The sequence below is a fragment of the Lithobates pipiens genome, unplaced genomic scaffold (genome assembly GCF_037356315.1).
Source record: "Lithobates pipiens isolate NorthernLeopardFrog02 unplaced genomic scaffold, aLitPip1_a1.2 Scaffold_44, whole genome shotgun sequence".
Taxonomy (NCBI): domain Eukaryota; kingdom Metazoa; phylum Chordata; class Amphibia; order Anura; family Ranidae; genus Lithobates; species Lithobates pipiens.
In genome coordinates, this window is record NW_027507870.1 from 3,016,026 (window position 1) to 3,076,973 (window position 60,948).

The 60,948-nt window shown below is 48.0% G+C and overlaps 1 protein-coding gene across 4 annotated transcripts; it reads left to right on the forward strand.

The window, feature by feature from the left end:
* The first annotated feature begins 9,103 nt into the window (after positions 1 to 9,103).
* Positions 9,104 to 58,394, forward strand: LOC143956890 (uncharacterized). 4 transcript variants are annotated; one of them, XM_077467052.1, is made up of 7 exons: positions 9,104 to 9,258; positions 22,550 to 22,843; positions 33,588 to 33,888; positions 49,465 to 49,595; positions 54,132 to 54,163; positions 55,591 to 55,725; positions 58,207 to 58,394. In XM_077467052.1, the coding sequence occupies exons 1-7, from the start codon at positions 9,216 to 9,218 to the stop codon at positions 58,321 to 58,323; spliced, it is 1,053 nt and encodes a 350-aa protein (XP_077323178.1). In that variant the 5' UTR covers positions 9,104 to 9,215; the 3' UTR covers positions 58,324 to 58,394. The 4 variants fall into 4 exon arrangements, with proteins under 4 accessions (XP_077323178.1, XP_077323179.1, XP_077323180.1 ...); XM_077467053.1 differs by having other exon boundaries at positions 49,465 to 49,580; XM_077467054.1 differs by lacking the exon at positions 55,591 to 55,725.
* Positions 58,395 to 60,948: the final 2,554 nt, after the last annotated feature.

The following is a 60,948-nucleotide window of genomic DNA, read 5'->3' on the forward strand; positions in this document are numbered from 1 at the left end:
CACACACGATTGGATTTTCCCGACAACACGATCCGATCGCGCGTTTTCCCGTCGGAAAGTCCGACCGTGTGTACGGGGCATTAGACTGATTTCATTGGCTGTCTGCGAGCTGGTCGGTAAGTTAAGCTTGTTTTTTTTTCCCATGGATTTATCCTTGGCCTTGGTTGTACCTGTTGTTATCCTTGCAATGCTTCTTACTGTGATAGCCAGCTATAGATGGGGGCAGGTGGCGTCTTATTTGTATCACTGTGCACCCATGTACCCTAAGACTACAAATCCGGGGGTCCCTAAGACTACAAATCCGGGGTACCCTAAGACTACAAATCCGGGGTACCCTAAGACTACAAATCTGGGGTACCCTAAGACTACAAATCCGGGGGACCCTAAGACTACAAATCAGGGGTACCCTAAGACTACAAATCCGGGGGACCCTAAGACTACAAATCAGGGGTACCCTAAGACTACAAATCCGGGGGACCCTAAGACTACAAATCCGGGGTACCCTAAGACTACAAATCTGGAGTACCCTAAGACTACAAATCCAGGGGATCCTAAGACTACAAATCTGGGGTACCCTAAGACTACAAATCCGGGGGACCCTAAGACTACAAATCCTGGGTACCCTAAGACTACAAATCCGGGGGATCCTAAGACTACAAATCTGGGGTACCCTAAGACTACAAATCCGGGGTACCCTAAGACTACAAATTCGGGGTACCCTAAGACTACAAATCTGGGATACCCTAAGACTACAAATCCGGGGTACCCTAAGACTACAAATCTGGGGTACCCTAAGACTACAAATCCAGGGTACCCTAAGACTACAAATCCGGGGGACCCTAAGACTACAAATTCGGGGTACCCTAAGACTACAAATCTGGGATACCCTAAGACTATAAATCCGGGGTACCCTAAGACTACAAATCTGGGGTACCCTAAGACTACAAATCCAGGGTACCCTAAGACTACAAATCCAGGGGACCCTAAGACTACAAATCCGGGGGGACCCTTGCAGTGGCCTGAAGGTTGCTGGGAGGGATAATAAAAGGAGCTTAGAAGCCCACGTAGGCGCTCTTCCTCCTGGGCCTGATGCAAGAAAGAGAGGTCGTGGCCTACTAAGTGGAACACTACTTCCACACTTCATTCAGAGGCCTTAGGCCCTTCACCACTTGGAATCCATTGTTTCGTCTGCAACCAAATGGATTACAGTTAACGAGCTCCAACTAGCTAGCGAAGAATAACAGATCTGCAACGTGGAACTCTACTGCCATTACTCATAGGAAGCCTATATATATATATATATATATATATATATATATATATAACACCAGTGGGAGATTAGCTCTCTCATTAAAATAGCATAGGTCAGTGATGGGGAACCTTGGCACCCCAGATGTTTTGGAACTACATTTCCCATGATGCTCATGCACTCTGCAGTGTAGTTGAGCATCATGGGAAATGTAGTTCCAAAACATCTGGGGTGCCAAGGTTCGCCATCACTGGCATAGGCTGTCTAGATTACATGTATCTCAGTGTGGCCACATATGTAGTTAACTGAAACATCCACAAGGAGGTGACTTCGGATCTGAATACAGCGCATCCCTGTGTATATAGCATTATTCATTGTTGTGTCTTCAGGAGGAGTCTGTTTCTTGAGTCGGCACTGTTATCACAGCTCGGCGGATTTACGACTTTCTATGTGAAATAACTTTTCTTATTTGGTTCAGAACCTTATACAACCGCGTTGCTTCATTATTGCTCTACAGTACTAACAGGATGTCTGAACCCAGAGTGTCAGGTGGGATGGAAGAGTCACTTTGTGAGGGCAGTGCAGATGAGATGTTTAAAGCTTGGGATATTTTTTTTATAACCCTGCTTTAAACTTCTCCACAACTTTATCCCTCACCTGTCTAGTGTGTTTCTTGGCCTTCATGATGCTGTTTGCTCACTAAGGTTCCCTAACAAACCTCTGAGGGCTTCACAGAACAGCTGTATTTATACTGAGATTAAATCACACACAGGTGGACTCTATTTACTAATTAGGTGACTTCTAAAGGCAATTGGTTCCACTAGAATTTTAGTTAGGGGTATAAGGGTAAAGGGCGCTGAATACAAATGCCCCCCCCCACACTTTTCACATATTTATTTGTAAAAAATGTTGATTTGTGTTGGTCTATCACTGTAGTGCTTTTACCCCTTGTGTGCACTTTATTACATTTTGCATACTGCACTTAGAGGCGCCTTTCTTTTCCTTTTTTATATCTTCAGAGACGCTTCTCCTCTAACCAAAGTGCTGCCAGAAGTGCCATTTCATCACCATCATCCCTCTGATCAGCGATCCACCTCCACCAGAGCGCCCTCATCTCCTCTCTGTTTTATTGCCACTGACACCAATGATGGGGCACTATTCCTCCCACTGATACCAATGATGGGGCACTATTCCTCCCACTGACACCAATGATGGGGCACTGTTCCTCCCACTGACACCAATGATGGGGCACTGTTCCTCCCACTGACACCAATGATGGGGCACTATTCCTCCCACTGACACCAATGATGGGGCACTGTTCCTCCCACTGACACCAACGATGGGGCACTATTCCTCTCACTGACACCAATGATGGGGCACTATTCCTCCCACTGACACCAATGATGGGGCACTGTTCCTCCCACTGACACCAACGATGGGGCACTGTTCCTCCCACTGACACCAATGATGGGGCACTATTCCTCCCACTGACACCAATGATGGGGCACTGTTCCTCCCACTGACACCAATGATGGGGCACTGTTCCTCCCACTGACACCAACGATGGGGCACTATTCCTCCCACTGACACCAACGATGGGGCACTATTCCTCCCACTGACACCAACGATTGGGCACTATTCCTCCCACTGATACCAACGATGGGGCACTATTCCTCCCACTGATACCAACGATGGGGCACTATTCCTCCCACTGATACCAATAATGGGGCACTATTCCTCCCACTGACACCAACGATGGGGCACTATTCCTCCCACTTATACCAATGATGGGGCACTATTCCTCCAACTGACACCAACGATGGGGCACTATTCCTCCAACTGATACCAATGATGGGGTACTATTCCTGCAACTGACACCAATGATGGGGCACTATTCCTCCCACTGACACCAATGATGGGGCACTATTCTTCCCACTGACACCAATGATGGGGCACTATTCCATCCACTGACACCAATGATGGGGCACTATTCCTCCCACTGACACCAACGATGGGGCACTATTCCTCCCACTGATACCAATGATGGGGTACTATTCCTGCAACTGACACCAATGATGGGGCACTATTCCTCCCACTGACACCAACGATGGGGCACTATTCCTCCCACTGATACCAACGATGGGGCACTATTCCTCCCACTGATACCAATAATGGGGCACTATTCCTCCCACTGACACCAACGATGGGGCACTATTCCTCCCACTTATACCAATGATGGGGCACTATTCCTCCAACTGACACCAACGATGGGGCACTATTCCTCCAACTGATACCAATGATGGGGTACTATTCCTGCAACTGACACCAATGATGGGGCACTATTCCTCCCACTGACACCAATGATGGGGCACTATTCCTCCCACTGACACCAACGATGGGGCACTATTCCTCCAACTGATACCAATGATGGGGCACTATTCCTCCCACTGATACCAATGATGGGGCACTATTCCTCCCACTGACACCAACGATGGGGCACCATTCCTCCCACTGACACCAACGATGGGGCACTATTCCTCCCACTGACACCAACGATGGGGCACTATTCCTCCAACTGATACCAATGATGGGGCACTATTCCTCCCACTGATACCAATGATGGGGCACTATTCCTCCCACTGATACCAATGATGGGGCACTATTCCTCCCACTGACACCAATGATGGGGCACTATTGCTCCCCCTAATACCAAAGATGCATTTTTTCAATCCCACTTACACCAGGATAATTTCGACTCCCAATAGCCACAGCCCGGCCCCTGTAAAGTCTGGAGGACAGTAAACCGGCCCCTTTGTTTAGAAAGTTGGGACACCCCCTGGTCCATCACATAAGATCCCAATAAAATACGGTTGCGCTTTTGGGTTGTAACATGAGAAAATGTGGGAAACTGCAAGGGGTATGAATACTTTTTCAAGGCTCTGTGTAATAAGGAGAGGAAATTGTTTCTAATACAGGACTTATAATAAAAAGAGGAAATGGTGTGTAATACAGAACTTGTTACAACGTTGCCTAACAATTGGGGCTCACTATACGGGGGAGGGGGGGGGGGCAGACGTCTGGCACGTATTCCGCAAAAAACAAACCAAAGGTACAAAACTGACCTCTAGTGGTCATACCCGGGCATTGCACGGTCTCGCAGACATCGCTTCTGTGAAAAAGAGGAATTGCCGCCCTCAGGACTTACTACGAAGATACCACGCCGCCGTGACTCATCGATCGCACGACTATTTATAAATGTCTCCACACAAAGATTTACACAACTTACATCCAGGACTGACACACACACACATCTCTTCAGAGAACGTTGAGTAACCCAAAATGCCACGAGGAGATGATCTACGCTAATGCCGCGTGCACACGAGCGGATTTTCCATCTGAAAAATCTTGGATGGTTTTTCCGGACGGAATTCCGCTCAAGCTCGGCTTGCACACACACACACACACGGGTCACACAAAAGTTTGCTGAAGTTTTCGACCATCAAGAACACGGCGACGCACAACGCCACGACGAGCCGAGAAAATGAAGTTCAATGCTTCCGCGCATGCGTCGCATTGTTTCCGAGCAGGCATAGGAATTTTGCGCATCGGAATTGCCACAGACAATCAAAAGCTATTTTTTTTACTTTTTTTTTGCTATAATAAATATCCCCAAAAAATATATAAAAAAAAAACCCAAATGTTTTCCTCAGTTTAGGCCGATACGTATTCTTCTATATATTTTTGGCGGGAAAAAAAAAAATCGCTTTGAGCAAAAGGTATAGCGTCTACAAAATAGGGGATCGTTTTATGGCATTTTTATTATTCTTTTTTTTTTCATATTAGTAATGGCGGCGATCTGTGATTTTTTTTATCAGGACTGCGACATTGCAGCGGACACAGCGGACACTTCTGACGATGTTTTGGGGCCATTGAGATTTATACAGCGATCAGTGCTATAAAAAATGCACTGATTACTGTGTAAATGACACTGGCAGTGAAGGGGGTTAACCACTAGGGGGAGATGAAGGGGTTAAGTGTGTCCTAGGGAGTGATTCTAACTGTGGGGGGTGGGGGAGGGGAGGGACTACCTAGGACATGACAGTGATCGCCGCTCCCGATGACAGAGAGCAATGATCTTGATTTTGCATTTTTCATTGCCGGTGTTCTGCCGAGAAAGTTCCCCCTGATGGATAAGGACCCCCCCCCCTCTACAGCACAGCACGAACCACAACAGAGCCGCCAAAAATAGCCGAAGCTGAACATGGCGCCTGTAACAGGGCCCCTCGCCACGCTTCGGGCACGGCCTCGCTGCCCTTGGCATATTATTATTCTACCTCTATGTCCACTTGGATGGCGGGGCTTGAACCCGGACTCAAGACAGAATGTAGTGCGCAGGCGCCATGTAGCCCTGACTCACTGTGTTCAGCTTCAGCTATTTTTAGCGGCTCCATAGTCGTTCGTACTGCGCAAGCGTAGCGCAGTACAGGGGGGCCCTTATCCACCGGAGAAGCCCCTGACAGCTGAGGAGTCATCAGAGAAGCCCGCTGACAGCTGAGGAGTCATCAGAGAAGCCCGCTGACAGCTGATGATTCATCAGAGAAGCCCGCTGACGGCTGACGAGTCATCGGAGAAGCCCGCTGACAGCTGACGAGTCATCAGAGAAGCCCGCTGACGGCTGACGAGTCATCAGAGAAGCCCGCTGACGGCTGACGAGTCATCAGAGAAGCCCGCTGACAGCTGATGATTCATCAGAGAAGCTCGCTGACGGCTGACGAGTCATCAGAGAAGCCCGCTGATGGCTGATGAGTCATCAGAGAAGCCTGCTGACGGCTGACGAGTCATCAGAGAAGCCCGCTGATGGCTGACGAGTCATCAGAGAAGCCCGCTGACAGCTGACGAGTCATCGGAGAAGCCAGCTGACGGCTGATGAGTCATCAGAGAAGCCAGCTGACAGCTGAGGAGTCATCAGTTGTTAAGAACGAGGTGGCCGGCTTCCCAGCCCGCCCCTTTTAAAAACCAGCTATTCTTCACACAGAATTTGAATCGGTTGATCATTTATCGACCAATTCGAAAATCTGGAATTCTTCAGAAGATTAATAAATGCAACGAAACTAAATGAATTCCTAAACGAATCAACAAAAAGGAATTAAGAAACATAACAAATCAATCGGAAACTAGACCAACTTTTCCGTTCTCCGCATGTCTCACTCAAGCTGCTGGCCAGCAGTAAAGTTACTGTTGGCTGGTCGGCAAGTGGTTGCACCTTGACATGTTGGGTATCTATTTACTCGACGTAAACCTCATCTTTTATAGTCTACCAAAAATTGGGATATGTGCCCTAGAATTAACTTTAGTGTCTTTTTTTTAACTGAAATTCTGCATATATAATATATAATAATATAATATATAATAATATAATATAATATCATGGGACACGTGGTACTAAGACTTTTTTTTTCTTCTCCATGGCACAGTTTCCCAGTCAGGGTTCCTCGAAAAGTTGCTAGGGGTTCCTTGAGCAATGAGCAATTCTTACCTCTCGGATAAGTTCCCACCGACATCATTCATCTTTATAGTTATCTGTAAGAGGGGTAATTGTTCCCGATGACCACAAGTGTAAGGAGGAGCCTTCTTCCCAATGACCACCACACTAATGTATCTTCTTGAGTTGTAGATAGTCATTTTTACATGGGGTTCCCTGACTAGGGGGTGGAGAGAGGTGGTCTTTCGTTTAAAGACCACCTCTCGAAATTGGGTGGAACTCCTCTGTAAGAAAGGGTGCTCTATGGTGATACCTGGGGATGGGCAAAGCTGGATGGACTTCCCAACCATGTAGTCACTGTGATTGCCCAGAATCACAGTCACAACATGGTTGGGAAGTCCTCCAGCTAGGAGTTGTTGTTTTTTTGGTTTTAAGTAAGCATACAATTATTATTTTTTAAACATATGCAAAAAAAGAAAAAGAAAAGGGCTTTGGCAGCGAAAGGGTTCTTAGAAGAACCTCGAGCGAAAGGAAGTGGAGTGTAGCCATAGAATGGATATAAAGGGGTTCAATGTTGATATCTATTTGTGATGATTGCTCTCTATATATTCCTGTGATCTCAGGTCTGAAGAGGAATCAGGAAGGGGATCCCCCTAGGACGGCCTTTCTCAACCTTTTCAACACAGAGGAACCCTGGAAATAGTTCTCTGGTCTCGGGGAACCCCCTGCTAAAAATGAGAAATCTACAACTCATGATACATTAGTGTGATGGTCGGTGGGAAGAATGGTCCTTACACTTGTGGTCATTGGGAAGATTTACCTCCTTACAGGTAGCTAAAAAGATCAATGGTGTGAGTGGGAACTTATCTGAGAGGCAGGAATTGCCCAATGCTGAAGGAACCCCTAGCAACCTCTGGAGGAACCCTACTGTTCCCACGGAACCAGCCCAATGCTGAAGAAACCCCTAGCAACCTCTGGAGGAACCCTAGGCTTCCACGGAACCCAGCCCAATGCTGAAGGAACCCCTAGCAACCTCTGGAGGAACCCTACGCTTCCACGGAACCCAGCCCAATGCTGAAGAAACTCTTAGCAACCTCTGGAGGAACCCTAGGCTTCCACGGAACCCAGCCCAATGCTGAAGGAACTCCTAGCAACCTCTGGAGGAACCTTAGGCTTCCACGGAACCCAGCCCAATGCTGAAGGAACCCCTAGCAACCTCTGGAGGAACCCTAGGCTTCGACGGAACCCAGCCCAATGCTGAAGGAACCCCTAGCAACCTCTGGAGGAACCCTAGGGCTCTACAGAACCCAGCCCAATGCTGAAGGAACCCCTAGCAACCTCTGGAGGAACCCTAGGGTACCACGGAACCCAGCCCAATGCTGAAGGAACCCCTAGCAACCTCTGGAGGAACCCTAGGCTTCCACAGAACCCAGCCCAATGCTGAAGGAACCCTTAGCAACCTCTGGAGGAACCCTAGGCTTCCACGGAACCCAGCCCAATGCTGAAGGAACTCCTAGCAACCTCTGGAGGAACCCTAGGCTTCCACAGAACCCAGCCCAATGCTGAAGGAACTCCTAGCAACCTCTGGAGGAACCCTAGGCTTCCACAGAACCCAGCCCAATGCTGAAGGAACTCCTAGCAACCTCTGGAGGAACCCTAGGCTTCCACGGAACCCAGCCCAATGCTTAAGGAACTCCTAGCAACCTCTGGAGGAACCCTAGGCTTCCACGGAACCCAGCCCAATGCTGAAGGAACTCCTAGCAACCTCTGGAGGAACCCTAGGCTTCCACGGAACCCAGCCCAATGCTGAAGGAACCCCTAGCAACCCCTGGAGGAACCCTAGGCTTCCACGGAACCCAGCCCAATGCTGAAGAAACTCCTAGCAACCTCTGGAGGAACCCTAGGCTTCCACGGAACCCAGCCCAATGCTGAAGGAACTCCTAGCAACCTCTGGAGGAACCCTACTGTTCCCACTGAACCCTGGTTGAGAATCACTGCCCTAGGCTGAGGTGTACAGATCATTAGGGGGAGGGGTGGCTAGGGTAATGGTTCCACAATGAGAGTTGAGAAGGACTATTCTTCATTCTTTATTAATCGATGATGCCTAGGGTTGCCACCTCATCCCTAAAACCCGAACAACACATATGAACTACACGGATTCTGAGGCTAATTTAATGCAGATAAGGCCCCAAGCGAGTTTAATTACCACCTTCATCGGCCTCAGAACCCGTGTAATTCATACATGTTCCATTTTCAAGGGATGAGATGGCAACCCTAATGATGCCTCCAAAAAGGGGAAATGTTTTTTTTTTTTTTGGTTGTTGGTGTGGTGTAACTCATGTTTCCTTTTGTTGAAATTCTTCTCCCCTCCGCACATCCTGTGTGTGGCCGTGGACTGGTGTCACATGGGGTGCCGTGTTTGGGTGGACAGGGTGAGTTCTTCTCTCCTGGATGGGTCTACAGACTCATCTCTGAGGGACTACAATGGAGGACCTTCAGATCTTGTCCATGGTGTTGTGTGTATCAGGTGAGTCTCCACTCTGATCACTTCATTGTTCTCGGTTCAGTTAGATTGCAATCTAGAAAGGAAGTACCCGGGGGGTATAATGCCACAGCTGCAGCACAACATTATCTAAGATGGTAACGTTCAGTTCATGCCAACATAGGAAAATCCTCCAGAAACGAGTCCAAAACAAGAAGGATCTTATCACACTCATCCCTTCATCATTCACCATGACATAATGCTGGTGTTAAGATGAAATGCTTACAATCAGATGGTACCCCTCAGTGTTATATTGTGTAGATAATAACAGAATAAGACACAACAGCAAAACCATTATCAGGGGAATGCTATCACTGGGTGGGACTCCACAACATCAACAAAACTACCAAATTGTTGACCCCTTTACCTGGGGATGGGCAAAGCTGGATTGACTTCCCAACCATGTAGTCACTGTGATTGCCCAGAATCATATCTAAACGCTAAGAGTTGTTGCTTTTTGGTCACTGAGCTGTCTGATCAGTGTTTATAAACAATGTTACTTTGTATCTCTCTATCTCCTGTCTCATCAATGTTTATAAATAATGTTACTTTGTATCTCTATCTCCCGTCTGATCAATGTTTATAAGCATTGTTACTTTGTATCTCTCTATCTCCTGTCTCATCAATGTTTATAAATAATGTTACTTTGTATCTCTATCTCCCGTCTGATCAATGTTTATAAGCATTGTTACTTTGTATCTCTCTATCTCCCGCCTGATCAATGTTTATAAACAATGTTACTTTGTATCTCTCTCCTGTCTGATCAATGTTTATAAACAATGTTACTTTGTATCTCTCTATCTCCCGCCTGATCAATGTTTATAAACAATGGTACTTTGTATCTCTCTCCTGTCTGATCAATGTTTATAAACAATGTTACTTTGTATCTATCTTCTGTCTGATCAATGTTTATAAACAATGTTACATTGTATCTCTCTATCTCCTGTCTGATCAATGTTTATAAACAATGTTACTTTGTATCTCCCGTATGACCAATGTTTATAAACAATAAAATGAGACAAATGTTATGTATGGCTGGCATGGCTAACAAATAGATGTTTAACTTTTAACTCTCTTGTGACCAGATGTCATCGATCTCTTGGACAAATTTTGCAGTGGCGGGAATTTGTCTTTTACGCCGTTTTAACAACCCCCTCCCCTCTTTTTTTTTCTACTAAAAGTGCTACTATTTGTGAAATTAACGTTTTTTTTTTCTTTTAATATGTTATTGTATCATCAGTAATTAAACTAAATTACAGTTGTGCCCATACTCTTTCCATTTTCCGATGATGGATTGAACAGAGCTCCGTGAGATGGTCAAAGCTTGGGAGATTTTTTGTAACCTAACCCTGCTTTAACCACTTGCTTACTGGGCACTTAAACCCCCCTCCTGCCCAGACCAATTTTCAGCTTTCAGCGCTGATGCACTTTGAATGACAATTGCGCGGTCATACAACACTGTACCCAAATTACATTTTTATCATTTTTTTCCCACAAATAGAGCTTTCTTTTGGTGGTATTTAATTACAGCTCGGAGTTTTATTTTTTGCTAAACAAACAAAAAAAGATGCAAAAAAAAAATCATGTTTAATAGTTTGTTATAAAATTTTGCAAACAGGTCATTTTTCTCCTTCATTGAAGTGCGCTGATGAGGCGGCACTGATAGGCTGCACTGGTGGGCACTGATAAGCTGCACTGGTGGGCACTGATGGGCTGCATTGGTGGGCACTGATAGGTTGCATTGGTGGGCACTGATAGGCTGCACTGGTGGGCACTGATAGGCATAGTTAAGGCGGCACTAATAGACACAGATAAGGCGGCACCGATGGGCACAGATAAGGCGGCACTGATGGGCAAAGACGGGCACAGATAAGATGGCACGGATGGGTGGCACAGATGGGTGGCACGGATGGGTGGCACTAAGGGGCACTGATAGGTACCACTGATAGATGGGACTGATGGGCACTGATAGGTGGCACTGATAGGTGGCTCTGATAGGTGGCACTGCTGGGCGGCACTGCTGGGCACTGATGGGCACTGATGGGCGGCACTGCTGGGCACGGATATGTGGCACTGGGGTGCAGCACCTTTGTTGAGGCAGACTGTGGGCACTGCTGGGTGGCACTGTGGGCATTGCTGGGTGGCACTGACAGGGGGGACACATTTTTTATTCAGGCAGGCAAAGCAGGGGGCAGGTGGGCACTGGCAGGGGGCAGGTGGGCACTGGCAGGGCTGGCCGTGATCAGGACTGATGTCCCGATCACGGCCGCCGGTGATCGCCTTTTTTTTTTCTCCTCGCGCTGTCAAGCGAGGAGGAATAATAGCCGATTACCGGCTCCGTTATATCACATGATCAGCTGTCATTGGCTGACAGCTGATCACGTGATAAGGGGTCGGGATCGACCCCTTGCTCTGATAGGTGATCAGGCGAGTCTCGTAGACTCGCCAATCACAGAGCGCGCCCCTCAGGGGGCGCGCAGGCCGCTCGTGCACGGGACTATGTCAATAGACGTAGTCCCGGAAAAGGAGATCCGCGCTGTAGCCGTCATTCGGCTATAGCGCGGGTCTCAAGTGGTTAAACTTCTCCACAACTTTATCCCTGAACCGTCTGGTGTGTTTCTTGGCCTTCATGATGTTGTTTGTTCACTAAGGTTATCCAACAAACCTCTGAAGGCTTCACAGAACAGCTGTATTTATACTGAGATTAAATTATACACAGGTGGTCTCAATTTACTAATTAGGTGACTTCTGAAGGCAATTGGGTCCACTAAATTTTAGTTAGGGGTATCGGAGTAAAGGGGGCTGAATACCAATGCCCCCCCCCCACACACACACTTTTCACATATTTATTTATAAAAGATTTTGAAAACCATTTATAATTTTCCTTCCACTTCACAATTATGTGGCCACTTTGTGTTGGTCTATCACATAAAATCCCAATAAAATACATTACTATGTAATGTGTCAATTGCTTATTATGTTTATTGCTTATGGATTTCACATATGGTTTGACAGCCATCTGTTTATTTAATGACTAGCGCCTCGCATCAGAATGAACACTTGTTCACACCTGTCCACCTGTTTTTAGTGGACAGGATCGGATGTTGGTGGGAGTCAACGGACACATGTTTGTTGACTCCATAGAGGAGACTGGAGGGTCCAATCTGGTCTGCCTGAAAAACAGTTTTTTTCGGGTGGACCCGTTCTGAATCTGCACTGATGATGAGTAGGGATGAGCTTTGAGTTTAAGTCAAACTCATGTTCTACTCCAACATTGCCTGTTCGGCGAACAGTGAACAATTTGGTGTGTTCGCGGTAAATTCAAAAAGCCGAGGAACACCCTGTACAAGTCTATGGGAGAAATCTAAAGTGCTAACTTTAAAGGCTAATATGCAAGTTACTGTCCTAAAAAGTGTTTGGGGACCCGGGTCCTGCCCCAGGGGACATGTGTTTTAACCACTTGCCGACCGCCGCACGACGATATACGTCGGCAGAATGGCACGGGCAGGCATATGGGCGTATATATAAGTCCCTGCCTGCCCGCGGGTGGGGGGCCCGATCGGGCCCCCCCCCGGTGCCTGCGGCGGTCGGCATTCCTTCGAGAGCGATCCGGGATGAGGGGGCGGCCATTCATTCATGGCCACCCCCTCGCGATCGCTCTCGACGAATGGAAATCCCCCGTGACATCACTTCCTCTCCTGTAATGTAAACACAGGAGAGGAAGTGATGTATTCTCTCCTCCGTGTCGGTATTTTTCGTTCCGACACGGAGGAGAGCGGATCGGTGAGTTGCACCAACACTCTACACACACAGTAGAACATGCCAGGCACACTCACACCCCCCCTTTACCCCCCGATCACCCCCCCAATTACCCCTGCCCCCCAGTCACAGTGACACCAATGTCATTTTTTTTTTTTTTTTTTTTTTGCATTGGTGTCATTTGTGACTGTAATAACTGTTAGGGCAGTTAGGGTTAGCCCCCTTTAGTTCTAATGTACCCCCCTAACCCCCCCAATAAAGGTTTAACCCCGTGATCACCCCCCGTCGCCAGTGTCACTAAGGCTGGGTTCACATTGCAGCGGTTTATGAGAACGAATGTGATTCGCACCGCACTGCAGTGCAAATCACATCCGATCTCTGTGCGATTCGAGTTCAGCCATTCGCCGCACCCGCCGCACCCGCCACACCCGCCGCACCCGCCGCAAATTCGCACGGGACCCTTTTTTTGGCCCGCAGCAGAATCGGATCGCATGGGTGTTCACACCATGCGATCCGAGTTTGCAGATCGCACTGCGATATGCGAACTGATCTGGGGGTGTCAGTAACATTTCACTGACACTCCCAGCAGTTTGCATAGGGCAGTGTGAACTGCCGCCGGGAGGCATGCGATGCGGGAACCCGCCGCGGATTCGCGGCGTATCCGCATCGCTCCAGTGTGAACCCAGCCTAATAAGCGATCATTTTTCTGATCGCTGTATTAGTGTCACAGGTGACGCTAGTTAGGCAGGTAGGTATTTAGGTTCGCCGCAGCTTTTTATAGCGCCAGGGACCCCCATATACTACCGCATAAAGCCCCCTGATTGCCCCCTAGTTAACCCTTTCACCAGTGATCACCATATAACTGTTACAGGTGACGCTGGTTGGTTAGTTATTTTTTTATAGTTTCAGGGCACCCGCCATTTATTACCTAATAAAGGTTTAACCCCCTGATCACCCGGCGGGTGTCATTTGTGACTAATAACTGTTAGGGCAGTTAGGGTTAGCCCCCTTTAGTTCTAAGGTACCCCCTAACCCCCCCAATAAAGGTTTAACCCCGTGATCACCCCCCGTCGCCAGTGTCACTAAGGCTGGGTTCACATTGCAGCGGTTTGAGAACGGATGTGATTCGCACCGCACTGCAGTGCAAATCACATCCGATCTCTGTGCGATTCGAGTTCAGCCATTCGCCGCACCCGCCGCACCCGCCGCAAATTCGCACGGGACCCTTTTTTTGGCCCGCAGCAGAATCGGATCGCATGGGTGTTCACACCATGCGATCCGAGTTTGCAGATCGCACTGCGATATGCGAACTGATCTGGGGGTGTCAGTAACATTTCACTGACACTCCCAGCAGTTCGCATAGGGCAGTGTGAACTGCCGCCGGGAGGCATGCGATGCGGGAACCCGCCGCGGATTCGTGGCGTTCCCGCATCGCTCCAGTGTGAACCCAGCCTAATAAGCGATTGTTTTTCTGATCGCTGTATTAGTGTCACAGGTGACGCTAGTTAGGCAGGTAGGTATTTAGGTTCGCCGCAGCTTTTTATAGCGCCAGGGACCCCCATATACTACCGCATAAAGCCCCCTGATTGCCCCCTAGTTAACCCTTTCACCAGTGATCACCATATAACTGTTACAGGTGACGCTGGTTGGTTAGTTATTTTTTTATAGTTTCAGGGCACCCGCCATTTATTACCTAGTCTCACTAGTGTACCCCTAAATTTAGGGGTGTCTACTTTCCAAAATGGGGTCATTTGGGGGGGGTTTGTGCCATCTTGGCATTTTATGGCCTTCAAAACTGTAACGCCCTTAGAAAGCCTGAAGGCGGTGCTTGGTTTTCGGGGCCCCGTACGCGGCTAGGCTCCCAAAAAGTCCCACATATGTGGTATCCCCGTACTCAGGAGAAGCAGCAGAATTTATTTTGGGGTGTCATTTCACATATGCCCATGGCATGCGTGAGCAATATATCATTTAGTGACAACTTTGTGAAAAAAAAAAAAAAAAAAAAAAGTTTGTAATTTTCCCGCAACTTGTGGCAAAATATAAAATATTCCATGGACTCAACATGCCTCTCAGCAAATAGCTTGGGGTGTCTACTTTCTAAAATGGGGTCATTTGTGGGGGTTTTGTGCCATCTTGGCATTTTATGGCCTTCAAAACTGTAATAGGTAGTGAGAAGTGAACTCAAAAATTTACGCCCTTAGAAAGCCTGAAGGCGGTGCTTGGTTTTCGGGGCCCCGTACGCGGCTAGGCTCCCAAAAAGTCCCACATATGTGGTATCCCCGTACTCAGGAGAAGCAGCAGAATTTATTTTGGGGTGTCATTTCACATATGCCCATGGCATGTGTGAGCAATATATCATTTAGTGACAACTTTGTGAAAAAAAAAAAAAAAAAAAAAAGTTTGTAATTTTCCCGCAACTTGTGGCAAAATATAAAATATTCCATGAACTCAACATGCCTCTCAGCAAATAGCTTGGGCTGTCTACTTTCTAAAATGGGGTCATTTGTGGGGGTTTTGTGCCATCTTGGCATTTTATGGCCTTCAAAACTGTAATAGGTAGTGAGAAGTGAACTCAAAAATGTACGCCCTTAGAAAGCCTGAAGGCGGTGCTTGGTTTTCGGGGCCCCGTACGCGGCTAGGCTCCCAAAAAGTCCCACATATGTGGTATCCCCGTACTCAGGAGAAGCAGCAGAATTTATTTTGGGGTGTCATTTCACATACGCCCATAGCATGTGTGAGCAATATATCATTTAGTGACAACTTTGTGTAAAAAAAAAAAAAAAAATTTTTTTTGTCATTATTCAATCGCTTGAGGCAAAAAAATAAAATATTCAATGGGCTCAACATGCCTCTTATCAATTTCCTTAGGGGGTCTACTTTCCAAAATGGGGTCATTTGGGGGGGTTTTGTACTGCCCTGCCATTTTAGCACCTCAAGAAATGAGATAGGCAGTCGTAAACTAAAAGCTGCGTAAATTCCAGAAAACGTACCTTAGTTTGTAGATGTGACAACTTTTGCGCAAACCAATAAATATACAATTATTGACTTTTTTTTTACCAAAGACATGTGGCTGAATACATTTTGGCCTAAATGTATGACTAAAATTGAGTTTATTGGATTTTTCTAATAACAAAAAGTAGAAAATATCATTTTTTTTCAAAATTTGCGGTCTTTTTACGTTTATATCGCAAAAAATAAAAATCGCAGAGGCAATCAAATACCATCAAAAGAAAGCTCTATTTGTGGGAAGAAAAGGACGCAAATTTTGTTTGGGTACAACATTGCATGACCGCGCAATTACCAGTTAAAGCAGCGCAGTGCCAAAGTGTAAAAAGACCTCTGGTCATTTACCAGCAAAATGGTCCTGTCTGAAAGTGGTTAAAAACAGACGTTTTTTCAGGAGCAGTGATTTTAATAATGATTAAAGTGAAACAATAAAAGTGTAATATTCCTTTAAATTTCGTACCTGGGGGGTGTCTATAGTATGCCTGTGAAGGGGCGCATGTATCCTGTGCTTAGAACTGTCCCTGCACAAAGTGTAATTTCTGCAGGAAAAAAAGTCATTTAAAATCACTCGCAGCTATTATGAATTGTTGGCTCCCGTAATACAGAGAACACTCATTGAAAGTCATTGAAAGTCATTGATAAAAAAAATAAAAAAAATAAAGCGTGGGGTTCCCCCAAATTCAATTACCAGGCCCTTCAGGTCTGGTATGGATATTAAGGGGAACCCCTAGTCAAATAAAAAAAAAATTGATGTGGGGGTCCCCCTAAAAATCCATACCAGACCCTTTATCTGAGCACGCAACCTGGCAGGCTGCAGGAAAAGAGGGGGAGACGAGAGCGCCCCCCCTCCTGAACCGTACCAGGCCACATGCCCTCAACATTGGGAGGATGCTTTGGGGTCCCCCAAAGCATCTATATGCTGGTATATATATATATATATATAATATAATATATATATATTGGACAAGGGCCTCATCCCCACAACCCTGGGGGTCTGCGGGCGGGGCGCTTTTCAGAATCTGGAAGCCCCCTATAACAAGAGGACCCCAAGATCCCGCCCCCCCCCGTTTGAAATGGTAAGGGGGTACAAAAGTACCCCTACCATTTCACAAAGAAAGTGTAAAAAATAGTTAAATAAGAAACACACTTTTGAAAAAGTCCTTTATTAAAAATAAAAATAAATATAAAAAAGATTCCAGTGGTGGTAATCCAGTCTTGCTATCCAGCATATTTCAAATGGGGGGGGGGCGAGATATGGGGGTCCCCTTGTTAAAGGGGGCTTCCAGATTCTGATAAGCCCCCTGTACACAGACCCCCACAACCACCGGCCAGGGTTGTGGGGATGAGGCCCTTGTCCCCATCAACATGGGGACATGGTGCTTTGGGGGGGACCACAAAGCATCCTCCCAATGTTGAGGGCATGTGGCCTGGTACGGTTCAGGAGGGAGGGGGGGCCGCTCTCTCGTCCCCCCTCTTTTCCTGCGGCCTGCCAGGTTGCATGCTCGGATAAAGGGTCTGGTATGGATTTTTAGGGGGACCCCCACCTCAATTTTTTTTTTAATTGTGACGCGATGTTCCCCTTAATATTCATACCAGACCTGAAGGGTCTGGTATAGATATTTAGGGGGAACCCCACGTCAATTCCTGAAGGGCCTAGTAATTGAATTTGGGGGAACCCCACGCTTTTTTTTTCTTATCAATGAGTGTTCTCTGTATTACGGGAGCTGACAATTCATTATAGCCACAAGTGATTTTAAATGACTTTTTTTTCCTGCAGAAATTACACTTTGTGCAGGGACAGTTCTAAGCACGGGAAACATGCGCCCCTTCACAGGCATACTATAGATACCCCCCAGCTACGAAATTTAAAGGAATATTACACTTTTATTGTTTCACTTTAATCATTATTAAAATCACTGCTCCCGGAAAAACTGCAGTTTTTAAAAACAGAAATGCAATTTTTTTTTCAGTAGAGCGGGTGAAGGTGGTTGTTGCTGTCAGTGTTCATGCTGAGAACAGGTTGGGAACTCATACTATACCCCATCTGTGTCTGTGTGTGGCTCCTCAAATGAGAACACCTTACACTATTCTCAGATTAAGATGCGGTCACCAGATATGTACAGTTGCAAAAAAAAAGTATGTGAACCCTTTTGGAATGATATGGATCTCTGCACAAATTGGTCATAAAATGTGATCTGATCTTCATCTAAGTCACAACAATAGACAATCACAGTCTGCTTACACTAATAACACACAAAGAATTCAATGTTCCCATGTTTTTATTGAACACACCATGTAAACATTCACAGTGCAGGTGGAAAAAGTATGGGAACCCCTAGACCAGTGATGGCGAACCTTTTTGAGCCCGAGTGCCCAAACTGCAAACTAAAAATGACTTATTTTTTTCAAAGTGCCAACACTGCAATTAAACCTGACTAACGAGGTTTTAGTTTAGAAAAAATAATTTGTACAGTCGTTTCACAATGACACTAATAATGAGCCCCCCTTTTTTTTTAGATAGAGCAGTGCCGCTCTAAGAGTAGTAAGTTAGTTCAAAAAAGTCTTTATTCAGTTTATGGGCAGAGTACTGTAGAGTATTGCATAGGATGGACAGAGTACTGCAGAGTATTGCATAGTATGGGCAGGGTATTGCAGAGTATGGGGAGAGTATTGCATAGTATTGACAGAGTATGGGTAAAGTACTGCATAGTATTGACAGAGTATGGGCAGAGTACTGCATAGTATGGGCAGAGTATTGGCAGAGTATTGGCAGAGTATAGGCAGGGTACTGCAGAGTATTACATAGTATGGGCAGAGTATGGGCAGAGTATTGGCAGGGTACTGCAGAGTATTGCATAGTATTGGCAGAGTATGGGCAGGGTACTGCAGAGTATTGCATAGTTTGGGCAGGGTACTGCAAAGTATTGCATAGTATTGGCAGAGTATGGGCAGGGTACTGCAGAGTATTGCATAGTATTGGCAGAGTATGGGCAGAGTATTGCATAGTATTGTCAGAGTATGGGCAGGGTACTGCAGAGTATTGCATAGTATTGGCAGAGTTTGGGCAGTGTACTTCAGAGTATTGCATAGTATTGACAGAGTATGGGCAGGGTACTGCAGAGTATTGCATAGTATTGGCAGAGTATGGGCAGAGCATGGGCAGGGTACTGCAGGGTATTGCATAGTATTGGCAGAGTATGGGCAGAGTACTGCAGAGTATTGCATAGTATTGGCAGAGTATGGGCAGGGTACTGCAGAGTATTGCATAGTATTGGCAGAGTATGGGCAGAGCATGGGCAGGGTACTGCAGGGTATTGCATAGTATTGGCAGAGTATGGGCAGAGTACTGCAGAGTATTGCATAGTATTGGCAGAGTATGGGCAGGGTACTGCAGAGTATTGCATAGTATTGGCAGAGTATGGGCAGAGTACTGCATAGTATTGGCAGAGTATGGGCAGGGTACTGCATAGTATTGCATAGTATGGGCAGAGTATGGGCAGAGTATTGGCGGAGTATGGGCAGGGTACTGCAGAGTATTGCATAGTATTGGCAGAGTATGGGCAGGGTACTGCAGAGTATTGCATAGTATTGGCAGGGTACTGCAGAGTATTGCATAGTATGGGCAGGGTACTGCAGAGTATTGCATAGTATGGGCAGAGTATGGGCATAGCATTGCATCTCTCTCCCTCTTCCCCTCTCCCCTCGCACTGTAGGGCGCGCGGGAGCAAGATTCTGGGAGGGCGTCCATGGACGCTCTCCCAGAATAAGCCGACCGTGCTGTAGCCATCTTTTGGCTATGGCCCGGTCGGCAATTGGTTATAAAACTCACATTTGAGTTGTTGAAATCGGTGTGGGGTCAGGCTTCAGTCGCTCCGGTGGTGTCCGTGTGTCAGGAGATTTCCCACGCAGGCACGTCAACAGGTGCGTCAGGTGTTTGAGAACGGGGGGCGTGGCTTCAGCGTTCGGAGCATGCACCATGCCCACTCGGAAACGTCACCGCTATCCCAAGAGGGCTGTGGGAGATGTAGTTCACGGGAGCGGACTATTTAACGATGACAGTGTAATTGTCACGGCGTGCCCACGCATTCGCCATCACTGCCATAGACTAATGAGATCTTCAAGAGCTAATTGGAGTGAGGTGTCAGCCAACTGGAGTCCAATCAATGAGATGAGATTGGAGGTGTTGGTTACAGCTGCCCTGCCCTATATAAAACACACACCAGTTCTGGGTTTGCTTTTCACAAGAAGCATTGCCTGATGTAAATGATGACTCACACAAAAGAGCTCTCAGAAGACCTACGATTAAGAATTGTTGACTTGCATGAAGCTGGAAAGGGTTAAAAAAGTATCTCCAAAAGCCTTGCTGTTCATCAGTCCACGGTAAGACAAATTGTCTATACATGGAGAAAGTTCAGCACTGCTGCTACTCTCCCTAGGAGTGGGCGTCCTGTAAAGATGACTGCAAGAGCACAGAGCAGACTGCTCAATGAGGTGAAGAAGAATCCTAGAGTGTCAGCTAAAGACTTACAAAAGTCTTTGGCATATGCTAACATCCCTGTTGGCGAACATATGATGTGTAAAACACTAAACAAGAATGGATTTCATGGGAGGATACCACAGAGGAAGACACTGCTGTCCAAAAAAAAACATTGCTGCACGTTTACAGTTTGCACAAGAGCACCTGGATGTTCCACAGCAGTACTGCCAAAATATTCTGTGCACAGATGAAACCAAAGTTGAGTTGTTTGGAAGAAACACACAACACTATGCGTGGAGAAAAAGAGGCACAGCACACCAACATCAAAACCTCATCCCAACTGTGAAGTATGGTGGTGGGGGCATCATGGTTTGGGGCTGCTTTGCTGCCTCAGGACCTGGACGGATTGCTATCATCGAAGGAAAAATTAAATCCCAAGTTTATCACGACATTTTGCAGGAGAACTTAAGGCCATCTGTCCACCAGCTGAAGCTCAACAGAAGATGGGGGTTGCAACAGGACAACGACCCAAAGCATAGAAGTAAATCAACAACAGAATGGCTTAAACAGAAGAAAACACGCCTTCTGGAGTGGCCCAGTCAGAGTCCTGACCTCAACCCGATTGAGATGCTGTGGCATGACCTCAAGAAAGCGATTCACACCAGACATCCCAAGAATATTGCTGAACTGAAACAGTTCCGTAGAGAGGAATGGTCAAGAATTGCTCCTGACCGTTGTGCACGTCTGATCTGCAACTACAGGAAACCTTTGGTTGAAGTTATTGCTGCCAAAGGAGGTTCAACCAGTTATTTAATCCAAGGGTTCACATACTTTTTCCACCTGCACTGTGAATGTTTATTTGATCGTAGGTCTTCTGAGAGCTCTTTTGTGCGAGGCATCATTCACATCAGGCAATGCTTCTTGTGAAAAGCAAACCCAGAACGGGTGTGTGTTTTATATAGGGAAGGGCAGCTGTAACCAACACCTCCAATCTTATCTCATTGATTGGACTCCAGTTGGCTGACACCTCACTCCAATTAGCTCTTGGAGAGCTCATTAGTCTAGGGGTTCACATACTTTATCCACCCGCACTGTGAATGTTTACATGGTGTGTTCAATAAAAACATGGTAACATTGAATTCTTTGTGTGTTATTAGTTTAAGCAGACTGTGATTGTCTATCGTTGTGACTTAGATGAAGATCAGATCACATTTTATGACCAATTTGTGCAGAAATCCATATCATTCCAAAAGGGTTCACATACTTTTTTTTTGCAACTGTAGATGTGGTTCTCATGTTTGAAGTGAGCCGTATGGTGACCACACTTGAAGGTATGTGTTGGGAATCCTCCTGCATGATACTTCTCGGCAGGGCTGTCTTTAATATTGATTGGACCCTGGGCAAAACTTTTCTTGCCCCCCCAATGCAGTTTTGCTCTCCACCTGCTCTGAGACATACAATAAATAGCAGCTAGACTCAAAATCAGTTTACTGAATCAGATCAGGTGGCTATTGCAATTGGTTGCCTGAGGTTACAGTGTATCATTGCCGCTCACTGACTGGTTGCTAGAGGTTACAGAACACAGTTACGGCTAACTGATTAGTTGCTAGAGGTTACAGCACATGATTTCTGCTTGTTGATTGGTTGCTAGAGATTACTGTGGATATGACATCAGGGGGCACTATATACATATCAATGCTGCCAGTCACCCCTATTTACATATGAATGCCACTGCTATTTACATATGAATGCCGGTAATTTACATGTAAACACAGGTCTACAGCTGAGTAATCTGTACACAACAATAGGGCAGCATTAGTAGCAGCACTTCACACTGAGATATTGGGACACATCACAGGACTAAAACCTCAAGGGACGAGGAAATTTAAACCAGGATAGTTGGCAAGTATGAAGCAGCTGCTTTGGGCCCCATAACAATGACAGGGCCCAGGGCAGCTGCCCCTTTTGCCCTGCCTTAAAAAACGGTCCTGCTTCTCGGTGGAAAATGTATTTTATCACAATCTTCTTTTCCAGGGCTCTTTGGATTAGGAACGGTAGAGGGCCTCACTGAAGGATGGAACATCACAGTTATATGTACCAATGAGAGCAATTCTGAGAACCAAATACAGTTATTGTGCAACTTGGAGCTATTCATCTGCTCATCGATGGACGCAAGCCAGGAGAAATTCACCATTGACCAGTCTTCCATCCGACTACCAGGCAGTGTGTTGAAGGCAAGAGGGGAAGGAGCCCCAAACTCACTCCCTGCCAATTATAGCTGTCAGAACGAAGATTGGGTCGTGTCCACTGTCTTCTCCACTGTGCCGGGTAGGTCACATTTAGGGATGTCACTCGGGGAGGGCAGTAGAGGTAGATGCCCCAGGCCGAGCAAAAACAAGGGGTGCATTACCACACAGGGAAGAAGAAAAACTCTTTTTTTAAAACTCCATGAAGTTTGGGAAATTTATAAGGTAAAAAGGAGTAAAAACTCATGAAGGAGTGCAATGTCTAGGATGGGACATTGGCACATGTGTTATTAGTGGCCTTTATTCTTGCTTAAAGGCTCTGATATTATGTATAGAAATGTCTGAACTAGGTAGAGGTTACAAATAACAATGCTGATACCCCAGGGCGTCTCAGGTCTAACCAGTCATTGAGCTTATAGGGTGGGTTCTTTTGTAGGAACCATATAGATGTCTCCACCCAAAGTCCTACTGTACGTAAGAGTGAACCATTTACATTGGAAAGTGGGAAATTAGCGGCCTTTATTCTTGTTTGGAGGATCAGATATTATGTTTTGAAATGTATAGAAATGTCTGAGCGAGGTGGAGGTTACAAACAGAGGCGGCTCTCTAATTAGGCAAATTAGGCGACCGCCTAAGGCCTCACACTCACAGGGGCCTCGCGGCTGCCTAATTTGCTTCTGCTCGATCACTGAAATGACTAACAGGTTCCAGGTGCCATCTGTAAAAGCCGTGCGGGCAGCCATAGGGCTGTCAAGCAGGTCGCAAGCGGGTCGCAAGTCCATATGAGGCCTTAAAGCAGCTGAGCTGCTCCTTCAGCCCGTGCCGCTCACCTGGCCTCTCCGCGTCTGGCCGGCTGTCTATTCGGGTCAGGAGTCGGGCCATGTCTCACCCTCTCTCTGCGCTGGAAACCCCCCACTCTCCTTCCTTTGTGGATGTAGAATGATTAAGTCACACCCCCTTCCCATTCTCTCAAGGCACAGGGGAAAATCCTACAGGGGTTGTCACCTTGCTGGGTCCCAGATGTTGTATTGGCTGCATATGTCTGATGGGTGAGGAGGGCCTGGAAGCGGTGCTGATCGCCTGTGTGCTAGATCCACACATCTTTCTGCAGCCATTTTTACTTGCTTGAATTTTTTTTATCCATTATGGGCGTGAGTGGGGCCTTGTGTCTAAATTTTGCCTAAGGCCTCACAAAGCCTAGAGCCGCCTCTGGTTACAAATAATGTTGCTGGTACCCAAGAACATCTCGGGTCTAATCGGTCTAACCGGTTATTGAACCCATAGAGGGGCTCACCATTAGGAACCACATAGACATCTCCACCCAAAGGCCTACATAAGAGATAATTCACATTGGGAAGTGTGGGTATTAGTAGTGGCCGTTGTTCTTGCTTGAAGGATCAGATATTATGTATAGAAATGTCTGAAGTTGGTGGAGGTTACAAATAATGTTGCTGCTACCCCAGAACATCTCAGGTCTTACCAATCACCAAGCCCATTGGGAGGTTCTCCACGAGGAACCACATAGAGGTCTCCACCCAAAGGTCTACAGAAAAATAGCTATCGGAGGTGGCCATTACCATTGGGTAAAACCAAGGACAGTATCTGTCTGTGAAATGTCCCTTACCAACATCTTTTTGGTCTAAAAATCCAGAGATTATAGCTGCCCCACCTCTCCAGTACCTTCTCAGCCAATAGAAACATGTCTGTGTATACTGTGTTTGTGTATACTGTGTGGCCCCATAATCTCTGATTGCCTGGGGGCCCCATAATCTCCTATTGCCCGGGGGCCCCATGAGTTGTCAGTACGCCCCTGTGCTTGAGGGTGAGGGGATCAGGACTGCTTGAACTTAGAGTTTGCTCTTTGCTTGCCAAAGAGTTGCTGCCTTGTTCTATGAAAAACTGAGTTAAAGTACAGCTCCGGGAAATGTTATTGGAACAAACAGCAGGAGGTAAGTGTAGCATATCACCTTCTGCATGATATCTATGAAATCTGGGCAGAGCTGGCCTTAGGGCTCATTCAGATGGCAGATGTGTGGCATCCTCTGTGCAGAACCACTGGCAGATGGGTGTGTATCCTCCTTGGAGTTCAGTAAAACCTATTAAAGTGGAAGAACATGCAGCGCCGGCATGGACACAATCCCATGTTAAAATTTGACATGTGGGCCGGAGTGGGTGCAAGGATCTGAATGGTGTACGTTTTGGATACACGCACCCGCTCCCGCCAGCATATCAAACTTTGACATGGAGTGCCGCCCGCTTCCTTGCCCAGACAAGAAGGATGGAACTAATGTCTCCCCATGTGGTGCACAGTGGGCCCCCCACTCCCTTGGGGCCCTGTGTGCACAGCACATATTGCACTTGTAGATGATAAGCCACTGTTCACACGCATCTACCAGAGGCTTCGCACAGAGAACATGGCGAATCTGCCTCCTAATGAGCCCTTAGCCCTTGTACACACGGGTCGGACATTCCGACAACACAATCCGTTGGATTTTGTCTGACGGATTTTGTTCCGAAACTGGTGTTGCATACACACGGCCGGACAAAGTTGTCGGAATATCCGAACGTTCGTAACGTGATGACTACGTTCAGGCTAGTAGCCAATAGCTTTGGTCTAGGACTTTGATCTGAGCATGCGTGGCACTTTGTCCGATTGGAATTTTCTACAAATGATCGGACAAAGTCCCATCGGATCATGTTGTCGGAAAATTTTATAGCCCTGCTCTAAAACTTTGTCGGTCGGATATTCCGACGGAAACAGTCCGATGGAGCCCACACACAGTCGGATTATCCGACAACACGGTCCGATCGGACATTTTCCGTCAGAATGTCCGACCGTGTGTACAAGGGCTTAGAGCTTCTGTACAGTGTCCTAACACATTCGCATCACCTCCCTGCTAGAGTTGCCACCTTTTCTTCAAGCCAAACCAGAACAGTTTAGTGGCGCACGGCATGGCACCCCAACCGCGGCGCCATTTTGCAGCAATTGTCGCCCAACAAATCGCAGCAAAATCACGTAAACAGAATTGTGGGACGCCTGCCACCCAAAAAGAAGTTTTGCTTTGCGATTGGGGTGCCATTATCCCCATTCTCTCCTATTACAAATCTTCTTCCCCCTACCAGCACACATCCTCCTCTCTCCAATACCCCCATGGCAGCCGACAGGGGGTATCACGGGGGCCCCAGCACACAGGGAAGCCCGGACAGCAGGGGGTTCGGAGCGGTGGGTCATGGGGAGCAGTTACAGAGGAGGGGGGACAATTGCAAAGATTGGGGGGGCAATTAGAGGAGGGGGGAAATTACAGAGGAGGGGGGTGCAAGAAGGGGAGGCAATTACAGAGGAGGGGGTAATTACAGAGATAGAGGGCAATTAAAGGAGGGGGGTGAAAATACAGAGGAGGGGGGCAATTACAGAGAAGGGAGGGACAATTACAGAGGAGGGGGTGCAAATACAGAGGAGGGGGGCAATTACAGAGAAGGGAGGGACAATTACAGAGGAGGGGGTGCAAATACAGAGGAGGGGGGAAATTACAGAGAAGGGGGGCAATTACAGAGGAGAGGGGTGCAAATGCAGAGGAGGGGGGCAATTACAGAGAAGGGAGGGACAATTACAGAGGAGGGGGGAAATTACAGAGAAAGGGGCGCAATTACAGAGGAGGGGGTGCAAATACAGAGGAGGGGGGGCAATTACAGAGAAGGGAGGGACAATTACAGAGGAGGGGGTGCAAATACAGAGGAGGGGGATAATTACAGAGGAGGGGGGTGCAAATACAGAGGAGGGGTGGCAAATACAGAGGAGGGGGGGCAAACACAGAAGAGGGGGGGCAAACAAAGAAGGGTCAAAAATAAGGGAGAGAGAGAGTTGCTGGTGCGGAAGTTTTTAATAAAATAAATGTTTAAAAACAAACAATCCCCTCACTCTCCATGTCAGTCTATGAAGTTGGCTGCCCCATTCTTCTCCCCTCCGATCCACACTGCTCTTGTCACTGAATCTCTGGAGGAAGCAGAGAGCCGCTGGAAACTCATGTGAACTGTCAGCCTCTGATGATGGAGGCGTGGTTAAGCCACCGGAACGCTCTGATTGGTCACAGCATCCCAGGCTGACCACTCACTGCAGTCTCCCCGCGGCTCTGTATCCTCGGCTTCCTCCAGAGATTCAGTGATAAGAGCAATTTTTTTTTTTAGGCATTTATTTTATTAAAAACTTCCGCATCGGCAGCTGCCTGTCGCCTCTCTCTCCTTTATGTTTTGATTGTCCACCCCCGCCCACCACCGCTCCGATCCCCCTGCTGCCCGGGTCCCCCTGTGTGCTGGGGCTCGTAAAAAGGAGACCCCATGGTACCCCCTGTCAGCTGGAAATGGTGTCCGGGTGTAAGGCAGAGGGAAACCCAGGCACAGCCTCCTAAACCCATGCTGTCCGGGTCAAAACCGGACAGGTGGCAAACCTACTCCCTGTCCAAAAAAAAAAAAAAACCTGCAAGACAAAGGCATAATGAGATAGCATACTAGCTCATTATGAAATACTTACCTTAGATCGAAGCCCCGGCAGCGGTCCCAGTACACAGCTCCGGCTGGCGTCATCGTTCCCGAGTTACTTCCGGGTATCGCGGGCTCCGGCAATGCGATTGGCCAAAACCATGATGACGTCACTCCCACGGGAGCCGCAGGCAATGGCACACTAACTAAGGCAACGGCATGAATGGAAAAAAGTGGATTGTAAGGGTTTACAACTACTTTAAAGCGGTTCTAAAGGCTGAAGGTTTTTTTTTTTACCTTTGTGCATTCTATGCAACTTACCCGAGCTCCCTTTTTGATCCAGCGATGTGCACAAGAGCATTGGCTCTACGGGAGCTCTCCCTCCTCATTGGTTGAGTCGGCTTCTGGTGAACCAATAATGAGCGAGAGTGGGAGGGGACGAGCTGTGACTCTGTGTCTGAATGGACACGAACAGCAGCAGCTTGGGAATGTGCCTGCTTGGGTGCCCCCCGATTGCAAGCTGGGGGCATTCAACAGGAGGGAGGGGCCAGGGGGCGCCGGTGGGGAGACCCAAGAAGAGGAGGCTCTGGGCTGCTCTGTGCAAAACCATTACACAGAGCAGGTTTGTTCTAAAAAAAGCAGCTTTCAGTATAATGTCCCTATCACACACACTTACTAGGGCCTATTTAGAGAGAAACAATTAACCTAACAGCATGTCATGTGGGAGGAAACCAGAGTATCCGGAGAAAACCCCTTCAGTACCTTCCCCAGCCCTCTCCCCTGGTCAACATCCAATTAAAATGCTTCAGTCAAAAAAATGTAATGACCCAGTCATGACATCAGTGAGACTTCCTGCTCGTCTTTGCTGCATATTAAAACTGAGTTTAGTGGGAGGGCCCGGCAGGCTCTTATACACCTCACAGGACCCCGACTCGAGCAGGGCTGGAGCAAGGATTTTTTACATCCTAGGCGAAACCTTTGCCGCCCCCCCCCTGGCTCTACCCCTTTGCCGTGCCCATGTATACCCCACCTTTTTAATAAAGTGGCCATCAAATGCAGCCTCACCAGTGCCCATCAAATGCAGCCTCACCAGTGCCCATCAAATGCAGCCTCACCAGCGCCCATCAAATGCAGCCTACCAGCGCCCATCAATGCATCCTCACCAGCGCCCATCAAATTCAGCCTCACCAGTGCCCATCAAATTCAGCCTCACCAGCGCCCATCAATGCAGCCTCACCAGCGCCCATCAAATTCAGCCTACCAGCGCCTATCAATGCAGCCAACCAGCACCCATCAAATTCAGCCTACCAGCGCCTATCAATGCAGCCTACCAGCGCCCATCAATTCAGCCTCACCAGCGCCCATCAATGCAGCCTCACCAGCGCCCATCAAATTCAGCCTACCAGCGCCTATCAATGCAGCCTACCAGTGCCCATCAATGCAGCCTCACCAGCGCCCATCAAATTCAGCCTACCAGTGCCCATCAATGCAGCCTCACCAGCACCCATCAATTCAGCCTCACCAGCGCCCATCAATTCCGCTTTACCAGCGCCCATCAATGCAGTCTCATCAGTGCTCATCAAATGCAGCCTCATCAGTGCTCATCAAATGCAGCCTCATCAGTGCCCATCAAATGCAGCCTCACCAGCACCCATCAAATTCAGCCTCACCAGTGCCCATCAATGCAGCCTCAACAGCGCCCATCAGTGAATGTTTGCTTGCTTTCATACATCCAGGGGTCGGGACACAGACACAGTCCTCCGCTGCACCTCTGACACTATGTGCGAACAGAGTGGCGGCTGCCTGCTGATACTGAGACTTAGTTGCTTGCTGCAGAGAGAAGAGAGTAGGAACACCAGTGGCTTGGTGCCCAAGGCAGCTGCCTAGTTTGCACTGGCCCTGGACGCAAGCATTCAGTGAAAGAAAACAAACAGTGGGGGCTGGTGCTCGATTTTTTTTTGGGGAGCCGCAAGAAATCCGCCTGCCACCCCCCCATCAGTTGGATCGGCACCACCAACACCCCCCCTGGATCACTACCATCACCAAGCCCCCCCCCCAGTCAGTCGGTCATGATCTACTTACTGCTTCACCTTCCTAGTCAAGCTAGCGCATCTGTTAGTTTCCCTTTTTCCTTTATCCGTAGTGCAGTCAGCTGGCTGGCTATTTTCTGCTCCATTGGTGTGTCAGTAATTGAAAAAACAATAAAAAACAATAATAAGGACATTATAAAAAAATAATAAAAAACAGTACTAAAGAAAAAAATACAACCCAGCGCATAACAATGATAAATATGTAAAGGTGATCAAGAATTGTTATAATAGTCCTGGGTGAAGGTATATGTTGTCCATGACAACTGTGATACAGATAGAAGTTCAGGTGCCAGTCATCCCCAGAGCGAATCCTGAAACTCTGTGAGAAAATGGAAGAAGGAGGAAAGGAGGGAGCCCCACCTAAGTGTAGAATTAAAACATGGTTTAATTCACAAAGATAATGCACTTACAAGATAGAAGATATCATGAGTGTGACGGGAGTCGCTTTGGGTGGAGGGCCCGTGGAACCCAGAATCCCTTGGGGAGTTTGGAAAACCCTTATTTCAGTTCCCCATGCCCCTCCTATTTCCCGGTCACCCTGTGAGCTGAAAAACAAGGTTTTCCCAACCTCCCCAAGAGATTCTGGGTTCCACGGGACCCCCCACCCAAAGTGACTGCCGTCACAATGAGCATATCTGTGTTAAAAACATCCTCCTCGAGGGGTGCCTGCTATCTGGTATTTCTCCAGCATCCAGATGGTGGAGGCAGAATTGGAATGCTGAGACCAAACAGGAAGTGCAGGAGATCCAAGCTGCTTGGCGTGGACCGCACATAACCTCCACCAACCGGTGGGCAGGCCTCGAAAAGGAAAAGGAGGACTGGAACTAGGCTACATGCTCGGAGCACACGGCTCCTTCTTCTCAGCCAATCGGGTGAAGGGTCTCTGCACCCTCTTCCTAAATGGCCAGGAGGAGAATTAGGAAGACAATAATGAATAAAACACGACTGGGTGGGCTCAGGGAGCAGTGCCCACCCTTTTTTGAAGCCAATTAGAGCCTCCGGCTCTAATCATCTGCTTCTAAAAAATAAATAAAAAACCCATTGTAATCCATGAGTCCGGCGCCCTGAATGTAGATTAAGGGGGCGGCCAAATGGATTAGGGGGACGGGCCAACGCTGCTTACTACTCCATAGAGTCCAGCGTTGCTTGTAGGAAAAGTTCTCGCTGTACTTCTCCTCTCGGGGCAGCCATCTTGGAATCATATCACCCGCAGGTGGTTTGACGCATGTCTGCACATGTGCAGGAGGTTTAATTCATGCGCAGACCCAGAGCGGGATCTGCTAGGTTCCCGCAGACCTTGCATAGATCTCAGTGGCATGCCTGCGCATGCACCGGGCCCCCTGCACACGTGCAGAAATTTCCCAAATGTAAAAAATTTGGAAATTCGAAAATTCGGGAAATTCTGATATTTATCAATTTGTTAAAATTCCTTAAAGAAAACGAATTCAGAACAAAACTAATTGCACATGTCTACTGACCACCGAGCCCCACAGATTACACCAGGAGAGCAGGCTCCAGCTGCACCCCTCTCCCCTCCACTGCAGCTCCTCCTCTATCATAGGTACACACAGGGGGTGTTCCCAAGGCTGCTGATAAGGCAGTACAGCTGGCCACCTTGTACTGTGCCCGGGCCCCATCAATTCAAAAGGGGGGCCCAGACACCAGATGAAAGTGACACATGTAATAGAACCAATCCGCCCTGCAATGCAGCCGTAAAGGGGGAAAGAGGAGGAGAAGCTGGCAGTGCTGCAGGGTTGGGGAGTGGTAGAGGATTGGTATCTGCATTAAGACAGTACAGCCAGCCCTCCTGTACTGGGCCCAGGCCCCAATAGTTCAAAAGGGGGGCCCAGGAATCTACTGAGTAGGAGGGCCAAGAATTTATAATACAATAGAAGGGGAGGACCCCCCTCCTGATCATTTATTCTAACAATACAACTGTAGCCAGAAACAGAATTAACCTGAGCTAATTATCTAAATCAACACTCAGACTAGTTGACTGAGAGATAAGACTTTTCGGCTTCTAGCTCACTAACAGTTCAATACACATTACCATAAACATCAACACAGGGTTAAGTAACACATGACATTAGCATCTGACAGTGTGCTTCCAAAAGGCTTGAGACAACACCATAGTTGCCAACTGTCCCAAATTTCGCGGGACATTCCCGCCATTAGGACATTTGTCCCAAATTAATTTTGTCCCGGGAAATGTCCCGTGAAATTCGGTTTGTCACGGGAAATTGAATTTCCCGTTTTTTTGCCGCCGGCCACTAGAGGTCGGCGGCCGGCAGAGACAACGCCCCCGCTGCTAGTGTGTGTTTGTGTCAGTGAAGGGCGGCGCCACAGTTATGTGCGCGCGGCAACGGCGGCCAGTATGAATGTGTATGTCGGGGGCTAGTCGGATACCAGTCGGATGTCGGGGGCCAGTCGGATGTCGGGGGCCAGTCAGTCGGATGTCGGGGGCCAGTAACAGTCATGGTATGTGGCCAGTCTGAGAATGTGGGGGGCCAGTCTGTGAATGTGGGGGGCCAGTCTGTGAATGTGGGGGCCAGTGGTATGTCGGGGGCCAGTCTGTGGATGTGGGGGGCCAGTCTGTGGATGTCGGGGGCCAGTTGTATGTCGGGGGCCAGTCTGGAGATGTGGATGTCAGGGCGGGGGCCAGTCAGATGTCGGGGGCCAGTCGGATGTTGGGGGCCAGTGACAGTCATGGTATGTGGCCAGTCTGTGAATGTGGGGGTCCAGTCTGTGAATGTGGGGGTCCAGTCTGTGAATGTGGGGTCCAGTCTGTGAATGTGGGGGCCAGTGGTATGTCGGGGGCCAGTCTGTGGATGTGGGGGCCAGTCTGTGGATGTCGGGGGCCAGTTGTATGTCGGGGGCCAGTCTGCGGATGTTGGGGGGCAAGTGGTATGTCAGGGGTTAGTCTGGAGATGTGGTTGTCGGGGCGGGGGCCAGTCGGATGTCGGGGGCCAGTGACAGTCATGGTATGTGGCCAATCTGTGAATGTGGGGGTCCAGTCTGTGAATGTGGGGGCCAGTGGTATGTGGGGGCCAGTCTGTGGATGTGGGGGGCCAGTCTGTGGATGTGGGGGGCCAGTCTGTGGATGTCGGGGGCCAGTTGTATGTCGGGGGCCAGTCTGGAGATGTGGATGTCGGGGTGGGGGCCAGTCGGATGTCGGGGGCCAGTGACAGTCATGGTATGTGGGCAGTCTGTGAATGTGGAGGTCCAGTCTGTAAATGTGGGGGCCAGTCGGATGTCGGGGGCCAGTCTGTGGATGTGGGGGCCAGTCTGTGGATGTTGGGGGGCCAGTGGTATGTCGGAAGGTACATCTGATGGGGCACCTTATGTAAGGACAGACTCCGCTTGGGACACCTGATGGCATCTGGTGGCAGGCAACGTGGCTAGTGACGCGCTCATGGCTCCCACTGATTCTGCATTATGGTGAGTTGAATGATTTCATTTCATATTACAATGTAATAATAGAAATAATGCGCTTCAATCATCCTGACACCATAACAATCATGGTGCCGGGATGATTGAAGTGCCAACACCAGGTATTTGGAGTATCTTTATCTGCTGATTGTCAAACTCTGGAAAACACATATTGTGGTGTAGGATCGGGGGGCTGCTGTCCCTCCTTCCCCCCCCCCCCCCTCTCCACCCCCCTCCTTTCCCTCTCTCCACCCCCCTCCTTTCCCTCTCTCCATCCTCCTCCTTTCCCTCTCCATCCCGCATTCATCTCAGACTCTAACCACACCCCTTTGAGCCACGCCCCATGTAAGCCACGCCCACTATTAACGTAAACTACCGCATTTTTTACCTTTTCCTATGCCACACCTATAAACGCATGCCCCGCCCCCTAATTATACCACGACTCCGCCCACTGCCAACAAAGTGTCCCGATTTTTTTTTTTACAATGTTGGCAACTATGCAACACACATTATATATACATATATACAGCATTGGATCTGACCAGCACAGATTATAGTGGGGGTTCTCTTTCACCCTGTGCCCCTTAAAATCCAGGGCCCATAATCAGTCTGCAAGAGGCTTGCATTCAGTCCTCTCATAAAGCCCGTGTCCCGGCTAGGTCTGTCACACCATTCATTCACTGTCCAGTGCAGCTGGGGCTGCAGAGAAAGGCGCGGGTGTGTTTGAGTTTTTTGGGGTGCGCGCCCCTATTTCGATGGGTTGCGCACACCTATGTCTTCTGCACCTGGGTTGTCCCCGTGTACCAAATATTTTATGTCTTCTTCTTCCAGATCCAAACACCACAGCCGTGCCCGTCTCTCACCCGGGTACAATTTCCTGGCACAAGAGCAGCAACAACCAACCAGCCAAGCCCAGAGAAGAGATAGAAAGTCATTTGCCAAAGGAGAAAAGGAAACGCAATTCGAATTCAAGAAAACCTAATAGAAACGGTAATGAAAACTCTAACAGGAGAAGAGATCCAGAAAACAAAGGCAGAGGTAAAGACAAAGGTGGTAAAAGTGAAGACGGTAATAGACGGGGTGAAGCTGAAGGAGATGATGGAAAGGACTCCGATAAGCGATCTAAGAAGGGGTAAGTTGACCGTCACAGTGAAAAGAGCATTCTTTACTCTACAGAGAAATGTAGACCACGGGCAATGTACGGAAATTAGACCTGTGGTGTCCAACAGTGGCGGCTCCCAATGCAGGGAGCAGGAGCGCTACCACCACCCCACCCCCCCATCCATGCGCTTAGCCCCTAGTCTACATGCAGGGCACCGGACGCATGGATTCCAATGGGGTTCTTTTTTTTTCTGAAGCATGTGATTGGAGCCTGAGGCTCTTATTGGCTTAAAAAAAGGGTGGGCTTGGGGCGGAGAGCTCTGTGCCCCGAGCACACCCAATTTTGAAGCCAATTAGAGCCTCTGGTTCTAATCATGTTCTACAAAAAAAAAAAAAACTCACCTTCCCCATTGGAATCTATACATCTGGCACCCCGCATGTAGATTAGGCGCCGGGCGCATGGATAGATGGGGGGTGGCCCCTCCTGCACCCTGCATTACGGGCACCCACTTGTGTGACAATAGAGAATGAATGAGTATTTGAATAGCGGATAAATGAATAAAGCAAGGTCCATAAAGACATGGATGAGCGAGTTTGGGGTGGAGGAACTTGACTGGCCGGCACAGAGTCCTGACCTCAACCCAATAGAACACCTTTGGGATGAATTGAGAGTGGAGACTGCGAGCCAGGCCTTCTCGTCCAACATCAGTGCCTGACCTCACAAAGGCGCTTCTGGAAGAACGGTCAAACATTCCCATAGACACACTCCTAAACCTTGTGGACGGCCTTCCCAGAAGAGGTAAAGCTGTTATAGCTGCAAAGGGCGGGCCAACTCAATATGGAACCCTACGGACTAAGACTGGGGATGCCATTAAAGTTCATGTGTGTGTAAAGGCAGGTGTCCCAATACTTTTGGCAACATAGTGTGTGTGTGTGTGTGTGTGTGTGTGTGTGTGTGTGTGTGTGTGTGTGTGTGTGTGTGTGTGTGTGTGTGTGTGTGTGTGTGTGTGTGTGTGTGTGTGTGTGTACACACACATACAACACATTTTGTGCTGTATTAGGGCTTATTCATGACTCGTGTGGTTGATTTACTAAAGCTGAAGGGTGCGGCTGTGCGTGCCAGCCAATTCAGCTTGTTCAATTAAGCTTTGGCAATAAAACCTGGAAGCTGATTGGTTTCTATACAGAGCTGCACCAGATTTTGCGCTCCCCAGTTTTAGTAAATCAGCTCCACAGAGTCCTGATGAAGTGCTAATACAGAGTTAAAACACGTTGACTTTTTCTCATTCCTCACAGTGTTGGTCGCTGTGCCATGTTGCCTTTTACCTCAACTCCATGGTGTGGGCCACATGCACCTTAACTCGCAGAGGCCGCATATATACCTACCTAAAGGTAAACAGACCTGTGCCGAAAGCGCGCTCCCGGCACAGTTACTGGCGGCTAACGGAAAGCTCCTGATCACAAACCCCGCCCAGCCCCGCCTCCCAGCTTCTAAAACCCCTTAAAGGGACAAGGGTTGGAAGGTGCAAAAGTGAATCAGCCAAGGATACGTGGAGCAAGTCCCCAAATGAAAGAAAATGGAATAAGGGGACTTTTAAGGTGCCTGAAACAATGAAAAACTATATCATATAAAGTAAAAATAGCAAATTTTTATTGAATACATTTGTTAAAAAATATATAACAATCTTCTATTCGAAGTTGTGTGATCAGACCAAAACACTGAAGAATGAAATATAACTACTGTACAAAATTGTAATTCTCAACATGTTTCGCTAGAATATATAGCTTCTTCAGGAGATTTGTAATTGTCTGTGTACAGCGTATTTTTTCAGGTCCTATGACACACTGATATCCTCAATAATTTGGCGGTCTGGTGGCCCTGGCGTGTTCCCCTACTGACCTGTAATGAGTTTTGGGTGAATACGCTGTACACATATAATTGTGAATTTCCTGAAGAAGCTATATATTCTAGCGAAACACGTTGAGAATTACCTTTTTTGTACAGTAGTTATATTTCATTCTTCGATGTTTTGGTCTGATCACGCAATCTTAAATAGAAGATTGTTATATAGTTTTTAACAAATGTATTCAATAAAAATCTATTATTACTATATATGTTATAGTTTCATTGTTTTAGGCACCTGAAAAGTCCCCTTATTTCATTTTCCATTTTCTTGGGTTAAAGTAAAGATGGGCTTTTTTGGGGGTTTAGTCATCCAGATTTTTGTGCATATACAGAGTATGGTGTGACGGACCGGGCTTGCACCCAAAAAGTGAGAGGTGTGTATGGGATTGCGGTGGCGAGCCGGACTTGGAGCAGTGCTATACTGTCTATCCCAATACTTTATTGTGCTCAAACCCCCTCCCCCCAGACTGCACTGTGAACCCAATCTGCTCACCTCTGCATTGACCCGTTAATTGCAAGCAGAGCTGGTGCAAGTTTTTTTATCACCTTAGGTGAAACCTCATTTTGCCTTCGCCCCCTTGGCTCCACACCTGACTCCACCCCCTTTGTCCTGTCCATGTATACCCCACCTTTTTATTGAAGCGCCCATCAATGCAGCCTCACTAGTGTCAATCAATGCAGCCTCACCTGCACCCATCAATGCAGTCCACCAGCGCCCATCAATGCAGCCTCACCAGCACCCATCCATGCATCCTCAACAGCACCCATCCATGCAGCCTCACCAGCACCCATCCATGCAGCCTCACCAGCACCCATCCATGCAGCCTCACCAGCACCCATCAATGCAGCCTCACAGCGCCCATCAATGCAGCCTCACCAGCGCCCATCAATGCAGCCTCACCAGTGTCCATCAACGCAGCCTCACCAGTGTCCATCAATGCAGCCTCACCAGTGTCCATCAATGCAGCCTCACCAGTGCCCATCAATGTAGTCTCACCAGTGTCCATCAACGCAGCCTCACCAGTGTCCATTAATGCAGCCTCACCAGTGTCCATCAACGCAGCCTCACCAGTGTCCATCAACGCAGCCTCACCAGTGTCCATCAACGCAGCCTCACCAGTGTCCATCAATGTAGCCTCACCAGTGCCCATCAATGTAGCCTCACCAGTGCCCATCAATGCAGCCTCACCAGCGCCCATCAAATGCAGCTACACCAGTGCCCATCAATACAGCCTCACCAGTGCCCATCAATACAGCCTCACCAGTGTCCATCAATGCTACCTCACCAGCACCCATCAATGCAGCATCACCAGGGCCCTTCAATGCAGCCTCCCCAGTGTCCATCAATGCAGCCTCACCAGCGCCCATCAACGCAATCTCACCAGCGTCCATCAATGCAGCCTCACCAGCGTCCAACAATGCAGTCTCACCAGCGCCCATCAAATGCAGCCTCACCAGTGCCCATCAATACAGCCTCATCAGTGCCCATCAATACAGCCTAACCAGTGCCCATCAATACAGCCTCACCAGTGCCCATCAATGCAGCCTCACCAGCACCCATCAATGCAGCCTCACCAGAGCCCTTCATGCAGCCTCCCCAGTGTCCATCAATGCAGCCTCACCAGCGTCCATAAACGCAACCTCCCCAGCGTCCATCAATGCAGCCTCACCAGTGTCCATCACTGCAGCCTCACCAGTGCCCATCAATGCAGCCTCACCAGGGCCCATCAATGCTGCCTCACCAGTGCCCATCATTGCTACCTCCCCAGTGCCCATCAATACAGCCTCCCCAGAGCCCATCAAATGCAGCCTCACCAGTGTCCATCAATGCAGCCTCACCAGCGCCCATCAACGCAACCTCACCAGCGTCCATCAACGCACCCTCACCAGTGCCCATCACCTCAACCTCTCCAGTGTTCATCAATGAAGCCTCACCAGTGTCCATCAATGCAGCCTCACCAGTGTCCATCACTGCAGCCTCACCAGTGTCCATCACTTCAGCCTCACCAGTGCCCATCAGCACAGCCTCACCAGTGCCCATCAGCACAGCCTCACCAGTGTCCATCAATACAGCCTCACCAGAGCCCATCAATACAGCCTCACCAGTGCCCATCAATGCAGCCTCACCAGTGCCCATCAATGCAGCCTCACCAGTGACCATCAATGCAGCCTCCCCAGTGTCCATCAATGCAGCCTCACCAGTGTCCATCAATGAATGTTTGCTTGCTTCCATACATTCGGAAGTCAGGACACAGACACAGTCCTCCGCCACCTCTGACACTATGTGTGAACGGAGCAGCGGCTGTCTGCTGACGTTGAGACTTAGTTGCTTGCTGCAGAGAGAAGAGAGTAGGAGCACCAGTGTCCGGGCGCCCCTAGGCAGCTGTCTTGGCCTGATTACAGGAGGTCAAATCCAGCCGGATTGCAAACCACGGTAAAATGTCGCCACACACCTTCCTCTAAATTCAACCACAAGGACTCTGCAATATTCTCATCTCACTATTGCAAATGTCCCCTCAATAAAGATCTGACCTAATTCTCTCCGCACAACTTTTCTACAAAGAAAATGAATGCTTTGACATCAGAAACAGAAAACGTTATTGTCATTTTACAATAACAACCATATAATGAAACAGAGTTGTAGCTCCCTCACATTAAACACTTCACCCCCGGAGGTTTTACCCCCCCTTAATGACCAGGCCATTTTTTTGCTATACAGCAATGCTTTATTCTTTAACTGACTTTTGCATAGCTGTGTGACGTTGTACCCAAATAAAATTGACGTCCTTTTTTTTTCTCTGACAATTGGTGGTATTTGATCAACTCCGTGGCTGTAAACAAAAAAAGATTGACAATTTAGAAAAAAATATATATACTTTCTGCTATAAAACATCCAATAAAAAAAGGTAAAAAATCGAATTTCTTCATCAGTTTAGGGCGATATGTATTCTGCTCCATAATCCAAAATCCCAGTAATGCCGCGTACACACGATCAAACAATCGGGTGGAAAAGTCCGGCAAACTCAAGTCCGCTGGATAATCCCCCCGTGTGTAGCCTCCGGCGTACTTTTTTGACCCGAAAGTACGGCGGACTTAGAAAGTAGTTTGCACTCCAATCTTCCCGCCGGACTTGCATTTTCGGCCGACAATCCGGCCGTCTGTGTGCCAGTCCGCCGTACTTTTGAAATGAACCGACTTTTCCCGCCCGGACAAAAGTCCACTCATTTCGAGCGGGTCTCCAGGTAGGCGGGGCCCGCGCTGGAGACGTCGCTGGCCCCGCCACCTGGTATGGACTTAAAGGGGAACCCCAACACTGAAAAAAATCGGCGTGGGGGTTCCCCCCAGGTCCACATCAGACCCTTGTCAGAGCACGCTACCCGACCGTCCAGGAAAGGGGGGGACGAGCGAACGCCCCCCCCCTCCAAACCGTACCAGGCCACGTGCCCTCAACATGGGGGTGCCTTGGGGAAGGGGGGGCCGCGCGGCCCCCCCACCTCAAAGCACCTTGTCCCCATGTTGATGAAGACAAGGGCCTCTTCCTGACAACCCTGGCCGTTGGTTGTCGGGGTCTGCGGGCGAGGGGCTTATCGGAATCTGGGAGCCCCCTTTAATAAGGGGGCCCCCGGATACCGGCCCCCCCACCCTATGTGAATGAGTATGGGGTACAATGTACCCCTACCCATTCACCTGTGAAAAAAGTAAAAAAAAAAACACACAAGATAAAATAGTTTATTGCACAGCTCCGGGGGTCTTCCGTCTTTGGGGGGGTCTTCTCGCCGGACTCCTCCGCTATCTTCTTCTAGCTCTTTTGCTAGCGGAGGAGCCCGGCTTTCTTCCTCACCGCAGCCTCTTCTTCCGACTTTGGGGGTCTTGTCCCCCTCTTCGGTTCTTCTGCCGGGCCACCGCGCCTTCTTATAGCTCTTTTAGAGGTGGTGGCCCGGTCTTCTGTCGCCGCCGCCGCCGCCGACAGCGGCGACAGAAGACCGGGCCACCGCCTGTAAAAGAGCTATAAGAAGGCGCGGTGGCCCGGCAGAAGAACCGAAGAGGGGGACAAGACCCCCGAAGTCGGAAGAAGGGCGGCGGCGAGGAAGAAAGCCGGATTCCTCCGCTAGCAAAAGAGCTAGAAGAAGATAGCGGAGGAGTCCGGCGAGAAGACCCCCCCGAAGACGGAAGACCCCCGGAGCTGTGCAATAAACTATTTTTACCCTGTGTTGTGTTTATTTTTGTACTTTTTTCACAGGTGAATGGGTAGGGGTACATTGTACCCCATACTCATTCACATAGGGTGGGGGGCCGGTATCTGGGGGTCCCCTTATTAAAGGGGGCTCCCGGATTCCGAAAAGCCCCTCGCCCGCAGACCCGACAACCAACGGCCAGGGTTGTCGGGAAGAGGCCCTTGTCCTCTTCAACATGGGGACAAGGTGCTTTGGGGTGGGGGGGCCACGTGGCCCCCCCTTCCCCAAGGCACCCCCCATGTTGAGGGCACGCGGCCTGGTACGGCTCAGGAGGGGGGGGGGGGCGCTCGCTCGCCCCCCTTTCCTGGCCGGCCGGGTAGCGTGTTCGGACAAGGGTCTGATTTGGACCTGGGGGGAAACCCCACGCCAATTTTTTTTGCCGTTGGGGTTCCCCTTTAAGTCCATACCAGGTGGCGGGGCCGGCGACGTCTTCTTCGCGGGCCCCGCCTACCTGGAGACGCGCTCGAAATGAGCGGACTTTTCTCCGGCGGGAAAAGTCCGTTCATTTCAAAAGTACGGCGGACTGGCACACACACGGCCGGATTGTCGGCCGAAATGCAAGTCCGGCGGGAAGATTGGAGTGCAAAACTACTTTCTAAGTCCGCCGTACTTTCGGGTCAAAAAAGTATGCCGGAGGCTACACACGGGGGGATTGTCCGGCGGACTTGAGTTTGCCGGACTTTTCCACCCGATTGTTTGATCGTGTGTACGCGGCATAACTGACACTTTTGATACTTTTTTGGGGACCAGTGACACTCAGGGGCGTAACTATAGGGGGTGCAGCAGTCGCGACCGCAACTGGGCCCTGTGCTGCAGGGGGCCCATGCAGCCCCCTCTACATATGGCCGGCAGCAGCATAGGCAGCTAGGGGTACCAGTGCACCATGCACACGGGTGGCTGGAAGTGGAGGGTGACTAGCAGAGCTCCATGCTCGACTATCGCACTGGCTGCTCTTTAGTTGTGCATTCCCCGCATGACCTGTGTCCTCGGCCGGCTCCTCAGAGTACCCCTCTCCTGCTCCATGCATTGCCGCTCAGTCTGATGTCTGTTCTCCTCAGCCAAAGTCCCGCCCCCCCGAGTCCGGCCCACACTGCACTGCATACTTCTCCCGGGTAAACAAACTTTAAGCACACAGATGCAGTGCAGCCCTATGAGAGCCCCCCGGAGGACACTGCAGGCTTGTCTGCCAGCCCCCCTCCTCCCCCGTCATACACAGATGATGAAAGGTCTTTCTGGGAGATATGCTGATCACCCGTCCAGCACACTGGATGGAGCCCAGTCCAACATGGATGAGTGCGCGGCCTGCAGCTTGGTCATGGTGAGTGAGAGGACTCCATCCCCCCACACACCGTTACTTACCCCCTCCATCTCCCCCTGGGGACAGGGACCCCTTCTCACCTGGGGGCAGTAACTTCATCTGCCCTGGAGAAACCATCTCACGACCTCATCTCTTCTGGGGACGGGGACCCCATCCTGCCTAGGGACAGTCCCCCAATGGGGCACCTAAAATAAAAAATAAATAAAAAAAACTACTGATGCCAATGGTGGAACTACAGGGCTCACAAAGGTCATACCTGTGACCACGCCCTGGAGTTCCACCACTGGACTTGGAGGGAAGGGCCCTGGCTGGGGTTCAGGGGGGCCCTTCATGGTTTCTTGCATCAGGGCCCTGAAGGTTCTAGTTACGCCACTGGTGACACTAATACAGTGATCAGTGCTAATATTATGCACTGTCACTGTACTAATGACACTGGCTGGGAAGGGATTAACATCAGGGGCGATCAAAGGGCTATCCTCCAGTCCCCCTCTGTCCTCCATGCTTCTCTAGTCCCCCTCTGTCCTCCATGCTCCTCCTGTCCCCCCGTGTCCTCCGTTCTCCTCCAGTCCCCCTCTGTCCTCCATGCTCCTCCAGCCCCCCTCTGTCCTCCGTGCTCCTCCAGTCCCCCTCTGTCCTCCATGCTTCTCTAGTCCCCCTCTGTCCTCCATGCTTCTCCAGTCCCCCCGTGTCCTCCGTGCTCCTCCAGTCCCCCTCTGTCCTCCATGCTCCTCCAGTCCCCTTCTGTCCTCCGTGCTCCTCCAGTCCCCCTCTGTCCTCCGTGCTCCTCCAGTCCCCCTCTGTCCTCCGTGCTCCTCCAGTCCCCCTCTGTCCTCCGTGCTCCTCCAGTCCCCCTCTGTCCTCCGTGCTCCTCCAGTCCCCCTCTGTCCTCCATGCTCCTCCAGTCCCCCTCTGTCCTCCATGCTCCTCCAGTCCCCCTCTGTCCTCCATGCTCCTCCAGTCCCCCTCTGTCCTCTGTGCTCCTCCAGTCCCCCTCTGTCCTCTGTGCTCCTCCAGTCCCCCACTGTGCTCCTCCAGTCCCCCTCTGTCCTCCGTGCTCCTCCAGTCCCCCTCTGTCCTCCATGCTCCTCCAGTCCCCCTCTGTCCTTCGTGCTCCTCCAGTCCCCCTCTGTCCTTCGTGCTCCTCCAGTCCCCCTCTGTCCTCCGTGCTCCTCCAGTCCCCCTCTGTCCTCCGTGCTCCTCCAGTCCCCCTCTGTCCTCTGTGCTCCTCCAGTCCCCCTCTGTCCTCTGTGCTCCTCCAGTCCCCCTCTGTCCTCTGTGCTCCTCCAGTCCCCCTCTGTCCTCTGTGCTCCTCCAGTCCCCCTCTGTCCTCCGTGCTCCTCCAGTCCCCCTCTGTCCTCTGTGCTCCTCCAGTCCCCCTCTGTCCTCTGTGCTCCTCCAGTCCCCCACTGTGCTCCTCCAGTCCCCCTCTGTCCTCCGTGCTCCTCCAGTCCCCCTCTGTCCTCCATGCTCCTCCAGTCCCCCTCTGTCCTCCGTGCTCCTCCAGTCCCCCTCTGTCCTCCGTGCTCCTCCAGTCCCCCTCTGTCCTCCGTGCTCCTCCAGTCCCCCTCTGTCCTCTGTGCTCCTCCAGTCCCCCTCTGTCCTCTGTGCTCCTCCAGTCCCCCTCTGTCCTCCGTGCTCCTCCAGTCCCCCTCCGTGCTCCTCCAGTCCCCCTCTGTCCTCCGTGCTCCTCCAGTCCCCCTCTGTCCTCCGTGCTCCTCCAGTCCCCCTCTGTCCTCCATGCTCCTCCAGTCCCCCTCTGTCCTCCGTGCTCCTCCAGTCCCCCTCTGTGCTCCTCCAGTCCCCCTCTGTCCTCCGTGCTCCTCCAGTCCCCCTCTGTCCTCCATGCTCCTGCAGTCTCCCTATTTCGTCTGTGCTCCTCCAGTCCCCCTCTGTCCTCCGTGCTCCTGCAGTCCCCCTCTTTCCTCTGTGCTCCTGCAGTCCCCCTCTTTCCTCTGTGCTCCTCCAGTCCCCCTCTGTCCTCTGTGCTCATCCAGTCCCCCTCTGTCCTCTGTGCTCCTCCAGTCCCCCTCCGTGCTCCTCCAGTCCCCCTCTGTCCTCTGTGCTCCTCCAGTCCCCCTCTGTCCTCTGTGCTCCTCCAGTCCCCCTCCGTGCTCCTCCAGTCCCCCTCTGTCCTCTGTGCTCCTCCAGTCCCCCTCTGTGCTCCTCCAGTCCCTCTCTCTCCTCCATGCTCCTCCAGTCCCCCTTTGTGTCCTCCGTGCTCCACCAGTTCCCCTTCTTTTTAAAATTGTAAAAAAAAACAAAAAACAAAAAAAAAACACTGACACCAGCCACTCCCCCCCCCCAAATATAAAGCATCTTAAAAAAATAACAAAAAAATTATACAAAATTTTTTTATAGAAAATGTACAATTTTTTTTATAAATATATAAATTGTAAAAAATAAAATTGTAAAAAATAAAAAAATAAAAAAAAATAAACTACTGACACACTCCACGCATCATTAGTGCTGCATATTAGTGCCACTGTCACATGACATTAAAAAAAAGTATCGGTAAGTACTTGAAAAAAACGTATCGGTACTTGTGCTCTTAAAAAAGTGGTATCGGTGCCACCCTAATATGAATAAACAATAATTGCATAACGGACAAAATAACATAATTGCAATGGAGTATAGTGATCTGACAAATTGGCATAAATGGGCTTGACGAGTTTCGTGGATCAAGCTCTACTTCCTCAGGAGCAGATAAATGCATCTATAAAAAATAGGCAGTACTCAGCTCAGCTCCCAGTGCAGACTTCCCCATGCTACCCACAGCCGACAATACCACAGGTTGAACATGGACTGTGAGAAACATCATGGTAGGATATCTAATTGGTGGTTTTCTTCCCTTTCTCCTTGTCCCCCCTGATCTACACTGCTATTCATTATTAGATTCTTTTTTTGTATATATATTTTTTATAGAGACGCATGCATATGTTCCTGAGGAAGTGGAGCTTGATCCACGAAATGCGTCGAGACTGTTGATGCCAATTTATCACATCGTTATGCGTTTCTATACTCCACCGACACTTCCACTCTCTAGGGGTAACTCCAATAGATTCATTTTAGGTTAACCACTTGACCTCCGGAAGATTAACACCCCTCCTTCATGACCAGGCTGTTTTTTTTTTTTTGCGATACTGCACTGTGTCGCTCTAACTGACAATTGCTCGGCTGTGCGACACTGTACAAAAATAAGATTGACGCCCTTTTTTTCCCCACAAATAGAGCTTTCTTTTGGTGGTCTTTGATCACCTCTGCAGTTTTCATTTTTTGCACTATAAACAAAAAAAGAGCGACAATTTTGAAAAAAAAAAAATATATATATTTTTTACCTTTTGCTATAATAAATATAAAAAACAAAACAAAAACAAATTTCTCTTATTGTTCTATATTTTTCTACATATTTTTGGCAAAAAAATCCCTATAAGCGTATATTGATTGGTTTGCGCAAATTTTATTGTGTCTACAAAATAGGGGAAAGATTTTTGTGGGACCAGTGACATTTATACATCGATCAGAGCTAAAAATCCACTGATTACTGTGTAAATGTCACTGGCAGGGAAGGGGGAGGGTGATCAATGGGTTAAATGTTCCCTAGGGAGTGATTCTAACTGTGGCGGGGGGGAGGGGACTGACTGGAGGAGGAGACAGCTCGCTGTTCCTAATCACTATGAACAGACGATCACTCTGTACTCCTCCTGTCAGAATGGGGATCTGCTTTGTGTAGATTGACAGACCCCCATTTGGGCTCTCTGTGGAGTGAACACAGGGGGGGGGGGCCACGACATCGCAGCCGGCGGACATTGCGGCTGCCGGCCGTGCGCATCAGCTCCCCCGCCGTGCAGCGGGAGCACGAGCCTGCTATAGCTGTTGAAGGGGCCACTGTACAGCTACGGCGATTCGTGGGTACGAGCCAACCTGCCGCAGCATAATGACAGCGGCTGGTTGGCAAGCGGTTAACTGACAATTGCGCAGTCGCGCGACGCTGTATTCAAATAAAATAGACGTCCTTTAAGGGAAAAAACTTTTAGGAGGGAAATTTAAGGAAAAAAAACTTACATTTAAATGCCCATCAATGCAGCCTTATCAGTGTCCATCTGAAGCCTTGTCAGTGTCATTTGCAACCTTGTCATTGCAGCCTGTCCATCATTGCAGCCTTGTCACTGCAGCCTGTCTATCATTGCAGCCTTGTCACTGCAGCCTGTCTATCATTGCAGCCTGTCCATCATTGCAGCCTTGTCACTGCAGCCTTGTCATTGCAGCCTGTCCATCATTGCAGCCTTGTCACTGCAGCCTTGTCATTGCAGCCTGTCCATCATTGCAGCCTTGTCACTGCAGCCTTGTCATTGCAGCCTGTCCATCATTGCAGCCTTGTCACTGCAGCCTTGTCATTGCAGCCTGTCCATCATTGCAGCCTTGTCACTGCAGCCGTGTCATGCAGCCTGTCCGTCATGCAGTTTGTCCGTCATTGCAGCCTTGTGCATCGTTGTTCCCTCAGTGAGTCAGCTTTTGTTTTTAAAAATGGCGCCGCCGAGATGTCCTGCTTTCGGCCGCCTCGGCCGTACTCGACGGCTTTCGGCCGCTCTTGGCCGAAGGCGGGCGAAAGCTGTGAGAAGGGCCGAAAGCGGGCCGAAAGCCGCCGAGTACGGCCAAGGCGGCCGAAAGCCGCCGAGTACTGCCGAAGGTGGGCCGAAAGTCACAAGAAGGGTCGAAGGTGGCTGAAAGCCGCCCAGAGCCCCAAAATCGCACCGAAATCGCGGGGGATCGGCGTATAACAGGCACCCGCCATTTTCCCCTGATTTTAAGGGGGAAAAAGTGTGTGTTATACGCCGATAAATACGGTAATTTCTTCACAAATTTAGACCAATATGTATTGTACTACATATTTTTGGTAAAAAAAATAAATAAAAAATAAGCGCATGTTGATTGGTTTGCGCAAAAGTTATTGCGTATACAAACAATAGGATAGATTTATGGACTTTTTATTTATTTTTTATTATTTTTTATTAGTAAAAGTGGCGATCAGCGATTTTTAGATAAATCTGACACTAAGTGACACTTTTTGGGGACCAATGACATTATTATAGCGATCAGTGCTAAAAAAAATGCACTGTCACTGTACTAATGACACTGGCAGGGAAGGGTTTAACATCAGGGGCGATCAAAGGGTTAACTGTGTTCCCTGGGAGTGCTTTCTAGCTGTGTGGGGGATGGTTTAACTGGAGGGAGACAGAGATTTGTGTTCCTGCTTAGCAGAAACACAAGCCACTGTCAGATCGCCCTTCTGCCTCTCTCGGGAACGATCACCGGGTGCCGCCTCCCGCTGTGTCCAAGCACGCCCACGCCCCAGACTGCCCGGGCTATTGTAATATGGCAGCTGGGCGTGAGCCCTATCATCATGGGAGGACACCATATGACATCCTCTAAGGGTCGCTGCCCCATGGGCCGCCCTCCGGCCCGTTTCGTCTCCCACCGGACACTGTACCGTTTCGGTGCTGATACCATGTGATCGCTGTGGCCAATCACAGCAGATCACATGACACAATGAATGGCTTTGATTCATGCCTTTCATGGAGTACTATTGTGATGAGCTCTGTGATTGGTCACAGATCATTACATGGTACAGACAGGGCCAATTACAGCCCATCTGTACCATGTGATTAGCTGTGGCCAATCACAGCATATCGACCTGGCAGTTGTACACAATGACTGGCTTTGATTCATGCCGATCATTGTGTACTATTGCGATGCGCTCTGTGATTGGCCACAGCAATCACATGGTACAGGCAGGGTCAATCACAGCTAATCGCAATAGTAAGCGCCGAATGAATCGTTTTCATTCAGAAAAAAAGAGTGATTCATTTTAACTTTTAGGGTTCTGTTTCCACGAGTGTGACTTGTCATGCAACTTTGGACACATAAAGCTGCATGACAAGTCACAGCCCCCATTGATGTCAATGACACCCGTTCCCATCTATGCGAATTTGAAAATCGGCGACTTTGCAAAGGTGCCTGCACTACTTTGATGCGACTTTTGATGCGACTTCGAGCCTGAGAGTGTAAAGTTGGATCAAAGCTGCACTCAAAGTTGCATTAAAGCTGCACTCCAAAGTCGCACTGTAAATCGCACAACTTTGGAGTCACACCAGCCTAATATGCACAATTATAAATAATAAAAAAAATTTCAAAAAATAAATCCTGATAACCTCCGCAGAGTATTACAGTGTTACTATGGTAACACTGTATCGCTCTGGTTACTGTATGTAAAAAAAAAATAAAAAAAAAAAAAAAAAAAAAAAATGTATTAACCACTTTCAGCCCTGGACCATTTTGCTGGCTTAAGACCAGACCATTTTTTGCGAATCGGCACTGCGTCGCTTTAACTGACAATTGCGCGGTCGTGCAACGTGGCTCCCAAACAAAATTGACATCCTTTTTTTCCCCCTCAAATGGAGCTTTCTTTTGGTGGTATTTGATCACTTCTGCGGTTTTTATTTTTTGCGCTATAAACAAAAATAGAGCGACAATTTAAAAAAAAACACATTATTTTTGACTTTTTGTTATAATAAATATCCCCAAAAAACATATAAAAAAAACATTTTTTCCCTCAGTTTAGGCCGATACGTATTTTGCTACATATTTTTGGTAAAAAAAAATCACAATAAGCGATTATTAATTGGTTTGGGCAAAACTTATAGCGTTTACAAAATAGGGGATAGTTTTATGGCATTTTTATTAATATTTTTTTTTTACTAGTAATGGCGGCGATCAGCAATTTTTATTGTGACTGCGACATCATGGCGCAGACATCGGACATTTTTGACACATTTTTGGGACCATTGTCATTTATACAGCAATCAGTGCTATACAAATGCAGTGATTCCTGTGTAAATGACACTGGCAGTGAAGGGGTTTACCAGTGGGTGGCAGTGTAGGGGTTAAGTGTTCCTAGGGGCGTGTTACTAACTGTGGGGGGCTGGGCTTTGTTTTTAGTGAACACTGATCTCTGCTCCAATCACATGGAGCAGAGATCAGCGTCACTTGTTGCTAGGCAGAACGGGGAGATGCTGTTTACAACGGCATCTCCTCATTCAGCCACCCTCTGAGAGGATCGCGGGTATGCCCGCGGCGATCGAGTCCGCGGGACCCGCGACTGGACTCACGGGGGTCCCGACCGGCACGTGAGCGCCCTGCCAGCGGCACGCAAGCGATGGCAGGCCGGCATTTAAAACTGGACGTACCTGTACACCAATATGCCAGCCCGTGCCATTCTGCCGACGTACATCGGGGTGCGCTGGTCGGGAAGTGGTTAAAGAAAATTATTATTATTGTTATTATTTTTTTACATATATACAAACATTATATGATGATGCTGTACTGCCCTTGTGTAAAAAAAAAATTTAAAAAAAAATTTAAATTGTGAACATTTTATTTTATTTTTTTAATGTCTTAATTTTCCCAACAATTGTGACAAAGAAATTACATCTTCAAAAAACTCACCAGGCCTCTTACTAAATACCTTGGACTGTCTATTTCCTCAAAAATTGGTTGTTTGGGAGGTATTTGTACCGTCCTGGCATTTTCGGGCATCAGGAAATGAGATGGGCCGTCAGTACATCAGGATTGATCGATTTTCAGATATACGGTATATACCATAGATCGCAGACTCTATAACTTTCCTACAGACTAAATAATATAGACTGATTTGGGTTATTTTTTTTAAAAAAAAGGATTGTAGCAGAATACATTTTTGGCCTAAATTTATGAAAAAAGATTATTTATTTGCAAAATTTTATAACTGAGACAAAGAAAAACACTTTTTTTTTTGAAAATGTATTTAGCAAAAAAATAAAAAAAAAACAGCGATGAATAAATACCACCAAAAGAAAGCTCAATTAGTGTGAAAAAAAAATTCTAAAAATCTCATTTGGGTACGGTGTTGCATGACTGCGCAATTGCCATTCAAAATGTGAGAGCGCCGAAAGCTGAAAATTGGCCTGGGCAGGAAGGGGGTGAAAGTGCCCCCCCGGTATTGAAGGGATTAATATTGATTAATGTTTAGAATTCAGCCTCAGAGCTAATGTCCCGGAAATCCTATCCCGAGGGTACAATGAGCTGAATGTTCTCCTCGTTCCTCTCTTTCAGCTACAGCCGGTTGAGCACCGGCATCACCGTCTTCGCCATCATCGCCACCCTCACCGTGATTCTGCTCCTTCTGGTCGCCTTCTGCCTCCATCGATGGAAAAAGAGAATAGAACAACGTAAGGGAGGAAATGGTGAACGCTCTTCTGGTTTTGTTTTACGTTTCCTGATACATCAGAGAGCGGGGATTCGCCTTCCCCACATTCCCGCTAAGCAACAGATCGGTGACAGCAACCATATCAGCCAATCACAGTTCAATTTATCTAAGAGGACATCAGAGATGGTTTCAGATTGGTTAATGTGGATGGCGGCACACACCATGGTGGCTGTAGAGAGGAGAAGGGGGGTATTTTGTAGTCCCGTTCTAGAGTGACAATGCTGCTCCTCCATAGAAACAATACAGTGAGTGAGCATTGTAACCCTAAAACCCCCATACACACTATCCGTTTTTTCTGCTGAGTTTTTCCTTCAGGTTTGCCAAAACCATGTAGTGGAGGGGCTTGCCTGATTGCATACAAATTGGAACTCCCAAGGTTTGACCTCATATTATATGGTTTTGGTAAATCTGAAGGAAAAAATCAGCAGAAAAACCGGATAGTGTGTATGGGGCTTAAGACAGTGTTACTGGCAGGATCACCATGTTGAAAAGGGAAAAAGCTAAAAAAAGAAAGCTATCATTCCCACATCCCTGCACCATTCCTGGGTCTGTATACCTACTGGGCCCATTATGAGGGGTTCTCACCATCCCCGTGCTGAGTTCCTGGGTCTGTACACCCGCTGTGCCCTTTATGAGGGGTTGCCACCATCCCTTTGCTGAGTCCCCGGGTCTGTACACCTGCTGTGCCCATTATGGGGGGTTCCCACCATCCCTGTGCGTAGTTCCCAGGTCTGTACACCTGCTGTGCCCATTATGATGGATTCCCACCATTCCTGCACCATTTATGGGTATATATACCTGCTGTGGCCATTATGAGGGGTTTCTACCATCCCTGTGCTGAGTTTCTCAGTCTGCAAACCTGCTATCTACATTATGAGGGGTTCCCACTGTGATAGACTCAGTGTCCATTAAGTAGTTGTCCATTATTTGCTTGGTCACCCTGTGCCCCTAATAGACACAGGGTAACTTACACATAAGAGGACCTGGGGAGCTGAGACATGGGTTTCCCAACCTCTCGACGGTAAGCTGGGTTCCACTGGCCCATAGTTAGTGGTTAATAGGTTTGCTCCCAGTCCTCTTCAAAAGCCCCTGTCCCAGCTAGGTCTGTCACACCCACCATCCCTGCACCATTTTTGTCTCTGTACACCTGCTGTGCCTATTTAGAGGGGTTCCCACCATCCCTGTGCTGAGTTCCCAGGTCTGTACACCTGCTGTGCCCATTATAAGGGGTTCCCACCATCCCTGTGCTGAGTTCTCAGGTCTATACACCTGCTGTGCCCATTATGAGGGGTTCCCACCATCCCTGTGCTGAGTTCTCAGGTCTATACACCTGCTGTGCCCATTATGAGGGGTTCCCACCATCCCTGTGCTGAGTTCTCAGGTCTATACACCTGCTGTGCCCATTATGAGGGGTTCCCACCATCCCTGTGCTGAGTTCTCAGGTCTATACACCTGCTGTGCCCATTATGAGGGGTTCCCACCATCCCTGTGCTGAGTTCTCAGGTCTATACACCTGCTGTGCCCATTATGAGGGGTTCCCACCATCCCTGTGCTGAGTTCTCAGGTCTATACACCAGCTGTGCCCATTATGAGGGTTTCCCACCATCCCTGTGCTGAGTTCTCAGGTCTATACACCTGCTGTGCCCATTATGAGGGGTTCCCACCATCCCTGTGCTGAGTTCTCAGGTCTATACACCAGCTGTGCCCATCATGAGGGGTTCCCACCATCCCTGTGCTGAGTTCTCAGGTCTGTACACCTGCTGTGCCCATTATGAGGGGTTCCCACCATCCCTGTGCTGAGTTCTCAGGTCTACACACCTGCTGTGCCCATTATGAGGGGTTCCCACCATCCCTGTGCTGAGTTCTCAGGTCTATACACCTGCTGTGCCCATTATGAGGGGTTCCCACCGTCCCTGTGCTGAGTTCTTGAGTCTTCACACCTGCCAGTGACAGTATAAACCGACATGTTACAGTGAGGAGGGTCAAAGGCTGCCAAAAAGCCCTTCACAGGACCAGCGCAAAGCACAGCAAGGCCTAAAGGGGATTTTTCCTCATTTTAGGATAGTGGGCGGAGCCATGTATATAACTCCCTTTTGACCTTTGACCAACTGTGCATCCAGAATGGCTGATTTATAGTATATGGACAGCTCGGACATTTACTCCAAACTGCATTGATTCTGGATCTTAAGCTGGCCAAAGGGCAGCAAGGAAGGACACCCATCTATCTTAGAATTAGGAGTAACCCAATAGATTTGGGATTTGTTATGGAGGGGACATGTACGTACCTTCTGTTTTAACATAGAAATGCAGCAGTATTCAGGTCTTGTACTGTGTTGGCCATCAATTAATGCAAAAAAGTTTAGATGACACCTTTGTTGGCTGATCCAAATCCTCCGTCCAGCCTTCCCTTCAGTCTTGCACTGGTGTAATGGCTCCTCTCCTGGACTGAAATGGCTTACTCTGATTTCACTGCACACCGCGAGCTTCTCACAATGAGGGGGCTGGGAAGGTAAAATAAAAGCACCCTCAACTTCAGCTTTAGGCAACTAAAGTTGAAAGATTTTGAGTCTTGTAAGGGTCCTTCCTCATGCAATACATATTACAGTTATAATTTTATAAATCTTAAGGCCTAAATAAGGAACCTAAGTCCCAGAGGCTCACATTTTTTGGGTCCGTATTGACAGGCTTTGGGCATCTGTTGATGCAATCAGTTTGACATCAGTTTGAGATGCCTTCAAGCTCATTTAAAATTATTTGACCTGTGGATGACTTCCTTCTGATCTTTATTTGATCTGCAATTGAACTCCCCCTAACCTTTGACCTCAATCTAACTTTCATTTGACCTCTTCCTGCCCTGCAATTTACCTCCTTTTTTGGTCTTCGTTGGACCTCCTGTTGAGCTCCTCCTGACCTGCAACTTATCTCTTTCTGACCTTTGTTGACTCTCCTGTTGATCTCCTTAAAACCTTGATTTGACCTACAGTTGACCTCCCTCTGACCTGCATTTGACCCGCTTTAAGCAGGTTTTGCGTTACCAGAGACTTGAATGGGTGTGTAGTACCTGGTGGAGATCGAGCTGGAGAGGGGGCTTCTCTCGCACCTTTTGTCCAACACCTCTGGTAGTGAATACAGGAGGTGTGAGGATGCAGAGTGTAATGGCCAGTGTAACGGTAAGTGTAGCGGTGTAATAGGCAACGCTAGTTGGTGTTTGCGGGGAGCCGATGACCACCGATCACCAGGCAGGAACTGGAAAAAGGTGACACTTGATCGGCAGACAGGAGCATAGCCAGGATACAAGCCAAAAGGTCGTCAGCATCCGGGCAGCAAGGAACAGGAACATCAGGCAGAGGCAGCGTCAGGATACATATTATTATAATTTTGCATGTTGCCTATTCTATATTGGTGAAATGCACATTTTGTATGGTTTCTATATCTGGCGCCCGAGCTGCATACCATTGCAGATATACATGATGACTTGACAGTTGAAGGGACTGGCTATGATTTGCGTGCCGGCCTGCCTGTCATACTGCGTATGGCGTGGATTGGACGGCAACACATTTGGTTTTACATAGGGACGCTTCCGGTTTGTTGGTTACGCCCTCAGACGAAGTCGGAGATGACAAAACGCGTCAGTGACGTAACCAACCTGGAAGTGACGTTTGCGCCTCATCTCTGCGTTCCAAGGAGCCCGGGAAACAGGAAGCAACTCGCTGATGTACACAGTGAGCACCTGCTAGGCTTCCGGCCATCTTGGACCAGGATAAAGGCACAGTACATACATATTTTAAAAAAGCTGCCCTTACATACTGTTTTTGGTACGCATATTTTGTATCGGGGGGCTATTGGAAAAATTAAAGGTATAAAACGGAATTACGCTATGGTTGCATATTTTATTCCTTTTATATGGCACAACAGAGCCCCATCACAATAATAGAGACATCTAGTGGCCAAGAAGGAGTTCACTTATGACTGATGTTATACTGAAGGCTCTCTTTTTTTCTGGCGTTTTGGTGAGTGCATCCCCATAAGGGGTACGTGTGAATCACGAAGGGTGAATCGTTTGGTGGAAGCTGTTTCTTCATTTAACCACGATAGCATCTGTTTAATCACCATTAAGCACCGCTGTTATAAACTCAGAAAGAAGTTTATTATTTCTCGCCTAGAGGAAAATAATAAAGCGCTGCTATATATAAGAAAGTGGATTCTTTATTGGGACAATATTTTTTGTTTATTCTTTAATACAGAGGATCACTTAAACTGCAAAATCTTTTGTAATCAAAAAGCAAGGAAATTGAACTGTGGAAGCAAATTGCTGCTGCTAATTTTCCGTTGTGCCCTTACACCATAGCGGTAATTCATGACCAACCATCTTATTTCCGTTAACTGAATTCTGATAGGTTTCTTCACTCTGCAATTTCCTCTAATGAATATTTCATAACACTTGTTGTTGTTTTAGTGTTTTCTCATCCTTCAATCACATATTAACATCTCCATTGTCTGAATGTTTTCCCAGGTACCCTCAAGGCAGGGGGCACCAGTGCTCAGGTAAGGAAAATGTTGCTGCTCCTTCAAAAATTTGTACCCTGAGATGGATTCTGTATCATGGGCGCAACTCTTTATTTGTAATCAGGGCAACCATCAGACATTTTGGGGCCCCTTACACAGCTTGGTGGCCTGGGCCCCCCCAAGGGCCTGACCACCAACATTCCCCAAGTCCCTACCACTGGCCGTTCCACCCAATTTGCCCAATGGCCATCCCATCAAGTCCTTTGGTGCACCAACTTTTATTTTAACATGCTTATCCCAATGTATCCTCACCCCCACCCAGAATCATCCATCTCTTTCCACAATGTATCTCAATCCCCACCCAGCATCATCCATCCCTCTCCACAATGTATCACCATCCCTATCCAGACTCATCCATCCCTCTTCACAATGTATCCCCATCCCCGCCCTTCCTTATCCATCCCTCTTCACAATGTATCCCCATCCCCGCCCTTCCTTATCCATCCCTCTTTACAAAGTATCCCCATCCCCGTCCATCCTTATCCATCCCTCTTCACAATGTATCCCCACCCCCGCCCTTTCTTATCCATCCCTCTTTACAAAGTATCCCCATCCCCGTCCAGCATCAGCCACGCCTCTTTCCACAATACATCCCTATCCCTACCCATCATCATCCATCCCTCTCCACAATGTATCCAAATCCCCCCCCAGAATTATCTGCACCCCTCTCATGGAGAGAGATGCGGATAATTCTGGGCAGGGATGCATTGTGGTGAGGGATGGATGATTCTGGGTGGTGATGAGGATGATGAAGTTACATTGTGAAAATGGAAGAGGATGATTCTGGGTGGGGATGAGACTTACATTGTGAAGAGCCTCTCCAAAATGTAACTCTCAACCCCACCCAAAATCATCCTCATCCGTTTTCACTAGTCCACTCCAATCTACAGCACAGGAGAATGCCACTGCACACTGGTGACTTACCCTCCATGTTGGTCTCTGGCATCTGCATGCACCTGAGAGGGCTGGGTCCACTCCCGCCACTAACGAGGCTGACCATAACCCCCTCCCCGAGTCCCTCCCCAATCACAATACTAGTAACAAGTAAGTAACCTAGCAGCAGCAAGCTCCCCCTCAGCGGGAAGGAAGCAGAACGAGTTCTGGATCACCTTCGGGGGAGGGGGGCACAGGGAGGAGGAATCAGGTGGTGACTTGTGTTTTTGACATTCTATATTGTGGGCGCTGTGCGGGCCAGGAGCTGTGGTGCCCCTTACAAGTTTATTGCCTGTACCCCCCTGATGGCAGCCCTGTTTGTAATATAAAGATTGCACACAGATAGTAAAAAACAAGATATAAAATAAAACATTGTTTCAAAAAATGTGGAATGTTTTGAAAAACTAGACTTAAAATCTAGTGTCCTGTCTGCCTTTCCCTGATTTCTAATTCCGCTGCCTCCTATTTTACAGAAATTACAGGAGGGAGACTGTGAGAAGAAGGTGGTCACAGGTCATGCTGCAGGCACAAATTCAGGGAACCCAGTACTTCCTTCCGTGTACAATTCAACCGGTCACATCTATCAGGAAATAGAATACACCCCACCGGTGAGCTAAAAGTCTGGGAACATGAAGTAAAGTGTGATTTCTAGGGATACATTAAATGTAAAAAGATGACGTTCTTGTGGTACTCTAGTTACAAAATCCCTAATTGAATATTTCTGTCTACAGTCTAGGCAGTTTAAACCACAATAATGAAGTGTGTAGAGGAAGAGATATATTGATGATTACCTGATAGTGATCTGTATAGAATACGGGCAGTTTAAACCACAATAATGAAGTGTGTAGAGGAAGAGATATATTGATGATTACCTGATAGTGATCTGTATAGAATACGGGCAGTTTAAACCACAATAATGAAGTGTGTAGAGGAAGAGATATATTGATGATTACCTGATAGTGATCTGTATAGAATACGGGCAGTTTAAACCACAATAATGAAGTGTGTAGAGGAAGAGATATATTGATGATTACCTGATAGTGATTTGTATAGAATACGGGCAGTTTAAACCACAATAATGAAGTGTGTAGAGGAAGAGATATATTGATGATTTCCTGATAGTGATCAGTATAGACTACGGGCAGTTTAAACCACAATAATCAAATGTGTAGAGGAAGAGATATATCAATAATCATAATAATATAGTCTATAGGTGATTTAAACCACAATAATGAAGTGTATAGAGGAAGAGATATATTGATGATTATCTAATAGTGATCTCTATAGACTACGGGCAGTTTAAACCACAATAATGGAGTGTGTAGAGAAAGAGAGATATTGATAATTATCTGACAGTGGTCTGTATAGACTATGGGCAATAGACACAAGAGGTACGCCACTCCAGGTGAGTGAATCCAGGTGAGGTGAGAGTCAATGATGAGGACTTCTCCTACGGGTGCATGCCTTGGCTCGCCTACCGTGAAGGAAAAATAAGAATAATAAAAATAAGGATAAAAAATGATATATACTCATACATAAGCCAAAACTAATAATGTATCAAAAGAAACAAACTGGAAAAATCAAATGAACAGTGGCGGCCCATCCATAGGTCACAAAAAAAAGACATGTATGAGCAAGTTTGGGGTGGAGGAACTTGACTTTCCTGCACAGAGTCCTGACCTCAAACCCATAGAGCATCTTTAGGATGAATTAGAGCAGAGACTGTGAGCCAGGCCTTCTCATCCAACATCAGTGCCTGACTTCACAAATGTGCTTCTGGAAGAATGGTCAAACGTTCCCATAGACACACTCCCAGAAGAGTTGAAGCAGTCATAGCTGCAAAGGGTGGGCCAGCTCAATATTGAACCCTACAGACTGCGATGACATTAAAGTTCATGTGTGTGTAACGGCACTTTTGATAAGATATTGTATGTATAGTCTAGGTAATGTGATACAGACAAAGCAGTGCATAGGAAAAGAGATCTATTGATGATTATCTGACAGTGACATCTATAGTGTATAGAGAATATGGTATATTGATTATTTATTATTATTATTATTATTATTATTATGTATTATTATCTGATAGTAATGTCTATAGTCTGGGTAGTGTGATCTGGGATAATAGATTGTGCATAGAGAAAGAGATAAATCAATAATGATCTGATAGTGATCTGTATAGTGTAGCTGTAGACATTCAGGATAATGGAGTATGAGAGTATAGTCTAGGGCACATGTGTCAAACACAAGGCCCCGCATGCCAAATCAGGCCCTCCTGGCCATTTCATGTGGCCCCTGCGCATCTCCTGCAGTACTCCCCCATATGCAGCTTTGCCCTCCTGTCTCAGCAGTCAGCAACAGAGAAAGGAGGACAGAACACCTCCTACAGATCGTACGCCTCTCTGTGCAGCCACAGCACCCCCTTGTCTCTGCCTCCCCTGGTCTAAGCATTCAGCAGACTCCAGCCTTCCTCTGGTCCTCCTCTGGATTCTGCACTTTCTGCTTCCCAGCTTCTTCCCAGCAACAGCACAAGGTAGGAGGGGTGCACTGTGATGTAAGGGAGGGTTGGGACTCTTGACTTTTGATGGTTGGGGGCTCTTGACTTTTGATAGTCGGGGGCTCTTGACTTTTGATGGTGGGGCCTCTTGACTTTTGATGGTGGGGGCTCTGGACTTCTGATAGCTGGGGGGCTCTGGACTTCTGATGGCCAGGGGGCTCTGTACTTCTGATGGCCGGGGCTCTGGACTTCTGATGGCCGGGTGGCTCTGGACTTCTGATGGCCGGGGGGCTCTGGACTTCTGATGGCCGGGTGGCTCTGGACTTCTGATGGCCGGGGGGCTCTGGACTTCTGATGGCTGGGGGGCTCTGGACTTCTTGTCTTACAGATACAACCGGCCCTTTGAGGGCAAGCATAATTCTGATGCGGCCCGCAATAAAATTGAGTTTGACATCCCTGGTCTAGGGCCTAGAATTAACATCACTATTAGATAATCATCAATATATCTCTTCCTATTCAGTGTGTGATGCTGAAAACTGACTATATAAAGGCATTGTACCAAATTACACTGGTTGTCTTTTTTCCCTTTTAGAATTCGGCTGAGGTCAAGAACAATCCTCTCTACGTACCTTCTCAGGAGCAGCAGTTGGGGTCACAAGATCCACCTCCATCCAATGAACAATACAGCCTCCTCCAATTACCAGTCTAGCAGTGATGGCAGTGCGGAGAAGAAAGTGGAAGAGTTTGTTTTATTTAGAATAAAGTAACATTTTTTGGAAACTTTGGGTCTTTTTTGTTACCTTTTCTATTTTTAACACAAGTCTATTAAAAATACCTTAAAGTCCTGCTAAATACGACAAATGCCACATCCACAACAGTGCTGAGAGATGACTTTCAGTGAATTTCTTTGCCTCTGATATATCGGTATTTGATGCTCTATTCAAGCACCTTGCTGGACCTTCACTTCATGGTGTTGATGGTATCCTGTGGATAAAATAATAAATCACCAATCATATTTAAGGAGTTTCAGAACACATCCAAATGAGCAAATATTGGTAGGTTTGGATTCTGGTAGTCTCCTTCAATTCCTAATTTTATTGCTTTAGGCATTAAAAAACAACCAATACCTTTTAGGTGCATAATGCGATTGTTTCACTGAATTCATAAAGAACTAGTTGGCTCATATCAGTTAAAATTTGAGGCCATACCCAATGTCACAGGTGTGGTAATGCACTGGTGGATGTGATTGATGTGTTTTTGGGGCAGTCTGTTATTTGTGTTTGATACCCACCTGCGTTTTCATGCCCCTGCATACCCCTGAAGTTTGTGTTTGTAGGCATTCTAAATGAATTCCAAGCCTAACTGGAAAAAAACATTGCTCCTCCAATTTTTGCAGCCTTTTGTCAAGTGAATTCGGAATTCCCCCGAAAACAAAATGATCTATACTGGTAGGGTCTGTCCCAAAAATGTATTAGAATGTGGCAACTTTGGATGGACTCCACTTCATTTCAACTGTCTGACTCTTCTTCAAAACAGACGTTTGGTTTAGTCTAATTACTTTGTACCTGTAAGTTCGTCCCTGTCTTCTTGCACCTGTAGGTCTGTCCCTGTTTCCTTTTTCAGTCCCACACTCCTATCACTCCTATTCTTCTCCTCTCCCTCCTGTGACTTTTAGCTGCTGCATGGAGAACCATTCAAGGCATCAGTTTTTGTAATTACCCCCCCACTGCACTGATCACCCCCTCCTGTCTACTATCTGATTCCCCCAATGCCAGGCCCCCCCCCCCCCGTGTGCCCCCCCATGACTCCATCAGCTACCCTCCTATCTTTTCCCTCTGGCTGCTTTGGGGGATCTTCAAGATGGAGAGAAGAAGAGAAGGCTGGTAAATATATTATTTACCGGCCCCTTCCTTTTCTAAACGTACACAGTCAGTGACCAGTACCAATCACTCGCTGTGTTTATTTTTAACTGAAGCCTTGTAAACTATGTTTACTATGATTCAGTTTGTGAACGAACAGGAGCATCTGTGTAGATCATCTTCAGTGCAGCTGAGGCTCCAGAGAAAGTAATTCAAGAATCTGTGCCCTCAATTTCTTTCTCTCAAAAGTGAGACATCAAAGGGTCTGTTTTGATCTCTGATATTTCACCAAAGCCCCCCCCCCCCCCCCCCCCCCAAACAAAGCTGTTAAAGAAAACTGTAAATCATAATAAAAAAAATAAAATTATAAAGAAATAAAGGTGTAAAAAATAAAATACTAAAAATAAAAGAACTACTGACACCGTTCACCATGGGTGGAGCTTGAGGGATCACTGTGGCAACCCTGACCACGCTCCAGGGTCCTGTGTGGCCTTCCTGTCACATTAGGTTTTACATTATGTTGTTGGGGAAAAGTGCTTGCTGCGTCATCCTAAGTAGGTCCTGGGCCCCCTGAGTTTCCAGTTTCACCTACAAGGGATGATGGGGCAAGCCCTTTCCCCCAGTGGTGCACTCTCCAACCCCCCCCACCAAGCCCAGTAAAGCCCCTACCCACCCTGCTCAGCCCTTGTACATTCACACAAGGTGGGGGGGGGGGGGGGGTGGGCAGGTAGGTCACACTCTGAGCTGCCAGGTGAAAGCAGTGGGCTTGTATGGTAATTTGGAAGTCAGAGGGACTGCTCGACCTGGGTGGGTCCAGGCCGGGCACTCTAAGTTTTCTCTTTTACATATAAGACCACCACTTTCACCCAGAAGCTCAGAGTGAAGCATTTGGTAGTGAAGCGGGTGGTAGTGGGGGGATGCCCAGGATAAATTGGGGGGCCAATCGGGGCCCACAAACTTCAAGCTACGCCTCTACATGCACCCTATGCAGATTAAAGGCCATCCCATTGATCTTTTATGACTGAACCAAAGGAAATACTATTTATCAACATAATGTTGTCACATTGTAATTCATCTTGACCCTGCAAACACTGTTCAGTTGTGTAAACTGTGTCGATTTACACAGGAGCAGCAGGATGTTCTTCTCTACTATAAAACAAGTCCTGGCTGTCAAAATGACAGCTGGATTTTGCTCATAAGAATGGCCATGGTGATCCGGGGGAGGAAAAGGGTATATCACACGCTCAAAGTATTCCAATTTTGTAAAGATGTGAATCTAAAATCATTCAATGGATTTAAGGTCCTACAGCTGACAAGCATGTTATTAACGTTTCTATATTTTATTTCGATTTTTCAAGATTTTTTGGTGTTTTTGGGTGACATCTGAGATATGCATTCAGCTGGTATTACAGTAACAATGACAGGTCAGCTGCAAATGAAATAACACTTGGGCACAGTTTACAGGACTAGTGATG

Bases quoted from the DNA above. Each gene is read 5' to 3' on its own strand.
- LOC143956890 (XM_077467052.1), top strand. From the start codon at position 9,216: ATGGAGGACCTTCAGATCTTGTCCATGGTGTTGTGTGTATCAG. The intron at 9,259-22,549 runs GTGAGTCTCCAC...CTTCTTTTCCAG, and splicing joins CATGGTGTTGTGTGTATCAG to GGCTCTTTGGATTAGGAACG. The intron at 22,844-33,587 runs GTAGGTCACATT...TTCTTCTTCCAG, and splicing joins TGTCTTCTCCACTGTGCCGG to ATCCAAACACCACAGCCGTG.